Below are 64,970 nucleotides of genomic sequence, written 5' to 3'. Positions count from 1 at the left end.
ACATTTTGTTCGTTTTGGCTGATTTTGGCCTCCGCTGAACTAAAATCCTGCATTTCTCTGTTGCCTCCAGGTCATCCTGTCACTGGCCTTCCCTCTGGATTTGGAAATGAAGGATTTTGAAGGTAAAACCCTTTTCACAGGGGGTGTGAACACCTCAGTTGGGTATTTCATTGCCTGATGCTCGTTGGTTTGTGGGGATGTGTTGGGAGGCCAGAGCAGGCTCAGGAAATCCCTGGGGGAGAGAGAGTTGTGTCTGTGCACACAACTGCCACAAAATCCAAAGGTGCTGGTAGCTCAGGGGGGGATTTAATTTGAACTAAAAACGTGTTGGAATGCCCCAAAAGGTGCCCATAGAGACAGAGGAGAAACCTGAGAAAGGCTTGTGCCTCAGCAACACCTGCACAGATTGGATAAATGATAGAATAAATGATAGAATGAATGATAGAATAAATGAGAGAATAAATGAGAGAATGATTGAATAAATGATTGAATGAATGATTGAGTGAATGATAGAATAAATGATAGAATAAATGATTGAATGATAGAATAAATGATAGAATAAATGATTGAACGAATGACTGAATGAATGAATAATAGAATAAACGATTGAATGATTGAATAAATGATCGAATGAATAATTGAGTGACTGATTGAATGAATAATTGAGTGAATAATTGAATAAATAATTGAATTATTGAATAAATGATTGAATAAATGATTGGGTGAACGCTCTCTGTGGCAGCCCTGCCTCCTCTCTGCCCATCAGTGTTTTCCTGGCGTTGTCCTCACCTCCATCCCCTATTTTTTTTCCAGGCCATACCCCTCTCCACTGTGCTGTCCTGGCCCACAACAGCCTGCTGAGGGACCAGGGCAGGCAGGCAGTGACACAGGAGCAGCACAGGGAGCTCCAGCAGCAGAGCAGGGAGCTGGAATCCTGCATCCAGCTCCTGGTGCAGACCGGAGCCTCCATCTACAGCCGGGTGAGGATGGGCTCGGCTGTCCCTGGCTGTGCCTGGGAATTCTCCCCCATTTGGGGCTCAAAACACAGGAGTGGAGAGGGAACGAGCTGCTGGCACAAGGGCCAAAGCTGTTCTCCTTCCAAGGGGCTGCTGGCAGGGTTAGGAGCTGCCTTTTGGACGCCCCGAGGGTCACTGCACAAGGGAGGTGCTCCTCACCAGCTGCTGGCTTTCCTCTGATGGCTTTGTGGGATATCTCCAGCTCGTCCTGCAGAACATTCCTTATTTGGCTCGGGTTTTTTTTAATGTATGTTCTCTTTTCTCCCTGTTTTTAAATAGGATGTGAAAAGCAACAAGACAGTTCTTCATTTCACAGTGCAGGATGGGAACGTCTCCCTGCTCAGGTACTTCCTGGAGCTGAACGCCTTCAAGTCCAAGGATTTTGTCAACAACAAGGTAATTCCTGTCAACAACAGTGGGTTTTTTATAGAGGGAAAGAGCAAAAGTTGCAAATCTGAACTTCTTCTCAACCTCAAACTGCATTTTCCAGTAAGCAGTCAATTCACCAGGACAGCAGCACACGCCTTGAGCTGTGCCATGAAAAGCAGCGCCAGCAGGAGATGGCACAGGGAGAAGGAGATAAGCAGGGAGGAGGAACAACTTGGGAATTGATTGCTTGAGGAGGAGCACGACCTTTAGATTAGGCTGAGGATTGAGAAAACCCAGTGGTGCAAGGTTTGACAGCAGCACAACCCTGAGAGGTGGCACTTTCGGGCAGCCAGGTATCGATTCACCTCTGCTGTCCAATGTGACATGGCAGGAAGGACAAAGTTCCTGCTTCCATCAAGGGACACGGGGATTCTTTGTGCTTTAAATGTTATTTGCAGATTTTCTGGCCCAGGTTGGGTAAAGCAAACCGGAAACCTCCCCAGTGCTGCCCCACACCTCTCCTGGGAGCAGTGGTCACCTCACACAGCTCCACTGCCTCCCAAACACAACTCCTGACCCTCCTGGGAGCCTCAGCTGAGCCATCACTGGCTCTGGGCAGGCTGTGCCCTCCCAGCAGGGCTGAGGGGGTGATTCTGGGTGTCCCCACTCTGTCCTTCACATTTGAGGGAGGGGACAAGGCTGAGGGTCCCTGGTTTTCGTTTCAGCAGCTGCAGCCTCAGCCTTGCTTGTGCTCCCCAGGGTTTGTGTCCCTGAGGAAGGAACTGGATTTCTCTGTCAACTCCACTGCTCACCGAGGCAGACAAAGGGCAGCTTCACTTCTTTCAGCCCTCCAGATTTCTGCTGGACTGGAGAAAAACACATTTTTGGGTTGTGCCTGAGGAGCTGGTGGTTTTCTGTGCAGTGAAGGGCTTTTCGCTGCATTCTTTCTGTATCTTTAAAGACCCTTCAGGCAGGTGGGAGCCTGTCCATGGGAGTCTGTCGTCTCTTGATCACAATCCTGGGAGAGTTTCCTCCTGTGATAGGATCACTTGGAGTCTTCAGTCTTGTTGCTGAGCTGTCTGGGGCAGGGAGAAATCCTGGCTTTTTTAGCTCTTGGGAGAGTGAAGGAGACAGGGAAAAAATGTTCAGGTTTCCCTGGCTCACCCACTGCTTGTGCTTGTCTCACTCCAAATCTGCTTCCGTGGCTTTTTCACAATGAGGAAAACTTGGAAGCCTTGGAGGTGTTTTTCATCTGGAGGATTCCTGGAGCCCACTTTGCCTCAAACCAGACTTATTAAAGCCATCCTGAGGCTCCAAGGTCAGGCCTTGTCAGATTGCCTCGTGATCTTTGCCCATGCCTGGATTTGGAAGTTCTCAACTGCTGATCTTCCCATTTTAACAAGGAACCCTGTAAAGAGCTTTTAACCATCCCTTGGCTTTCTGGGATAATAAACTTGACAAAGATCTGCTTGTTCAAAGCTTGTAAAACAGGCCTTATCTGAAAAAAAAAAAACCTTCAAATTCTGCAATTTTATTTTCTGCTTCACTTCTCCCTGATGCCTCTGTGGTCACCAGGACCTGAAAAATCACATTTATTCATGTAGCATTTTAACAACTGGAATATTAACACAGGCGGAAATTTCTGTCCAGCCATTCCAATGTCATGACAAACCCACGATTGTTTCTGAAAAAAAAAAAAAAAAAAAAACAAAAAACCAACACCAAAACCTAAAGAAACCAAGCAGCTGCCTCAAAGAGACTCTTGCAGACTAAAAATACCTCACTTTGTGCCTTTGTTTATCAGCTTTTTTCTCATTTACAACCGTTACCAGTCATACCTGACCAGACAGGGCACAGATTTCTACACGGTCTGGTGGCACCAGAGCTTCTGCAGCCCCCTCCATCCATGCCTGGCTTCACAGCCAGCCCTGTCCTTCCCCTGCAGATCCTCTCACTGGAGCCAATCCATGCCTGACCTCGGGAATTTGCACATTCCTGGCACTTGGAAGTGTTGGGAGAAGGGGGCAGAGGAGCACAAATGGCTCTGGTGGTGTGTGGTGATGTGTTTGGTGTCTGTAATCCAAATTAATGTTTCCTCAGTGAAGTATTTCCATGCTTGTTACAGCCTTCTCCATTTCCAGTAACTCCCCAGGTCTCTGTTTCCATCAGGGTGTGATTTAGGGGGAGATTTCAGAGTGGTTTTAGGGGGAATTTTAGAGCAGTCCTACATGAGGGTGTGATTTAGGGGAGATTTATTTCAGAGTAGTTTTAGGGGGAGATTTCAGAGCAATCCTGCATGAGGATTAGGGGAGATTTCAGAGCACTTTTAAGGGGGAATTTCAGAGCAATCATCGATGAGGCCACGATTTAGGGGAGATTTCAGCAGCCAGGGAATGTTCCTGCTTCAGGGCTATTTATCACCTACACCCAAAGCATCAAAACCTCTCAATTTGTGGTGGTTTAGCAAAGGAAAAAAAAAAAAATCTGAATCCACAAACCTCCTGCCAGAGAGAAACAGAGCAGAGATCCTCCCTCAGCTCCTGATGACAAATCCCTGAGGATTCTCCCCATTCACATCTTCATTTTTAGGATGATTCTAAGGGGATAGCCCAGCTCAGAAGGGGCTTTATTTGGATTTTTTACTCCTTTTTCTTCCCTTTCCCCTTGTTTTAGGCCCATGGCAACACAGCCCTGCACATGGCAGCTGCTTTGCCTGGTGACAAGAACCAGAGGGAAATGGTCCAGCTGCTCCTGGAGCACGGGGCAGACCCGAGCATCAGGAATTTGGACAACGATCAGCCAATCCACATGGCCCCTCCTGGAAAAGCTGGGGATCAGGTATGGGGATCCACACTGGTTCCTTCCCCTCCATGCTCCAGGGGTTTGATGCTTGCAGGTATAAAAAACATTCCTGATGTATTTGGGTGTTTATTTTGTTGCACACGTATGTGTAAATCACTGAGTGGTGTGAGGGTTTGGGGTGGCTCAAATGGTGCCTCCTGAAATTCCTGCATTTTTCGCCAGGTCAGGCATTTGCTGAAGAAAGGGAAAGTCTCACCTGCATTCAACTCCTGCCACAGAAATGCCAGATCCTGAGTCGGCTGCAGTTTATGGCGCGGCTTCAACTCCAGCTTGTGCCTCCTGTAAAAACTGTGAGGGTGGTCCTGCAGCAAACCCCTGCTCCTCCAGGCCTGAGCCAGGGTGGGCTGAGAGCGTCTCTCCACCTGTGCCCACCAGCAGCACGCCAGACAGCAGAGGATGGAGCTGTCAAATGGTGGAAAACTCCATTTTTGGTAGCAGAAAACGTGTGAATAAACCTCCAGCGAGGAGGTGAGCTGCTACATGAATAAGTTAATATTCCAAATAAGTTCAGAGCACAGCCAAGCTTTGGTTTGGTGGCAGCTGGAGGTGACAGAGCAAGGTGACAAGGGGACAAGCTCACCCAACAAGGTGCCAGTTTGGCCACAAAAGGTTGAGAAATGCTGCTCTGAGACGTCCCCAAACTGTGCCTGTGGCTGGGGCCTGCACAGAGGAGTGCAGGAGATGCTGCAGCCTCTGAGACGGGCAGTTCCCACTGAGCCTGGGAGTTGTGAGGGGAGGGAAAGCCTGGATGGAGAGCTGGGGTCAGCCCTGGCTGGATTTCACCCCAGGGAATGGGACGGGATGGGATGGGATGGAATGGGATGGGATGGGATGGGATGGGATGGGATGGGATGGGATGGGATGGGATGGGATGGAATGGAATGGAATGGGATGGAATGGAATGGAATGGAATGGAATGGAATGGAATGGAATGGAATGGAATAAGATAGAATGGGATGGGATGGGATGGGATGGGATGGGATGGGATGGGATGGGATGGGATGGGATGGGATGGGATGGGATGGGATGGGATGGGATGGGATGGAATGTGATGGGATGGGATGGAATGTGATGGGGTGGGATGGGATGGGATGGGATGGGATGGGATGGGATGGGATAGAATGGACAGGACATCCAAACCCAAGAGCCCCACAGGAGGGTCCTGTAAGCTGGAACTCCCCACCCACCCTGAGCCCCTTGGGAGGGCTCTGGGGCAGCTCCACGTGGCCAGGCTGTCACCTCAGCCCAGGTGCTGTAGGAACAAGGACATGGGGCAGGTTTGTGTGGCCCCTGAGGGGACAATCCCAATCCAGCCCGAGCCTCCAGCTCTGGTGGCACCGAGCAGCCCTGGAAGCCCCTCAGGTGAGACTCCCCACCTGAGAGGGGTTTTGCAGGTGGTTTTTGGCGTTTCTGTGAAATGGTTTGTGAATTGCTGTGCAATCAGGGGCTGAAGGGAGGCACAGCCGTGGTTTCCCCATCCTCAGGGCTCACTCTGAGCTGCTTTTTGGCTGCTTTCTCAGCGCGCCCAGGCGCTGCTCTCCAGCAGGATGAGCAGAGGGATGAAGGGCAGAGCTCTTAAATCACTGCAGCCGCTTCCTTGAGCACCCTCGAGGCTGCCTCAGTGGGATTTCCTGAGGCACTCGCAGGCCTGGAGTGTTTGAACAACTGACACGAACAAAAAGCTCTTCAGCAATGCAGAGATCTCCAATTTCCAGCCCTCCTCTCTGCTGTTGGGCCACTGCCTCTCGCTGCTCGTATCTACAATCCTGCTGACAGCCCAAGCAGACGCGTATTTGCATGTGTTTGCATAAATTTTCATGTATCTGAGCCTGGGCCAGCAAAAACCTTGTGCTGCCTCACTTGGGAGGGAGTTACGGAGGGAGTGAGAACTGTATCAGTGAGTTAGTACCGTGTGGGGAGGCAAAATGAGGGATAAAATATCCATTTCTGGGACCAGTCTGCCAGCAGCAGGGCTGTCAGACTGCGAGCAGCACGTGGCACGTGAAAAATGTAAAAAAAAAATGTAAAAAATAAGCTTTTTGCCTCCTAGAAATGTTTGTGAGGTGACTGAAAAAATAAATAAAATAAAATAGAGGAGCTTTCTTTCCTAGAGTGGTTTTTCTCTTTGTTTTGTCATCTGTTGGGTGTTTTGTACAAAGCAGTGTCAGTGGGAGCCTGGGATCATCCCCACCTCCGGAATATCAGGGGAAATATCCTTTTATTGGAGGATTAAAGCATCACCCTGGGAGCTGATGGATGAGGTCTGCAGCGGGAAGAGCCCCGGGATTCCTCCTCTCTGAGCTTCCCAAAGCTCAGCCAGCAGAGACCTGCTCCGGAGGCAGCCCCAATCCACAGGCTGCTCCTCTTGGCTTTGGACCGCAGCCACCAGACTGTTGGAAGCTGCTGCTGCTTCCCCCTGTGCGTAAAACGATTTTCCCTTTTCCAATTCCCGGCCCGGCTGTGAAGGAAATCACCTTTAAGGCTCAAACCTCTCCTCAATATCTTCTCTTCTGGGGTGAATTTCGCTGATTTTAGCAGTTCGCAGTTCACCCCTCGAATTTTTTTTTTTTTTTTTTTATTGCTGTTTCGGGGGAAATGTAACCTGTCTGAGCTCAGCCTGGCTGGCAGCGTGCAATATCCCTTTTATTTGCACACTTTATCTCTTCCTACCCGTGGCTTTGGATAAAGTTGATAATAACAAAGGCTCGTTATCACCGAACAAACGCTCTGAAGTGGCACCATAGAAAAGCTGTCAGTCGGTTGGCAAGTGGAGCTTTTAGATCGAATTCTCTGCTAGAGACGCTGAAAATAAGAACCTTTTTCTTTTCCCTGGAGCCGTGGGTGACTCCTGGAGTAATTCATGCCTTTGCAAGCACCAGATGATCCTCGGGGTTGTGTTTATAAAGGCAGCCAGGGCTTCACCTGGCAGGGGCCGGTGAAATGCCAGCTTTTCAGTAGAGCCAGCTCTGCTTTAGGTATTTCCTTTAACTCCTTTTTTTTTTTTTTTTTAATTTTTATTATTATTATTTTTGGGAGGGATAAAGGGGAGAAATAACACATTTCTCACAGCCAGAAAACGCACAATACACCTTTGAATGGCTCCTCTGTTGATTTTTTTTTTTTTTTTTTTTTTTTTTTTTTTTTTTTTGTGGGTTTTTTTCCCTTTTCTTGTGTCAACAGGCAGCAAGCTTTTACTTGTCCTGAGCGTGTCCCGCTGGGCTGTTGACAGGGAGGTGGGGACAGCATCTCAAACGTGTTCCCAGTCTGCCACTGGAGGGGGGATTGCGAAACCACTGGAGAAGGAGCAGCAGGGAAAAGAAGAAGAGGCTGCGAGGGATGGAAACCTTGCTGCTGATGTGATGGAAGCTGATAAAACCCGGAGATTTGGCGTGTAGGAGCATTTCGCTGGGATTATCTTTGTCTGCTCCACCGAGGAGGGGTTTTTTTGGGGTTTTTTTGCCTGGATGAGGCACCATCGGAGGAGAAGGACGGGATTTGGGGTGGGTTTGGTGCTGCCGCTGAGAGTGGGATCAGGGATGGGCACTCCTGGGGAGGATCCGCACTGTGATATATATTGATAAGTGTGTCATCTGCCAAGAACCTCCCAGAATTACACCCACACCTCGTCTGGAGGTCACAGATATCATGTCACACCCCAACACTTGCCCTCCTCAGCGCTCACCCTTCAGCTGCTGCTGTAAGATGTGTCACTAAGTGCTAACTTTGTGCTTTTAAACCCTTATTTCTCATTTCATGGTGCCCTTTTACCCCCGGACAGCATCTCCCTGGCTCTGCTAAGCTCAGGCCAAGCCATGGGGAGGATGTGGGCGCCCCATTTACTCCAGAAGCCTCAAATTTCTTGCCTCAGCCTTATCTCCCCCGGGCTCTTTCATGTTGCTGATAAGGGGCTTTGACGTGTGGCTCGAGGTGTGCCTGCACCTGAGGCAGCAGGAGGGAGAAACTGGCCCTGGCACAGCCCTGGGGCAGAATTTCAGCCCTTCAGTGCCCCAAAATATCCCTCAGGGGCTGAAATGACACTTCGGTGAGATGTCCCTGCACGGGGGTGATCACACCGTGAACTGCTGCAAATTGACATCTCTTTATGATTTATGTAATTATATATATATATATATATATATATATTGCTGAATTTATCATTTGGTCCAATGCTGTGATTAATCAGGGGTGAAGGGGAGATATTGTTTGAAGGTGTAAAAATATTTTTAAAGCGTGTTTTGGGGAAAAAAAAATAAACCAAAACGAAACTCATTACCTATAGAAAAACTGTAAGGTAAAGGACCTGGAAAGATTTTCAGTTCAGTGTGGAAGTGTCTGGACGAGGTGCTGGATAAAATTCATATTTCTCTTCACCAGTGTGGTTATTTTCTCTTTTTAGTGGAGTTTAATAGGGGAGAGATGCTTCTTTCTTTCTGGTCTGAGTGCTGAGCTGAGAAACTGAGTCTGCCTCACCAAGAGGAGGCCAGACAAAATCTTATTTTGTCTTATAAGCTCAGAAAGGTCTGAGTTTATACAAGAAACAGCAAATCCTCAGGTATTACAACTTTCCCATTATCTATTTTTTTTTTTTAAATAAATCATTCAGCTCCTGTTCAGCTGGTTAGGCCAAAAACCTTTTATCAACAGCCCAAACTCGACCAAGGGCTGCCAAACCACCTCGGTTTCCTCTCAGGGAAATTCTGCCTCCACAGGGAAGCTGGTTTGGCTCTGGATTTGACCTCTGAGGGGTCGTGGGCTAACCCCTGGGCTGCTGTGGCAAAAAGCAGCTTTCCTTTTCTGCCTGGGAAATGTCACCAGGGCGGCCTGAGCTGCAGATTTACCCCAGAGCTGGGTGATGCACAGCGTCCTCTAGGAAAAACTGCCTGCAGGATTAAATATGGACTTTTTATCTGCTGGAAAGGGTGGGTGAGACCTTTCAAACTCTGATCCTCAGCTCTGTGAGGGCAGGGTCAGCAGCCTGGATCAGCAGCAGAAAAGAGGAGCATTGACCTTTAGCACGTGAAAAACGACCAGTTTTCAGCATTTGCACCAAACGATTTATTTGTATCAAAAAGAGCTGGTTTAGTGACAAGTGTTTGAGAAGGCAGCTTTAGATTTATTTAAAAAAAAAACAGCAAAAATGAAAATAATCAGGGAAAAAAAACCCCAAAAACAAACAACCCACCAAACCACCACCACCACAACAAAACCCCCCCCCCCCGACCTTAGATTAATGTAGTGACAGCATCATGGAAAAAAAAAAAAGAAAAAAAAAAAAAAAAAAAAAAAAAAAAAAAAAAAAGTAAGTAGTGAAGAACAAAGTGAACTGTGTTAGGCAGCACGACTTTGCATAGTTCATGGGCAATTTCACGTGATTTGGCCGCGGTGGCTGTGCGAACCCACGGTCCCCATTAGCTGTAGCAGATGTCACAGCCCCTGTCCCTCGTGCAGAAGTCCTGGGGCAGGAATTCGGCGCCCCGGGCGCCGGGGCAGGGGCAGCACTGCGGGCTCCAGCTCCCCGCGGCCGGGCAGCAGCAGGCGGCGCCGGGCACGGGCCAGGGGCTGGGGCAGGGCCACTCCTGCGGGGGACAGCCCGAGGGCTCGGTGTCCGCGGCCGCCGGGGGGCTGGGGGTCAGCGGGGACAGCGGGGACAGCGGGGACAGCGGGGACAGCTCAGGGGGAGAGCAGCTGGAGCTCCACGGGCTGGGCAGGTCGGCTGAGCTGGGTGAGGTGGTAGTCTGGAGGGGGAGAGAGAGAATAAAAGGAGGGGGGAATTAAAATAAAATAATGAAAAAATTAATAAAATAAAATAAAATAAAATATAAAATGAAATAAAATAAAGTATAAAATGAAATAAAGTAAAATAAAATAAAATAAAATATATAATATATAATATATAATATATAATATATAATATAAAATATATACTATAAAATATAAAAATAAAATAAAATATAAAATATAAAATATAAAATATAAAAATACAAAAATATAAAAATATAAAAATATAAAATATAAAAATATAAAATATAAAATATAAAATAAAATAGAAAATAAAGTAAAAAAAAATTTAAATTAAATTTAAATAAAATATAGAATGAAATTAAACAAACTAGAAAATAAAATCAAGTAAAATAAGAGAAATAAAATAAATAAAAATTTTAAAAATTAATGTAAAATAAAATAAAAAATGAAATAAAATAAAGTAAAAAAATAAAATAAAATAAATAATAATAAAAAATAAAATAAATAAAATAAAATAAAATAAAATAGAGGTATTTCAGGGAAATGTGGCCAGCAGCCAGAATTCCTGGGCTGTTGCCTTTCCCAGGCTGCCCAAGGAGATCCTAGAGGCCCAATCCCAGAGTCAGTCCCTGTCAGCAGGGACAATCCCCAGCAGGAACTGTGCTGCTGTCTGCGGAACACCCCCAGCACCTCCAGAAGGGACATTCCCCCTGCAGCCTCCCGCAGCCCATCCGGAGCTCCCTGTGGGAAAACACTCGGAGCACATCCCCACCTAAGAGCAGCCGGATTCCCGCACTGCTGCCGTGGTGCCCCAGGAGGTGACCTCTGTCCCCTTGGGGACACCAGTGTCCCAGAGCTCACCTGGCCCTGGCTGAAGCAGAGCTGGAAGGGCTCTGAGCTGCAGGGCGAGGGCTGGAAGGCACCGAGGGCTGGCTCTAGGGGTACCTCCGACTGCAGGCACGAATCCAGCAGCTGCTCCAGGTAACCGGGGCTTTCCTCACACGCCAGGCAGCTGGAGAACTGCCAGCAGCCGGCCACAGCAGCTTCTGCTTCAAAGGGTTCTAGGAGGGAAGGAGAGCAGAGAGCAGCGGGTTAACGCGGGTCTGTCCTCGCAGAGGGCAGATGTTGTTGCCTCAGGTGGGGTTTCAGTGATCTCCTGTGCTCAGCGACTCTGTGGGTTTAGACATTTAAATTCTAGAATTTAGACATTTAAATTCTAGAATTTAGACAGCAAAACAGGCTCTTCAAGGGCAAGGTGGATTTTGTAGGAAAGCAGAGAGCAGGAGGGAGATGCTCAAAAGCATGGGGATAGGGAATCCAGCCCCCTCAGCTATAAAGCTCTTTAAATGCTGGAAACTCTTCTGAGCCCAGGATTTTTGGACAAGGATCCAGCTGGAAACTCCCTCAGACTCTTGCCCCTCTGTGCTCTGTTTGCTGTCCCAGAAGGTGATTTGTGCTCCCAGCCTGGCAGATGTGCCTTTGCCTCACCTCCAGACCCGGGGCAGCTACACCTGCAGGGAAAAGGGCATAAAAGGAGCAGAATTTGGTGAGGTTTTTTTTTTAATCCTCCAAACAGCCAGACAGGAGAAAAACCTTCTGAGCACAAGAAATGGAGCAAGGCAGGGACGATGTGGCGTTGTGACCACGTCGTGTCACCGGCCAAAGGGTGAGTTCCTGGAAAGCTCACAGCAGATGTGGCTTTTCACAATTATTTATCTGTTCAAACACGGTTTAAGCCCCGTCCACGTGAAGGGCCCAGGGCTGAAGTGCACATTGCAGGGTCAAAGGTGGCGGTGTTTAAGCTGCCTGTGTGCAGTGAGAAACATCCAAAATACATAAACTGGTGGAGACTTTCCAGCCCGAGAAGGGTTTGGCATGTGTCGGCTGTGGCGTGTCTCACGTTTCTTTATTAACATAAGCAAATGGATTCCCAGAGATCGATGGTTTAACCATTCCTTTGCCCGTGCAATGCGTTGCGCTCACACCAGCCTTTCCTCCGGGCTTTGTCCGGGGAGAATTGAAGGATCTGTGAGCCCAAAGTGCCCCTCCCCTCATCCCTTTCTCCCTTTTCCTTGGATATTCGGAGGCAGGAGGAGGAAACTCTCGAGGTGGTGGTGAAAATCTGGTGTTTCTCTCACTCCCGTGGATGCTGGCAGGAGAGGGAGAAGAGAACAGAGCTCAGCCAGCTGCTCCAGGGCTGTCATTCCCTAGGGATGAGCATCTCTTCCCGAAGGAGATGCAATCCCTCGCTGTGGGCAGGAATAACCCCCAGAAAAGATAAATTCTGATTGGAATATTTTTTTCCCTGAGCTCCTGATCCGCATTCCCCGGGCTGATTGGCCACCCCGAGGGTTGTGCCGGCCTCGAACAAAGGCTGGGAAGGCTCAGGGCGGTGGGAAAAATTGGGAATGGGGCAGGAAGGGCCGTGTGGATGGGTTTTGTACCAACCTGGGTGAGGCGGAGACACAGATTCTGAGAACTGGATGCTGCTGCTGCTGCTGCTGCCCCAGGAAACCTGAGCGGGGAGAAGGGAAGGAGCGGAGCTGTGGCTGGATGTGAGGTGAGTCCGGATTTGGAATAAACCTTATTTCCCTCGCAGCTGTGGCCGGGAAAATCTCCCCGGCATTGAAAGAACCTTAGATTAATGTGCATTAACAGGATTTTTTTTTTTTTTTCCCGGTGACAGCACAGCACCGAAGCCTCTGGATCAGCTCCGTGCTCAGGGGCTCTTTCTGCTGCATTCCCGATTCCACAGAGCTGCCTCTGGAACTAACCTGCGCTGATTTCCCAGCAGAGGGAATCCCGAGGAATTCACAGGGATGGAAATTACTGAGAAGGAGTAATAAACAAAATTAGGCCCCCATCAGGCTGGATTGATGGCGTTTGAAAACCAGCGCGCCTTGAAAAGGGACAGCTTCTTTTTTTAAGGAATGTTGGAAGCTGAAGCAAGACAAATCAACCACCTCTAGGAACCTGAGCCGCTGGAGGGGAAAAATCCACCCCAAAAAGCCACGGGAGATTTGCTGCTTGAGGGCCAGGATTTTACTCTGCAACTACAAATACTGTTGGGATATTTTATATTTTTTTTTTCCCCTCAGTTTTAATTCATACAACCCTCCGCTTCATTTCCTTCATTCATGATGCTCTCGGGTGAGCAGCTCATTTCCCTGGCCACGATTTCCCAGCACAGCCCGTGCATTTAACTCCTTGAAGAGTGGCTCTTCTGGGCTGAGGGTACCTTTTCTCCCCGGTGCAGATGGCACCAGAGATGGAGCGGAGCTTTTCTCAGCGCACACCTCCCAAAGCCTCGGGGGTTTTGGGGTGTGGCCGTACCTTGTGCAGCTCACCCAGGTGACTTCCCTCACTGTCACTTTTCATTTTTTCCTCTGTGGGCACCGCGGGGGTTGTGTGAAGCGCTGGTGGGAGCTGAGAAGCCCCGGGACAGACCGTGATGGAGAGGCTGCTGCTGTTGGGGCTGCAGGGGAGGAGTGACCCAACCTTTCCAAAACCCGACTGTTCTCCTCGCCCAAACCTCCCTGCCCCAGGTTCTCGGGCTGGGCTTTGTGCAATCAGCCGCAACCAGGGGCAGAGGCTGAAATCTGAAAAGCTTCAAGAGCTGCAATGTCACGAACCAGGAAGAAATAATGATTTGCCCAAGCTCTTTATGCAAATCCCCAGAGTGGCTGGAGCTGGAGGAATCCTACAAAGGCTGGAAGCGGGACTGGGAGGGAATGTGCAGGTGTGTGTGCACACAGAGCTCCATCCCCTCCTCCAGAAGGGACGGGGCTGCTCACAGGAGCCTTCCAGCCCAGAGGGAGTGACTTGGCTGGAGCAGAAACTCTGCTTTCTCCCTGTCCTCCTCAGATTCTCACTCCTTTAGGTCACTGCTGCAGCTACTCTGACTGAATGCTCCTTTCCACCAGCCTGTTTCACTCAGATTTTGGCCCAGAGATTACAGCCTTGGCAAAAACAAAACCAAAAAAAAAAAAAAAACCAAATTAAAGAGAAGCTACAAAGCAAACACCACAGTATTTTTTTTTACTCACTGCTGAACCAGTGGCTGCTTGTCGTGCTCTCCTCTGCTGCAGCAGCTCCTTGACTGTGATCTTCACCCTCACACCTTGGTACACCTTGGGCTTTCCTGGAAGAATTTATGGGGAAAAAAAACCACTTTGCAAGGAGGGAGAATCTCCGAGCAAACAGCAAACCCAGCAGGTTTTCGGGTGTGCTCCGTGTGGAGAACAATTAGACTTGCTACAACTAATGGGTTTCTGTTTGCAATCCCTCTCACAGCCCTCTTTAACACCTGCTGCTCCAGCTCGGGACAAGCAAACACTCGTGAAAAATCTTGCTGTTGATAATATTTAATAATCACTTGTTTTCTTCTTCTTTATCTCCTTCTTCCTCCTGCCCCCTTCCAGCTTTCCCAATCCCAAGCTCCATCTGGTGCTGCTGTTGGATTCATTTAAATTCCTGACATATTTGCCTCTCTCAAGACCCGAAAATCGATGTGGGAAGCGTTTCATCTGGCAGATGAAGCCCAGGAATAAAACAATGGAAATATGTGGGTGGTTATTCAGAGAGCTGAACAAAACACCAATAAAATGGCTGCTTTCTTACAAAGCCTAAATTATCTCTTTATTCTGCTCATGTACAACCCCGACTTATTTCAAACAGTAATTCAGGGTGGGTTTAATCCAGCCAAAACCAACCAGCAGTCACCAGTCACTACCTGATGAGGGATTTTTAGGACAGGAAATGATAAAGGATTTGGTTCTTCTGAAAAACCACTTTCACTTGTTGTGCTCATGCTAAAACACTCAGATCCTCTGGCAGTTGTCTCACCTTCTGCTGGGGTTTTAATCCAAATCACACAGCGAAAGGAAACACACCCAGACTGGTCTCTGCCCTCAAAAAATCCCAGAGCAGGGAGCAGAGAGCCCTGAAGGAGGCACCAAAAAATGAACTCGCAGCAGGAGAAGAGCAGTGCCAGAGCTGAACCCGGCCTTCCAGTGCCACCTCTGGACACAAAACACCTTCCCCAAGGCAGCTGCAGAGCGCCGGGAGATCCCGGCACAGCAACAACGGCGGCTTTGCGGGTTTGCCCACCGGGAATCCTGCACTGCGGGCACTGTCCTCTGCCACTGTCACCTCTGCCAGTGTCCCCAGGGGACAGGACAAGCTGTGACAGGCACCAGGGTCCCTTTAGGGCAGTTTGCTGAGCTGGGGATTATCCATCTCATGTTTTGGGGGTTTGTTTCTGCCCAACAAACTGGAGATGGGGAGGGGAGGTGGGGGTTTAGGAGGACAGACCTCCCTGCAGCCAGAGAGGGTCTGGGGTGGCAGCCACCTCTGGCAGGGTCAGGGGTGGGCACAGGGTGGGCAGAGTGAGGGCCCTGGGGTCAGGGCAGGGTGGGCATCAGGAGCAGGGGGACAAGGACAGGCTGGGGATGAGGAGCAGGGTGCTGAGAGTGGGCTGGGGGTCAAGGGCAGCGTTTGGGAGCCAGGGGCAAGGTGACGGGGCTGGGGGTCAGGGAGGAGGGTGCCCACGGTGGGTTTGGGGATCAGGGAGCACGGTGATGATTCCGGGGGTCACAGAGCAGGGTGATGGCGCTGGGGGTCCAGGGGCAGAGGGACGGGGCTGGGCATCGGGGGAAAAGGTGCTGAGGGGCGGCTGCAAGCCGGGTGACAAGGACAGGGGGCGGACTGGGGGTCCGGGAGCAGGGCTGGGGTTCAGGAGCGGGATGTGCGGGGTGGGCACACAGGGATGCAGAGAGGGCACACAGAGGTGAGGGGTGGGCACACAGGGATGAAGAGAGGGCACCCAGAGATGAGGGGTGGGCACAGAGAGGTGTAGGGTGGGCACAGAGGTGCAGAGGGGGCACACAGGGATGAAGAGAAGGCACCCAGAGGTGCAGGGTGGGCACACAGAGGTGCGGGGTGAGCACTCAGAGGTGCAGGGTGGGCACACAGGGATGCAGAGAGGACACACAGGGATGCGGTGTGCGCACCCAGAGGTGCAGGGTGGGCACACAGGGATGCGGGGTGGGCACACAGAGGTGAGGGGTGGGCAACAGAGGTGCGGGGTGGGCACACAAGGATGTGCGATGGGCACACAGAGGCGCGGAGTGCGCACAGAGAAGTGGAAGGTGGGCACACAGAGGTGCGGGGTGGGCACACAAGGATGCAGAGGAAGCACACAGAGGTGAGGGGTGGGCACACAGGGATGCAGAGAGGACACACAGGGATGCGGTGTGCGCACCCAGAGGTGCGGGGGGGGCACACAACGATGCAGAGGAAGCACACAGAGGTGCAGGGTGGGCACACAGGGATGCGGGGTGGGCACACAGGGATGCAGAGAGGACACACAGAGATGAGGGGTGGGCACAGAGAGGTGTAGGGTGGGCACACAGGGATGCAGAGAGGACACACAGGGATGCGGTGTGCGCACCCAGAGGTGCGGGCTCCCCTGTCACCCCCCGGCCGGCGGTGCCAGCGCAGCCAGCCCTGCAGAAGCCCCGCTCGGTGCCCGCGGAGCCCCGCGCCGAGCCGGCAGCGCTGGCACCCGGCGGGCAGCCGCCGATCCTTCCCTGCCTCCTCCCTCCTCCCCGCCCTCTCCGCTCCCTCCTGCCTTGGCAGGCGGGATCGCCTCGCAGGCGAAGTGACCCCGGCGAACCCCGAAACGGCCCCAAAACGGGGGTGCCGGGGGCCGGCGGGGGCCCGGAGCGGGGCTTACCGGACATCCCGAGGCGGAGCGGGCAGCACCTCGCCAGGTGCCCGGTGCAGCAGCAGAGGTGGCCCCGGCCCCGGCCCCACGAGCTGGCCAAAGGGGGCAAGAGGAGACAGCCTTAAAATTCGGGGCTGAAGGGATCTGCCCTGCCTGGTGGCAATGGCAGGTGGATCCCGACAATATTATTGTTTTATCCCTACGGGTATAAGTTTGAGTTTTTCTCTCCTAATGCCAAGTATTTAAAACCTCTAGAAACCAATGATTTGACAATCAATGATTGCGCGATACTTTCAATTTGAATATTCAAAGGCTCCACAAAATGGGCTATCTTTTGGTGGAACCGAGCACATCCCCATCTAGCAGAGGGTCTGGGGGAATAGGATTTGGGGGGGTCACCCTCCCCACCCTTTGCTTTCGGGACATTTGCAGGGTTTTATCCATCTTTCCCTGAATGAAGCAGATGCCTCCCAACCAGCTCAGTGTTTTCCCCTCAGATGCACAGGCTGGGCTCCAGCCCTCTCATATTTCATTTACTACCTGCAGTGAGCACTCTGCAAGGGACTGACTTGCTTTTTGCACGTTTTTTCACGTTTTAAGGCTGAATTCTGCCAGTTTGGGGCCCAAATAGCAGCGGGCATGCATGGCCTAACAAAGAGGCTGCCCTGGGCACCCAGGGGGCTGAATTTCCCTGAACCCCACTTCTCCCCACAACGTTCCTGCCCTCTGCCTGCGTGCTGGGCTCACACTGGAGATAATTTGTGTTTCCCCCCGATCCAGGCTGTCTGCCTGGGCTGCACAAATCAGCCTTTTCCTCAGAAGCCTCAGTGCTGGCCCGCCCTGGGAGCTGCAGCTTTGGGGCTCAGTGCGTGGCTCAGACTTTTGGGATGACCATCCCTTCCCAGCACTGCTGTCACCGGGGTTTTTAGGCTGCTTTTCAGCTTTTCCCTGGGGACCACAGCCTGTGCCACGGGCAGGCAGTGGAGGCACAGAGCAGGCCAGGCTGTTAATCATCTACCAGCAGCTCAGGCTGCCTGTTGTCACGGCCCAATCTTTTCCTTCTCCTTTAAGCTGAACAAACAACACTTGATTTCTGCGGGGAGCCAGGCCATTCCTGGCTCTGAAATGTGCCCCTGCAGCTCCTGGTGGGCCAAGCCTTTGCCTGGGACAGCTTTATAGGGACACATCCCAAGCAGGAGAGGAGCCCACCTGCCCCCGAGCACAAAGGAATGTGCTGTGCCAGGGCTGTGGGGGAGGTCTCCCTAAGGAATTTGGGATGTGAAACCCTTCCCAGGGCTGCCGTCGGTGGCTGCAGGGAGCAGGGATGGTGTTTACCCCCATGAGCAGAGCCTGCAGGCTGCGGGAGCTGGATGCCTCCAGCGAACACGAGGCAGCTGAATTCTGCCTGTTCCTGTAGGGGCTTGGGGGCATTTCCAGGCGGATCAAAACCCCGCCTGGGTCAGGAGTTGAATGCCTCAGTGGGTCAAAGGCTTTGAAGACAGCACAAAACCCTGTCGCTGCTTCTCCCTCAGAGCCTGGGGACCACACAGCCGCCGTGGGCTGGTGGCCCTGCTCACAGCAGCCCCGGGCAGAGGAGCAGCCGGGATGGTCCCTGGGATTCAGCCCGGCGTGCGCTCGGAACCAGGCTGGAGCTGGGCTCAGGTTTGGGGGCAGCAGGGCCGGCTGTGGGGCCAGGAGAGCTGCACACACCCCGACGTGATCGGGGGACAGCTCTGGCCGGGCAGGGGCCACCCCACGGCTGCCACTCGTGGGAGGGGAAGGTGCTGGGAAGGCTTCAAAAGCCCCACCAGGACCGGGATTCGAGGAGAAAAGGCAAGGAGGGACTTAAAGCCTCTCATCCCTGCACATTGCCTGGAATGTGGAATACTCCGGAGCCTCTTGCTGCTGCTCTGGGTGCCAAGTTTGGGGGCGAGCTGGGACAAGGGAGGTGTCCCCTCGCTGGGACAAAGGAGATGTCCCCCCATCGCTAGGACAAAGGAGGTGTCCCCCTGACTGGGACATAGGGGTGTCCCCTCGCTGGGACAAAGGGGGTGTCCCCTCGCTGGGCAAAGGGGGTGTCCCCTCGCTGGGCCAAACCCTCCAGGATGTGCTGCCTCTCTGAGACGGTTCCCGCTCGGTGTGTTCGTGTGTGCAGAGCTACCTCTAGTGGCCGCGGGTCCCGGAGTGTCCCCGGGGCTGGGGACCGCCGCCGTCCCCACTGCCAGCCCCGCTGGGAGCACCTGGAGCCCCGTGCCCAGGTGGGTGTGGGTGATGTGGGCACCCAGGTGGGTGTGGGTGATGTGGGCACCCAGGTGGGTGTGGGTGATGTGCGCACTCAGGTGAGTGTGGGTGATGTGGGCACCCAGGTGAGTGTGGGTGATGTGGGCACTCAGGTGGGTGTGGGTGATGTGCGCACTCAGGTGAGTGTGGGTGATGTGGGCACCCAGGTGAGTGTGGGTGATGTGGGCACTCAGGTGAGTGTGGGTGATGTGGGCACTCAGGTGGGTGCGGGTGATGTGCGCACTCAGGTGGGTGCGGGTGATGTGCGCACTCAGGTGAGTGTGGGTGATGTGCGCACTCAGGTGGGTGCGGGTGATGTGGGCACTCAGGTGGGTGTGGGTGATGTGGGCACCCAGGTGAGTGTGGGTGATGTGGGCACTCAGGTGAGTGTGGGTGGTGTGGGCACCCAGGTGAGTGTGGGTGATGTGGGCAAGGCAGGAGCGGCCCTGAGCCTCCCCCAGGGCAGGAGGGACAGTGAGGAGGGGGCGTTTGGTGGCCCGCAGGTGGGCAGGGGACAGCAGTGCCCTCGCCCTGCGGAGCATCTCAGCCACCAAAGCTGGAGGAGTCCCCACGAGGAGGGAAAAACCTGCCGGGCGCAGAGGTTTTTCAGGCCGAGCGTTTTACTGGTGGGAGCGGGAGAAATTCCTCTCAGGAGGCACTAGAAGGCACCACTCCGAGCGAGCCGAGTGCGGTGTGTCCAGCGGATTGTATTTCTAACCAGAGCGCAAAGCATAGCCTTAAAGAGCAGTTTTAGAGGAAAAATGACGCTTCAATAACGATCTCATTTTCTCTCCTCAATAAGTTCTCCTGCCTTCGTAAGTCCCCCAGAGGGCACTTCCATCCTCGGGGAGGTGTGGTGGCTCCGAGGGCTGCTCCGGGCACAGGAGGCTCATCCTGGACGGCTCGTTGGCCACGGCCACCAACGGGGACAAGCCGTAGGGCGAGGTGGCGGCGTAGCTGGAGGAGTAGTGAGCATCTTCCAGAGGATGCAGAGGGTAGGGCTGGGCTCCAGGGACGGCTGGGCTCCAGCCTGAGCCTCGGAACGGGGAGACGCCTCCGGATTCGGGCAGGGAGAGGCAGCTGGAGGTGGCAGGGAGCGCCTGCAGAGGGTCTGAGCACGCACCGTCGGGCTGGCCGAGGCTCTCGGGTGAGCTCTGCTCCCAGGGCTCTCTCTGCAGGGAGAAAAGGCCACGAGAACCCTTAGGAATAAAAACCTGCCCTGGAGGTTGGGGAATATCCATCCCAGGGAGCGCCCCGAGGGTTTTTGTGGCTCTGGAGCAGCGTGTGGTGGGATAACTGTGGAAGGAAACATCCATCCATCGGGGTCCCTGCAGGAGCTCCGTGGTGGGGCTGAGTGCAGCTGGGGAGTGACAGGGACAGGCCACAGCCTGGAGCCACCAAGGGCTGTTTCTAGAAAGCCAAAGAGGGAGTTTCATAAAGCCGGAGAGCCACAGAGCAGCCTGAGGTGGAAGGGACCCACCAGCACCATCAAATCCCAGCGCTGGCCCTGCAGAGGACAGCCCAGCCATCCCAGCCCGTCCCTGGGAGCTGCGTCCAGCTCAGACATCTCCAACAGGAAAAAATGACAATTAGATGGAACCAAAGAGAAAAATCTTCCCCCCAGAGCCCTGCCCCACGTGCCACGGCCGCTCCTGTCCCAGCCCGCCAGCCCCCTGCCTGAACCCCACATTTCCATGGGGTGACCTTGCCCTGGGGACAGCACCACGGAGCCACTCACGAGCAGGAAGGGCCCCGTGTCGCCGGGGAAGGATGGCAGCAGAGGGGGCACGGCCGGAGGAGGGTTGAAGAAGGAGCTGGCGGCAGCCGGCAGAGGAGCAGCGCGGTGATCCCCAAACTGCTCGCTGAGGTAGGGCTCCAGGAGGGCTGGGTAACCCTGGGGGACAGAGGAGTCGCAGGAGAAGGGCTTGGAGCCCAGAGGGGAGGAGTAGACATCACTGACAAACTGCTTGGTGCTGTGGAAATCCAGCTCGGCCGGGAAGGGTCTGCGGACGCTGTAGTAACCAGGTGTGGGGGGCGAGCCTGGGGGACAGAAAAAAGGGGGGAAAGTGGAATTCTAACAGCTGCCACAGAACGATGGACACCTCTGTGGGGGTAAGGAATCCATCCTGGAATCCATCCGGAATCCATCCTGGAATCCATCCACCCAGGAATCCATCCTGCCGTGACTCAGGTGTGCCAGCCCAGAGGTGCTTTGGAGGTCAGCTCTTGATTTTGTGTTTTCTCCGGGGAAAATGGGAAAACACAGGAGGAAAAGCGGGGATTCTGTAGGGCTCCTCTGCTAAAAGAGGTGGGAACTGCTTTAATTACTCTCTTGGAGGCTTTTACACAAGATTGTCGCTGTTCTTTTTGTTGCTGCTGTTGCTTTTTTTGGTTTTTATTTTTATTATTCTTTTAATTACTTTCCTCCTGGGCTCTCTCTGAGGGGTGGCCCCGCTCCGGGGCTTGTTTCACATCCTCTGGAAGAGAACACCCAGGGCTGTGCCAACCCTCCCGCCTGCATTGAGGGTGTTTATCAGCGCAGGGAAAAACCTCACCTGGCATCTGGCCAAAGGGCGACTGCGCTGTGCCGGTGCTGCCCTGCAAAAGATAAAGAGATGTTTGAGAAAAAAAAAAAAAAAAAAAAAAAAAAAAAAAAAAAAAAAAAAAAGACTTTTCGAAGCAAGGCAGCTCTCTGAGTGTGCTCCAGGAGCATTATTCTGGGTGCTGTGAGGGGTTTAACTCCACGATTTCCTCGGAGAATTAACGGATGTAGGCTAAGCAGAGATTTTGAAGGTCTCGTGCAGAGTCGATCAGAGGAGGAGTATCAAGATAACTGGCTTCTCCCTCCTGTCCCACAGGGTCCCTGGGAGCAGGCAGAACGCTGAGGATCCTTCTGGTGCTGGCACAAAGCAGGGAAGGTGACACCCGGGGCCCTGAGGGGCCAATTTGGGGCAGACCCCAGCCCATGTGGCAGCTGAGCTGTGCAGGGTCCCCAGACAGGACCTGGCAGCACCAGCAGAGTGGGTGCAGAGTTCCCAGATCCTGTTTGGATCCTGCAGCAATGGTGATGATGATAATAATCATATTATTATTGATCATCGTGCTCTCCTCTTGGTCCCCAGATCAAGGAGAATTTCCCCTGGAATGTTCCCAGTGCCTCGTTCCTTACCGAGCACCCTGGCAAAGGCATCTGCTCCTCTGGAATCCCACTGAGCTCTGGTTTGGGGAGCTCCAGGCCCCCAGAGCAGGAGCCCAGAGCCCCCAGCTGCACTGCTGTCCCCTCTGCTGTCCCCTGGCCACTGCTGGTGGCACCGCTGGCCAGTTTGCATAGCGCAAACAGGAGGTTCCTGCCCTAGCAGGCAACCAAATTTAGAGGTTTCGATTTGAATTAAATTTGCCAGCCCTGAGGACTTCCTTCTACTGCCGAGGGAAGGTTTGCAGCTGCTCCCTGCTCCCTCATGGAAATGAGCTCTGAGCCTGCACGGGCCCCACGGGCTGCAGAGGTGGCAGGAGGTGACAGGAGGTGGCAGGAAGGAATCCCTGGGCTTGGGGACAGAGGAGCCTTGGTGTCACACGGGCAGGGCTCGCACCTGTCCCCAGCTAAAGCCATCACATGCAAATCCTCTCTCAGCATCCAGGTCCCTTGGAGGGGAAAAGCCGAGCTGGGAGGTTCAGGCAGCACAGACGGTGCCCAGGGCGGCTGCAGGGATGGGAGCTGGGATGCTCTGCTGGAGGCACAGGACAGTCCCCGGGCAGGGCTGGCAGCCTCCAGCAGCGCTCATTTTTAACTACCAGAGCGTTTCATCTTTGCTCCTGCCTGTTGAACACTGGAAGTGCGTGGCTGTGTGCACACACCCGTGCTGGAGAATCCCAGCGCTTTACCCGGCGGGATTTAACACAGAAACCTGCTGCAGCCCGTCCTGGGCCTCCTCAGAGCAGAGCCCAGCCTTTCATTCCCCTCCTCTCCTCACGGGCTTTAATTGAGAGTCATGAGTTCATTTCCTCTCCCTGCCATGGGAACCAGGAGCTGCATCTCCTGCAGCTCTGTGCAGCCTCCCACCGCGAGTCCAGCTGTAGATGAGCCAGGCACAGATCCTGCCTGGCATTTCTCCACGGAGCTCTGCTGCTCCACTGCCTCCTAACTCGCCTACAAACCTCTCTGAATGCAAAGATCCAGCTCAAAATATTGACCTGGCCCTGCTTTTTGGCAAAGCTTTGGCTTCAGGGCTCTCTGAGCCCGGCTGAAGGGATGGAAATTCTCCATCAAAGCAGAGCTGAGCCTGGGCAGGGCACTGCTGGAAGTGTGTCCCTGCTCTGGGAGGGCTGCTGGGCGCTCAGCAGTGAGTTCTCTCTGCACCAGAACCCTGCGGTGCTTCACCTGGGCAGGGCTCCCCTAACACCCCTCAGAGAGGACAGGGATTCTCAGAGGAAACAGGAATTCTCACAGAAGACAGGGATTCTCAGAGGAAACAGGAATTCTCACAGAAGACAGGGATTCTCTCACCCTGCAGAGGACAACTGCAGGTTCATACCCGTGAAAAAGGAAAAGCCAGATTCTCCCTAAAGCTCCAGCCCAGCAGTTGGTGCAGAACTCCTGATTTTTGGGGCTTTCCTCACAGCACAGCCTGATTTCCCCCCACTCGATGTGTGCAGGGTTCTGGCTGTCAGGAAATTGTTGAAAGCTCAGCCCAAAGCTCTGCTGAGCTCTGACCTCCCCTGCCCAGCCCAGGGCTCCTCCTCACACCAACAACAGCTCAGGGATTTTTTTTTTTAATTTATCTTTTTTTTTTTTTTTTTTTTTTTTTTTTTTTTTTTCCGGACCAAAGATCACCCTGGAACAAAAGATGCAGCTAAATTACCCTGCATCATCAACAGCCAAAGGGGTGTTCAGTTATCTGCCCCTGGCTTTGATTCAGGGTTATACTCTGCCAGACAAACAGAGCTCCACTTCCAGCTGCTCTTTTCATGATACGTCCGAGCAAACAAGGATGTTTGCCCTGCACAATAATTTTTTGTCTCTCTCACAGGGGAACGAGCAGCAGGGCTGGGTTTTTTGTTTTTGTTTTTTTTTTTTTTTTTTGCATCAGGCAGAGCCACACACACAACTGCTGCGCTCTGCAGCACAAAGCCAAGGGGCAATAAAAGCCAGGAGGATTTTTACAATTCCAGGTGTTTCCAGCGGGGCTGTTGAAGCTGCCGCCTCCAGCAGAGAGAGGAGCAGGTAAATGGTGATATCATCACCCAGGAGCTGTTTTCTCAGCTGCTTCCTGCGGCTCCCCAAAGAGCTCCCCTCCTAAATATCTCCCTGCTGGGATTGTGTCTCCCCCAGTGGCTCTTTCTCCGTGGCTCTGGAGCCCGTGGGGATGGATTTTGCTGTGTTTGGTGATGCCCGATCCTGATTTTGGTTGTTGTTGTTGTTGTTTTCCCTGCCTGTTTTGTCACACAGAGTTAATGGGCCTGAAAGTCACAGCGAGAGAAACACTTGCAAGTAAATCCCTGTGAGGCCTCTTCAGCAAAAAAAAAGGCAAAAAAGCCACCAGAGGTGAATGGCTTTTGGGGAAAAAAGCATCAGAAGTCCCAATTTCTGTGTTCTGCTGGCAGAGATTCGGGGCTCTGCTCCCTCTTTCTTTTTGGGGTAAAAAAAGCATGAGAAATCCCAATTTCTGTGTTCTGCTGGCAGACATTTGGGGCTCTGCTCCTTCTCTCTTTTTGGGGTAAAAAAAGCATGAGAAGTCCCAATTTCTGTGTTCTGCTGGCAGACATTTGGGGCTCTGTTCCCTCTTTCTTTTTGGGGTAAAAAAAGCCTGAGAAATCCCAATTTCTGTGTTCTGCTGGCAGAGATTTAAGGCTCTGCTCCCTCTCTCCCTTTCCATCACACAGTGCCAGCTCTCCCTCCTCTGCCCATGTCCCCAGAGCTCCCAGGCAGCCTGGACAGGAGGAGCTGCTGCCAGCAAAGGTGAGTCCCAGGAGCACCCAGGGAAGGATCCCTTGTGCCCACTGGATGCCACCACGCCCTGTCATCACGATGTCGTGTCCCCTTTTTTGGGGACAGCCACGCTTTTCTGGCTGGCGATCGAGAAACAAACCAAAAAACCCAAGGAAACAAAACAATGTTGTGTAGCAAGACTTGGGTTTCCTGTTGTCACAGAAGCACTTGAAGAGGAAATCATCTCTTCCAAGCTGATGCTTGGCCTCCTTCCAGCCCATCACATCGCTGCAGCTCCCCTGGCACTCCGGGACGAGCTGCAAGGAGCTCAGCATTAAGGGAAGAGCAGTTATTTTTGGGGGAATGCCTTGTCCAAGTGCAGCTGGTGGCCAAGGAGGTTGACTTGGGAAGGTGTCACACGTAGGACGTGAAAGGAGAGAGGAATTTAAGAGCACTGTCAGGCTTAAAAAAAAAAAAAAAAAAAAAAAAAAAAAAAAAAAAAAAGAGAGAAGAATTTCAGGTGTTTAAGGTTCACAGATGTTAAAAAAAAAAGAATTCGAGGAGTTTAAGGTTCACAGATGTAAAAAAAAAAAAAAAAAAAAAATATCAAGGAGCCATCAGTGATGTTTTGGGACAAATATTAGTTTTTTTGCTGCTCTGTTAATACCGGCAGTGCCCCAACCTGTCTCTAAAGCCGAGGGTGGGATGATGAGGCTTTACGGGGTTAAAAAAGGGGTGTGGGGACGGGACTCACGCTGAAGCGGGAGCCGCTGCTCTGCCGGGATCGCTTCTCCGCCAGGAGATCCTTCACCGTGTGCTTCACCCGCACTCCTTGGTACACGCGTTTGCCAAAATCTGCGGGGACTGAGGGGATGCAGAGGTCAGGGGGGAGCACAGAGCAGCCGGGAGAAGCGAATTCGTCACCTCTGAGCATCGCGTTGGGGAGGGAAGATGTAAATCTGCGATTGTTAATAGGAAATCGTCCCTTAGGAGCCCGACAGTGAGAGCAGAGCAAATGTGTCCCCTGCTCTTTCCGTGCTGTCCCTCTCTGCCGGGTGGTTTGGGGGCTTTTATTTTTCCAAAGGGAACCCCGAATTTCACCCCTTTGGGTCAGAAAAAAAAATTATTTAACATTTTAACATATCATAAAATGTTAAGATATCATCAGTGCTGGTTTCAGCAGTGAGGTCGTGGCTCAGCCCTTGTGGAGCTGCTGGCTGCCAGCAAAACCACCTCTGACCCCCTGGAGATGCCCTGGATGGATGGAGAGGCTCCTCTGAACCCCAAAAGGAGAAAGGAGCTGCCTGCTCAGCCCGTGCTGTCCCCACAGCAGGTGCCTGGGGGCTCTGGTTTTATCCAGATTATTGGGATGTGTCCCTATCGTGCCACCTGGAGGGTTTTATTCGTCCTGGAACACGGCAAAACCTAAACCAGCTCTTGGGTGAATTTAGCACGAGGCGTGTGTCCTCTCCCTCTGCCTGGAGGGAATTTTGGGAGCTGCACAGAGAGGTTTTGGAACAAAAAAAAAAACCCAAAAAAGGGACAATTGAGGGACAATGGCAAGGACAGCTCTTTTCTCGTGGCCTGAACACAGAGCTCACACCTGCGGTTCCAGGGAAGAGTTTCCACCTGGGCTTTTATTGAATTATCCCGGATTAAAAAAAAAAAAACCCTCCTTAACTTTGAAGCTAATCCCTCGGAAAACACACAGCCACGCTCTGCTGGGGGAGAACAAACTGCCCGGGCACAGCTGATGCGTTTGATCTCTAGGATTTATTTATGTATCATTTGGCTCTTCTGCCCTCCAGGATGTGTCCCTTGGCTCCGTTTCTGGCGGCGTTGTGGCCCCAGGTGCACACACACACACACACAGGGCGAGATGAGAGGGTTGAAACAACACAGTGCTGCCTTGGCCTTGCCCCACATCGGTTGTTTTGGGGTTTTTTTTTTGCAAATTTGGACAAGTGGAATTTTATTTCGGTGTTTGAGTGCTGGCCAGAGAGCTTCAGGCACAAAGCAAACACAAAGCAAGGGGCAGACTCCCCAAAATGAGGGGAAGATGAGAGTCTCGGACCAAAAAGCAACAAAAGTGGCCAGAAATTGGCATCAGCTCTCACAGGGGGAGGAATTCCAGCAGATCTGGTGCTCTGCAGTTTTCCTGACAACTTTGGATTGCTCCAAAGGCATTTTAAAAGCACTTCCACTGTTCTGTGCTGTTGAAGTCACTTCACTCACAACCTCAGTTATTCCTCTGCCCAAATTGTTTTAATTAAACAACTCTCAGCCCTCAAACCCTGATCTGAAGTTCTCACACAACTGAACCTGTTGCTTCCAGTGAATTATTCAGAGGCATCTGATGCTGAGCTCCCAAAACTTCAGATAATTCTGCCACTGGCAGTACTGGGGAAGAAAATGTTAATTCAGGCCCGAGGTTATATCATTTCCAAGCAAATTGAATTCAAATAATAATCAATCAAAATAATAATTGTAGCCAAAAAACATTGCACCGTGAAGGAATTTAAACTCACTCTTAAGAAGGCAGAACGTGCTAATTGACACTATTAAATTCTTGGGACATTTAAGAGGTCACATGTCTGTTTTAGACAAATTTTTGTGGTGGGTTTTTATATTTCTTTTTTCCCGTAGGAGCCCAAGGACAGCCCAGTTTGTCCCTTCCCTGATATTGCCACGAAGATGCCTCAACTTGGGAAAATCCGAGCTGCTGGAACTCACCTGTTTCCATTGCTGGTGCTGCTGAGGGGTCCCGGATCCTGCAGGAATTTGGGGAAGATCTGTCCCTCATGAGCTGCCCAGAGCAGAGTGAAGCCTGTGCTCATAATTCCCTGGGAAACTTCCAGCCGAACCTGGCGGAAATGGGGTTTTTTCTGGAGCTCAGGGATCTCTCCAGCACCAAACCTCGTTTGGGATTTGCTTAAATGCAAATCCCTGGATCTGTGTTTCACTCCACTTTGCATGGTGAGTGCTGCTCCTTCCCCAGGAGCCTCTTTCCTGGCTGAGCTGCCACTTGAGGGATGAAAACCAGAGGTTTGTGGACAGAAAATCCTCGGGGTGAAGCGAAAGGCAGGCGAGCCTTGCAGGGAGGAACCTTTTCCTTCCAGGTGAGGAAAAACAACCCTCGGGGTGAGCATTTTCTCCTGGGTGAGTGGGAGATCCCCACGAGCTGTTGAAGGCTTCATTTGGGCAGAAATTCTGCTTTTCTGGGACCTCACAGGTTGGTCTGGACAACTCCAGTTCTGCCTGGGGACCCGGGGGACTTTGCTTTTCTCCTGCAGGGAGAGGGACAAAATCCACGAGAAGGACAAGATCCATGAGAGGGACAAGATCCACGAGAGGGACAAATCCATGAGGAGGACAAAATCCATGAGGAGGACAAAATCCATGAGGAGGACAAAATCCATGAGAAGAACAAGATCCATGAGAGGGACAAGATCCATGAGAGGGACAAAATTCATGAGAGGGACAAATCCACGAGAGGGACAAGATCCATGAGAGGGACAAATCCATGAGAGGGACAAGATCCATGAGAGGGACAAATCCATGAGAGGGACAAATGCATGAGAGGGACAAGATCCATGAGAAGGACAAATCCATGAGAGGGACAAATCCATGAGAAGAACGGGCAGGAGCATCCCTGGGTTTGGCTCCCCCAGGGGCTGAAGGAACCTGCAGAGGAAACAGCAGCCAGGAAAGCAGCTCCTGACCTGGGTTTGTTGGGAAAGGTGAGACAGGAAAAGCCTACAGATAGGATTGCCTGGCAAGAGAGGCTAAAAATCTAAAACCTGTGAGTGAAATGGAAATGAAAGCTGGTTTTGAGATGTAGGCAGGCAGGTCAAAGGTTCTGGTGGCCAACCCTCTGTGGGCAGCAAGACTTGATTGTGCAATATCCTGATGCCTTTTTGGGCTACCTAAAAACAGAGGCCAGACAGAATTAAAATAATAAATTCTATTTATAATTCTATTTATTGAAGGGTCTCAGGTACATTTAGGGCAGACAAAGCCCCCCAGGGGCTGCACCCAAAATGGACAATGGTCACGGCTTTGCACACTTGGATCAGTTGGGGCCATTGGCACATTGGGGGTTCATCTCCCAATTCCAGCTCCAGGTAATGAATCATTGAGCCCAAGTTTGCTGCCCCCAACTCCCTTTTGTTCCCATCTCTGAGGCCTGAGGCAGTGAGGGCTCCTTGACTGCCAGGCCTGGAGAGGAATTGTTGTGTGTGCCCAAAGTGGGGCAGCAGCAGCTCACACTGTGTGTGGGGTGTGGAGCTCTGCACTAAACAACTGCAGGGTCACAGAGAGATAAAACCCACAAAAGCTCAAATCTTAAAGCATCAACCCAAACCGAGGAATTGAAGCCTCTAAACCCTTCTTTAAGCACGGCAGCCCTGCAGTGAGGCTGGATGGAGGATCTCTGCCGGCTCCGTGCGGCTCTGCTGGGCTCATCTTACACCAGCCTGGCGCCGGGAGCCTGCTCCTAATTAAATCTCCCTCCTGATGGAGTCTGCTGCCGGCTCACGAGGTAAAATCCTGCCCTCCTGGTGTCCACGAGGTAAAATCCTGCCCTCCTGGTCCTTCCATGAGCTCTCCCCAATTAATCTGGAGGTTAATTCAGCCTCTCACGTGGCCTTGTCTTCCTGGAGAAGGGTTTGAATTTTTAGGTGTTTTGTTGTTGTTGTTGTTAATTTTTGGTGGTTTTTTTTTTTTTTTCTAGTGTAATTATTTTTTAAGTATAATTATTCTTTCTCTTTGGAGGAAATTAAAAAAAAGCACCAAGAGCAGGAGCAGCAGCAGCTGGCCAAGGCTGTGTCTGGGGGAGGCAGGACTGGAACAACATCCTGAGTAATTCCCAATTTATATTTTTTTAACCTGGGGAACCCCTCGTGTCCTCTGCCTGCTCAGAGCTGGGAGGACATGAACACCCCAGCCCCTGTGTGCAGAACCTTTCCCAACGTGTGGATGGATTTCTACCTAAAAAACCTCTGATTCCATTCTTTCCCAACCCTTCCAGGTGCGTGGCCTTTGGCTGGCAGCTCACAGAAGTGGCAGGAGCTCCAGGTGCAGGGACAGATGCAAAGTGGCACCAAAAGGAGCTGGTTTTGTTCTGTCAGCAATGGGCTGCGTTTGCCAGCTGCCTCCTGGCGCTGGGTTTTGTCTCCTGGGCTGGAGATGGCTGTATTTTGGTGAGGATATTCGGGATAAATTCCGTGTCTGCTCAGTCCAGGTGTTCTCTGTGCTGGCTGCAAAGCCATTGCATTGAAAACGACCAAACAGAGAGAGAACAAAAGCTCGGCCAGGCTCCTTTGAGATGAAACCCTCTTACCTGGTGTTTTCTTTACAAAAATCCTCACACCCAGATTTTCGGGATGGTTTGGTGGATTTGGGCACGTGTTTTCCATTCACGTCGGGGCAGAGCTGGGCTCTGTTCTGGGATTTGCAGAAGCTGCTGTGTGTTGACATGGGCACGTTCTGTACAACCCCTCTTAAAAAGGGGTTTAAACATTTTAAAACCCTTTTTAAACCTTTTAAAACCCTTTTTAAAAAGGCATTTACCTGTGCCAAAGCAAACTTTGGGGATTGTGCCTCTGCTTTGCATAAAAAAGAGCCTGGGACAGCAGATGGGACAGTCGAGGTTTATTTAATTCAATTTGTCTATTGGTTGAGGAACAGAGAGAATTCATTGCATTATCTCACAGCAGAGAGCTGCAGAACTGATGGGGTTTGTGTTCAGTGTTTGTCAGGATGGATTTTCACTGTGAGGACTCTTATTTAAGCAACGAATTGTTCCGGAAGCACCAAGAATTAACTGGGAATTAAATGGTTTGGGTTGGAGGGAACCTTCAAGCTCATCCCAAGGGCAGGGACGGCTTCCATTGTCCCAAATGGCTCCAGCACCTTGGACACTTCCAGGGACGGAGCAGCCACAGTTCTTTTCAGCGAGGAGCGCTCCTGGGGTAGATTTTTCCCAAACCCGAAGGATAATTAATGCCCCAATTATCCTAAGACCTTAACGCCCCAATTACCCTGAGGCCCTAAAGAACGTCGGAACCTTTGTGGCACAGCGCTGCTTGCCGGTGGAGCCGCTGGGCCGCCGGGCGCAGCAGCGCGTTCCTGCGCGCCGATTGGCGGGCGGCGGCCGCGCTGATTGGCGGACGGACGGGCTGCGGCCGCGCTGATTGGCGGACGGGCGGGCGGCGGCCGCGCTGATTGGCTGGCGGGCTCGGTCCGTCGCGGCCCGGGGTCCCCCGCGGGGCAGAGGCGGGCGGAGGGGCGGTGAGGAGGGGGTCGCGGCCGCGCTCTCCCCGCGCCTCCCGCCGGGTTCGAGGCCGATTCCCGGTGGCGACGGGAGCCCCGGACGGCCCTGCACGAGCCCGGCCATGCCGCCAGCCCGTGCCGGCGGTAAGGGGGCCGTGGTGCTGCAGTGCGAGTGGCAGCAGTGCTCCTTCGTGGCCTCGGAGATGGAGGAGTTCTGCGCGCACGTAGCGCAGCACCTGCAGCAGCACCTCCCTGGCGAGCACCGCGACGAGATGGACCCTCTGGGTGAGGCGCTGGGGAAAAGGAGGCTCGGGGAGGGATTTGTGGCTCTGCACAAGTCCCTGACAGGAGGGGACAGCCGGGGGGGATCGGGCTCTGCTCGCAGGGAACGGCAGGACAAGGAAAATATCGTCAGGTTGTGCCAAGGGACCGTCAGCTTGGACATAAAGAGGAATTTCCTCATGGAAAAGTTGCTCAGGCTTTGGAAGGAGCTGCCCAGGGAGGTTTGGAGTGCCCATCATCCCTGGAGGTGGCACTCTGGGCTGGGGACAGGGTGGGCACGGCTGGGGCTCGCTGCTCTCGGAGTGCTTCTCCGACCTAAATAACTCTGATTTTCTGACAAGAGGGAGTTCCTGGCCTTTTTTCCCCTCTCCCTGAGTAGAGCAGGGCGGCAGGGCTGGGACCTCAGGGAAACACCCGTGCTGTTTGCCCACCTGCAACAGCTGAGCTGGACTTGGAGAGGAAAGTGACTTGGAGAGGAAAGTGACTTGGAGAGGAAAGTGACTTGGAGAGGAAAGTGACTTGGAGAGGAAAGTGACTTGGAGAGCAGATTTGCTTGGAGACACTCTTCGAGCTGTGTATTTGTGCTGCCCTGGAGGGGTTTGTGCTGCCCTGGAGGGGTTTGTGCTGCCCTGGAGGGGTTTGTGCTGCCCTGGAGGGGTTTGTGCTGCCCTGGAGGGGTTTGTGCTGCCCTGGAGGGGTTTGTGCTGCCCTGGAGGGGTTTGTGCTGCCCTGGAGGGGTTTGTGCTGCCCTGGAGGGGTTTGTGCTGCCCTGGAGGGGTTTGTGCTGCCCTGGAGGGGTTTGTGCTGCCCTGGAGGGGTTTGTGCTGCCCTGGAGGGGTTTGTGCTGCCCTGGAGGGGTTTGTGCTGCCCTGGAGGGGTTTGTGCTGCCCTGGAGGGGTTTGTGCTGCCCTGGAGGGGTTTGTGCTGCCCTGGAGGGGTTTGTGCTGCCCTGGAGGGGTTTGTGCTGCCCTGGAGGGGTTTGTGCTGCCCTGGAGGGGTTTGTGCCGCCCTGGAGGGGTCTGTGCCGCCCTGGAGGGGTTTGTGCCGCCCAGGAGGGGTCTGTGCCGCACTGGAGGGGTCTGTGCCGCCCAGGAGGGGTCTGTGCCGCCCTGGAGGGGTTTGTGCCGCCCTGGAGGGGTTTGTGCCGCCCTGGAGGGGTTTGTGCCGCCCTGGAGGGGTTTGTGCCGCCCTGGAGGGGTTTGTGCCGCCCTGGAGGGGTTTGTGCCGCCCTGGAGGGGTTTGTGCCGCCCTGGAGGGGTTTGTGCCGCCCTGGAGGGGTTTGTGCCGCCCTGGAGGGGTTTGTGCCGCCCTGGAGGGGTTTGTGCCGCCCTGGAGGGGTTTGTGCCGCCCTGGAGGGGTTTGTGCCGCCCTGGAGGGGTTTGTGCCGCCCTGGAGGGGTTTGTGCCGCCCTGGAGGGGTTTGTGCCGCCCTGGAGGGGTTTGTGCCGCCCTGGAGGGGTTTGTGCCGCCCTGGAGGGGTTTGTGCCGCCCTGGAGGGGTTTGTGCCGCCCTGGAGGGGTTTGTGCCGCCCTGGAGGGGTTTGTGCCGCCCTGGAGGGGTTTGTGCCGCCCTGGAGGGGTTTGTGCCGCCCTGGAGGGGTTTGTGCCGCCCTGGAGGGGTTTGTGCCGCCCTGGAGGGGTTTGTGCCGCCCTGGAGGGGTTTGTGCCGCCCTGGAGGGGTTTGTGCCGCCCTGGAGGGGTTTGTGCCGCCCTGGAGGGGTTTGTGCCGCCCTGGAGGGGTTTGTGCCGCCCTGGAGGGGTTTGTGCCGCCCTGGAGGGGTTTGTGCCGCCCTGGAGGGGTTTGTGCCGCCCTGGAGGGGTTTGTGCCGCCCTGGAGGGGTTTGTGCCGCCCTGGAGGGGTCTGTGCCGCCCTGGAGGGGTTTGTGCCGCCCTGGAGGGGTCTGTGCCGCCCTGGAGGGGTCTGTGCCGCACTGAAGGGGTCTGTGCCGCACTGAAGGGGTCTGTGCCGCACTGAAGGGGTTTGTGCCGCACTGAAGGGGTTTGTGCTGCACTGAAGGGGTCTGTGCTGCACTGAAGGGGTCTGTGCTGCACTGAAGGGGTCTGTGCTGCACTGAAGGGGTCTGTGCTGCCCAGGAGCGCTCTGTTTGTGTTGCAGAGGAATTTTTTGTTTGTGTTGCAGAGGAATACACGTGCCTGTGGCAGGACTGTGGCTTCTGCTCCCTGGAGAGCTCGGCTGACCTGGTGCGCCACATCTACTTCCACTGCTACCACACCAAGCTGAAGCAGTGGGGGCTGAGGGCCCTGCAGAGCCAGGCAGACGTCAGCCACTGCCAGCTGGACTTCCAGAGCCGGAATATCATCCCTGAGATCCAGGAGAACTTCCTGTGCCTCTGGGAGTACTGTGAGGTGAGAGCTGGGGCCGCGGTGTGGAAGCTGCTGTGCTGCAGCTCACCTGTTTGGAGCTGGGTGGGAGCATCTCTGGGCTTGTTTTGGTCTCTCTCACCCTGTCCTGTGTGTCCTTGTCCCCCTCAGAGGTCGTTTGACAACCCTGAGTGGTTCTACCGGCACGTGGAGGATCACAGCTTCTGCTCCGAGTACAAGGCAGCGGGGAAGGAGAACCACGTGGTGCTCTGTGGCTGGAAAGGTTGGTGGGAGCCTGCAGGGCCTCTCCAGGGCTGGGTGGCAAATGTGGAACCGGGGGACACGTTTCAGAGCCCCTTGGCCTTCAGAAATAGGTGTGTGTGTCTGTGTGTGCGTGGTTTTGACCGTGAAATATTCCAGCAAAACTTTCTTCAGGGAATGCAGTGGAGTGCTTAGTACAGAACTTCCTGTTTATATGTAATTTATATGTAACCTTGGAGAAAAGGCTACGGGCTGTTTTAATTTTAAATTTTATTGTGATTTTTTGATTAATTTCTCCAGTGTTTGTGCAGTTGCCTTAACTGCTTGTGGGGAGGGTGGGGTGCCACATTTATTGTGCTGTGGTGATCTCCCCCTGCTCTGTGGGGATCCTGGAGCCTTGCTGGCCAAAACAGGATGTGAGGAAGCTGCTGTGCAGTGGGGCTGTGTCCCCTGGGAGGGCTCTCAGCCGTGCTGTCCCTCCCCAGACTGCAACTGCAGCTTCAAGGGCCGCTGCAAACTGCGGGAGCACCTGCGCAGCCACACGCAGGAGAAGGTGGTGGCCTGTCCCACCTGCGGGGGGATGTTTGCCAACAACACCAAGTTCTTCGACCACATCCGCCGCCAGACCGCCCTGGACCGTAAGCCCCGGGGGCAGGAGGGGCTGGGGGAGCCCCGGGTTGGGGGGTTTGGGGTGCTGGAGCTGCCTGTACCCTGTGAGCCAAGGGCAGGGTGTGCTTGGAGCAGCCTGGCTTCTCTGCTGGTTGATGGGAGCCGCAGAATTCCAGGGTGGTTTTTAGGTTGGAAAAGGTCTCTGAGGTTGAGTCCAGCCTGTGGTTGATCCTCACCTTGTCGGCCAGCCTGGTCCTGACCTGGGGTAGAGACTCTCCCACTTCCCTGGGCAGCCCCTTCCAGCATCTTTCCATGGAAAAATTCCTCCTGATGTCCCAGCTGACCGTCCCCTGGCGCAGCCTGAGGCCGTGTCCTGCAGGAAATCTCTCCTCACAGAGGCAGGGTGGGAGGCTCTTCCTCCTGTGGGGCCCCAGGGCTGCACACCCACGTTTCCAGCCCTCTGTAACAGCTGCCCTCACTGCTCTGTGTGCTGTTCCCCTGCCCTGGTGTCTCCTGTGCCCTCCCTGCCCCGCTGCTGCAGAGCAGAGGTTTCAGTGCTCCCACTGCTCCAAGAGGTTTGCCACGGAGAGGCTGCTCCGCGACCACATGAGGAACCACGGTGAGTGAAGGCCCCCAGCTCAGCCTCTGTGGGCTGTGTGCTCTGCCCTGCTCCGGGGGGTGACTTTTCTCCCCGTTTTTTGGCCCAGTGAACCACTACAAGTGCCCCCTGTGTGACATGACCTGCCCGCTGCCCTCCTCGCTGCGCAACCACATTCGCTTCCGCCACAGCGAGGAGCGCCCCTTCAAGTGTGACTACTGTGACTACAGGTGAGGCTGGCCAGGGGCCTCTGTGTGTGTGTGTGTGTGTTTCTGCTGCAGCTTCCTTCCCTCCCTTTGTGCTCCCAGCTGCAAGAACCTCATCGACCTGCGGAAGCACCTGGACACTCACAGCAAGGAGCCGGCGTATCGCTGCGAGTTCGAGGCCTGCAGCTTCTCTGCACGCTCCCTGTGCTCCATCAAACTGCACTACAGGAAAGTCCACGAGGTGGGAAGGGCTTGCACTGCTCCTGGTGCCCCGTGTCTGTCTGCTCAGAGAACTTTCTGGCTCCTTCCCTGCACTTGTGGGCTCGTGGGGCGCTGACACGGCTCCGTGTGTCCCTCAGGGTGACGCAGAGCCCCGCTACAAGTGCCACGTCTGTGACAAGTGCTTCACACGGGGGAACAACCTCACTGTCCACCTCAGGAAGAAGCACCAGTTCAAATGGCCCTCGGGACATCCTCGCTTCAGGTACTGCTCACCTTTAGCTCCTCTGCAGTGCAGGGCACAGCTGGAGCTGCATCCTGCGTTGGGATGTTTGTGAATGTGCTCAAGAGCCTTTTCCCCAAGGCTGGGAGGCACTGGGCAGAACATTGAGTGGGACCTGAGCAGTGCTGGGTGGCAGCTCCAAGGGGTGCCTCTGGTGGGACACTTTTGAGCTTGGCAGGGTCCCGGTGTCCCCCTTTAGAGAGATGAATCAGAGACAGAAGCCTCTGCTGCACCCTCTCTAGGAAACTCCCAAGGGGTTCCAGAGCCTGAGAGCTGGGAGGGGAAGAGGATGGACCCGAAATGCTCCCAGTGGAACAGAATGGTGGAAGGAGATGGGCTGGGGAGGTGATTGAACCTGGCACAAAGCTCAGAAGCTGCCACATGGGTGTGCTTTTGGGAGTAGAGGCTGAAACACCATCCGTGCAGCACCGGGATTGAAACTTTGGACGTTGTGCCTTTTCTTTTGCCCTCCCCAAACCTTCCCTGTTGTTCCCCACCTCCTGGGAAGGGGAGTGTGCCTGGCTGACCCCTCCTGTCTGTGCCCAGGTACAGGGAGCACGAGGATGGCTACATGAGGCTGCAGCTGGTGCGCTACGAGAGCGTGGAGCTCACAGAGCAGCTGCTCAAGGACAGGGAGAAGCGTGGGGAGGCTCTGGATGGCTCCAGCGAGTGCCTGGTGCTGCCTGAGGGCCAGGGCAACCTGCAGGGCATCCTCCTGGAGCCTCCAGCAACCCCTGCCCTGGCAGAGAACAGGATGTCTGAGCTGCCTGTGCCCCCAGCCCTGTGCTCTGCTCCCAGCCCTGAGCCAGCACAGCCAAGCCCCTGCCCAGGAGCTGCTTCCTCCTCCTCCTCCTCCTCAGAGCAAGGATCCAGCAGCACCACCAACCCCATCATCCGTGTGGTGAACAGGACCAACGAGCAGGGCCAGAGTGAGACTGTGTATTACGTGCTGGCCAGCACGGCCCCGGGGGAGAAGGGCACAGCAGCCCTGCCCCTGGAGCTGGAGGAGAACGTCATGGACAGGCTGCAGAAAACAGCTGAGGAGCTGGGCATCCAGATCGTGTGAGGGGCTGCCTCTGTGCAGGAGGAGAACTTCAGCCTCCTTGGGGTGTGCTGGTGGAGTGTTCAGGGAGAGGGCTGGGCTTGTCTTCAGCACAGCGTGGCTGGAGGTTCTGGTCAGCATGGGGAGAGGGGAGGGACAGCTCTCCCAGGGGTGAATCAAGTGGTCTGAGCTGGAAAGAGCTGTCTGCCTCCTCCTCTTGGGGGTCACCTGCTGCCACCCTTGCAGGAGGTGTGGCCAGGCCTGGCAGTGGTCACCAGCTGTGCCCTCCTGAGCCTGTTCCCCAGGCAGGATGGTGTGTGGAGCACACACTGGTGCTGAAGCCTCACCCCTGGGAGCACGTGTGGCCCTTGGCAGGCCTGTCCTGCCCCTTCCATGCCTTCTCCAGGGGCTGTCACGCCTTCATCAGCCCTTCCTGCACACATGTCCTGTGTCACCTGGTGCTGGTGGTTGCCTCCCTGATCCCATAACCAGCACTGGTCTCTGGCAGGACGATGCTGGAGGTGCTGTCCCTTGCAGCCCTGGGACACTGGGATCTTCCTGCTGCTTTTGGCATCCCCCGGGTGCCCTCCCCACATTGGGGTTTGGCTTCCTGGTCTGGCCAAAGTGTGCTTTGACAAACTGGCAAGACAAATAAACATCAGGCTGCCAGGCCCAGCAGTGTCTGGGGTGGTTTTTTTGCACAGCCTCTCGCTGCCAGCCGTGCTGTGGTGGGAGGTGGGCGCTGAGGAGCTGCCAGGCTCTGCTGGCACTGTGCAGCTGGCACTGCAGGCTGCTGCTCCCCAGAGGTGGCACTGGAAGGCCGGGTTTAGCTGTGACACTGGTGTTCCTGCCGTGGGGCTGAGTTTTGCTGCCTCGTCAGGCTGGTTTTGAATACAGGGTGTAGCCTGGGCCTGTGAGCGGGGCCAGCTCACCCTTTGCTGATGATTGGACAAGGACAGTGTGAATTTGGGGTCCCTGCCCTCTGTGGTGTGCCCAGAGGGGACACCTGGGGAAACCCTGCTGGTCTTGGCTGCACACTGACTTTTCCCCATTGCTCCTTTCTCAGGCTGGTGCCAAAACCTGTTGGAATTCCGCGTTTCTGGGGGAACCCACTCGCTCCCAGCACCTCTGGGGGAGAGGCAGAAGCTGTCCCTGAGAGCACACACTGCTGGGGGATGCTCCAGGCAGAGGAACCCTGCCCTGGGCCCTCGGTGTGGCCTTGCCCAGCCTTCCTGTCCCCGCCTGGCCCCTGCTCCCTGGCCTTGGCAGGGCTGGGCTCAGGATGCCTTCGAGAGAAGGGCCCCGTGCCAGCTCTGCACTCGCAGCACTCCCAGCCTGGCCCTCGTTCCAGCGCGCTCCAAACCGGGCTGTGCCTGCTCCTGCTGGAGCGGGCCGTGGCTGCTGGGAGTGTCCCTTTAAACACCGTGTCCCGGCGGGGTAATCTGCCGGAGATTATCTGCTGGGGAGAGGATTGGCATTAAAGGAACGTCTCCTCCCTGCCCCCGTGTCCCGCAGCATCCCCTGGCCCGGGGCGGTGTGCGCAAACCAAGTTCACTTTCTCCTGGGCGAGCAGAGAGGGTCTGTGGTTGGAGGGGTGAGGGGAGGAAGGCAGAGGATGGCACTGTGCCTCCTCTTCCTCGCCGTGCTGGCCACGCTCGTCTCCTGCCAGGACCCAGAAGGTAACAGGGGGTTTGGAAGGGATGAGGGGGTTTATGGGTGCCCCAGAGCCGCTGGCAGCAGTGAGGAGCAAATCTTGGCACAAAGTGGGAGCTGAGGTGTGAGTGGCTGCGCTCCTCACCACGGTAAGGGCTGGGGTGGGTTTTTTGGGCTCCAACACCTCTGGGGGCTGGGCAGCTGCTGGTGTCCTCACCCCCCAGCCCAGCTCGGCCCTGCCTTGCCCCAGGAGAGCTGGACACTTACTGGTCTGGCACGGCGCCCATCTGCCTGGGGGGCTGCAAGGGGCGGCACAAGGAGCTGAAGAGGAGCCAGTGTGGGAACGGCAGCTGCTGCTGGCTGGGCTACAAATCCTTCTGCAGAGGTAAAGCCCCGCAGGAAGGATGGGGGACCCCCGGGGACGCTGCGGGGCTTGGTGACACGAAGCGTGAGTGTCTCCAGCAGCCCGAGCCGCTCGGTGACACAGACCTGGGCACCCACAGCCTTGCCGGGGTGACCGCTGGGGCTGTCCCCGTGGCCAGCGGGCTGCCCGGGCTGCCAGCCCCGCTTCCATCCGTGTCGGCAGTGAACTGCGGGCGGCCCGAGGCGGATCGGAACTCGGTGGTGCACGGCAATGACTGGTGGGTGGGCTCCGTGGTGCGCTACAGCTGCCGGCCCGGCTTCCTGCTGCTGGGGGACGCCGCCAGCGCCTGCCAGTCGGACGGCCGCTGGAGCCCCAAGCCCTCCTGCCTCCGTGAGTACCCCCGGGACACGGGGCATCCTCCGGTGCGGCCCTTGGCCCGGAGGTGCCACCCCGCGATGGCTCTGCCCGTGTCCCTGCAGGGATCTGCCTGCGCGGCCGCATCGAGATCAGCGAGCGGGACATCAGCGGCAGGTGCTCCTCGTCCTGCGGCAGCCAGGAGCACCGGGGAGCCTTCCTCAACCGCGGCTGCATCAAGATCTCGGCCTGTGTCACCAAACTGTCGGCCTGGGCCCGCTGGTTCCAGCGCTGTGACATCTGCGAGTGCGACTGCCACGTGCCCTGCGGTGGGTCCTGGGGGTGGCACTGCCCGGCTGGGGCTCACGGGGCTCTGGGGAAGGTTGGCACAGCTCAGAATCCGCCGTCTTTGCTCTCCTCAGGTTCCTCCAGGTAGAGCTGGGCCACCCGGGGCTGTGGCCACTGGCCCTGTGCTCAGAGAGGTTCCCACCCTGGCTCCTGCTCCCCTTCCCCGTGTGTCTCCATTGCTGTGCTCCTTCCCCGAGCTCCGTCTGTCATCTGAGAGGGGAAGAGACCTTCTGGAGTCGCTCTTGCAGGGCTGGCTCACCCCGGGACTCTGCAGGGGCAGGGGATGCTCTGGGAGCAGCAGGTGCTGGGATCTGTGTGTGTTTCCTGCGGCTGGACTTGGGGACAGTGGTGACAGCCCCCATTTGCCTGTGACTGTTGTAAAATACCTGTCCCTCAGTGCTGCAGGTGGTGATTTCTCTGTGTCAGGCGATTCCAGGCCCTGAGCTGAGAGGTGGAGCTGCCCTGGGAGCTGGCTGAGGCAGCAGGAGGGTGACATCTGTCCCCTGTCCCCACGGCACGGACAGAGCAGCCTGGCCAGGGCTGCAGCACTTGCTGCTGGGGAAAGCAGCGGGTTAAACCGCCCTGGGAGGGCACAGTGGGGAAAGGTCTCATCTCCCAGCAGGGAAATCTTTCCCACAGGCTGCTCCATGCTCTGGCTGCTGGTCCTGCTCCTTCCAGAGGGTCTCTGGGCCTGCCTTGAGAGCCCCTTTTCCCAGGGGCTGCTCCTCCCAGCAGCCTGGGGCCACAAAGGGAGAGGTTTGGCTCCGGCCAGGAACAGCTTGGTGCCCTTGAGGGCATCTCAGGCTCCAGAGGAAGCAGCCATGGAAGCAGTTTTATTCCCCCAGGGGAGGAGAGGATGGTCTGGGGCACATGTGATGGCGTTGCTGAGGGTGTTGGAGGACCAGCCACGGGTCATTAAAAACGTGTTTTCAGGGAATCACAGAGGTTTTCCTGTTTCCCTGCAGCCCTGAACACAGATGACAGAACCAGGACAGGCTCCCTCTGTCCCACCATGGGGACACAGCTATGGACAAGGCCACTTCAGGAAGGTCCCAGCTGGGGATCAGAGGGATGTGAGTGTGCCCGTGGTGCTGGGCTCCATCCCTGCTTCCTGCCACCTCGAAATGACCCCCCAACAGCTGCTGGTTGCTCCATGGCCACCAGCCTGGGCCCAGCTGAGCAGAAAGGGGTTTAGCACCCATGGGGTCCTTCCCAGGTCCTCCTTGTGCCTGGGAATGAAGGGAGGGAGGGCTTTTGGCAGTGCCCAGAGCAGCCTGGGCTGGGCCCTGCTGGCAGGGAGTGCCCCAGGGATGGGTGCAGAGACAACTGGGTGAGTCCCACATGCCTTTTGCTCCACGACAAGATGACTTAAGACCTCCATGAGGAGCTTGGCTCCATGGATAACTCCTCGTGCCTTCCCCTGGCACAGCCCGCTGCTCTGCTCTGCCTGGATCCTGCCCTGAGATCTGTCCCAACCCTAAGCTGGCGAGGGGTGGGGAAAGCTCTCCTCGGCTCAACAGATGGTTTTTTAATTAATACTCTTGCTGGTGCCACTCATTTCCATATGTCTTCTGTGTTTAAGTGCTGTGGTGGGTGAGAGGTGTGAGTAACAGCGAGGAGGGAGCCAGGCGTGGTGCTGGGGAGGTGCAGGGGGATCCAGCTCCTGCAGGACGAGCTGCACCAGGGACGGTGTGCTGGGGGTAAAACCCTGAAGGGACACCCCCTGCCATGACCCTTTGTGACCGGCTGTCACCCCACTGGCTGTCCCCAGCCGCTGCAGCCCTGGTTGCACCCCATGTCCGTGTTGGGGGGTCTGTGCAGGGCAGGAGTGGGTTTAGGGCGTGTAGGATTCAGTCAGGGGGTTTGGGCTGGGGGGAGCCGCGGGGGCTGTGCCCCAGATGCGAACAGGAGCCGGCACTGGGGGTGCAGAGGCGGGGCCGGCAAACCCCAGGCGTGTGCTCAGGGATGCTCAGGGCCTGCTGGCAGGCAGCGAGAGGAAATTGGGCCGGTCCCTTTAAGAGGATTTTTTCGCTGCCTGGCAGCGCTGCCCGCCCGGGCAGCCCATCCATCCATCCATCCATCCATCCATCCATCCTGCCGCCCATCCTGCCCGGCAGCACCGGCCGCGGGGCTGGCGGCGAGGGGCGCCCCCGAGCAGCTCGGCCCGGGGGGCTGCTGCCCACTGCGGGGCTTCTGCTAGCCACTGCGGGGCTTCTGCTAGCCACTGCTGAGCTGGGGCCGGAGCGCCCCCCGCCCGCCCAGCCCGCCCAGCCCCGCGGAGGGATGGGGAGGAGACCCGGGCCGGGCACCCGCGGGGGCAGCGCCCAGTCCGGATCCCGCCGCTGAGCACCGCAGCCGCACAGAACCGAACCGAACCGAACCGAGCCGCTCCCAGCCCGGCCGGGCCCCCCGGGCATCGCCCCTTTGTCTGCGGAGGAACGAGGCGGGGGCGCTGCGGGAGCCGAGCCGCCGCCCCGCACCCTGCCAGGTGAGCGAGGGGGAGAGCCGAGAGGCGCCCGGGGCCGGGGAGGGGCGGGCCGGGGATGCAGGGGGCCGGCGGGGAGCGGGGATGAAGGAAGAGCATCCTCGGGCAAAGCCTTCCCGTCCCCACCCCGCGCCTCGGGGCTGGGCTAAGCCGCGGAGAGCCGCTTGCGGGATTTAGCGCTCCGTGAACGCCCAGCGGAGGAGTCAAGGTGAGCCCGAGGGCGCTTCCAGCCCGCTGCCCCCCACCACCAGCCCCGAACCCCCCGTTCCTGCACCCCGCCGATGCTGGGAGGGCACCGGCAGGCCGGGAACCCCCCCACCCCTCCTTCCCCGGGGCTGGGCTGGCTTCCTTCCAGCCCCGAGCGGGATGTGCCTGCGGCAGGGAGTGGGCTGGGGGGATCTCCCGCAGCCCCCGGCATCCGGCAGCCCCTGGCAGGGCCCGGCTGTGCGCTGCCGCCGCAGCCCCGCTGAATGTAGGTTAGCCGGGCGGTGCGAGCCCGGCCTGGGAGGTGAGATGGGCGCAGGGCACGGCCCGCTCAGGCACAGCCCCAGCTCCTTTTGGTGCTGCCGGGGGGATCCCAGACCCCTTCCCAGGCTCCGAGAGCCGCGCTCAGCCTGTTCCCCACCCTGCTCGGCTCAGCAGCTCCGCAGAGCCCCCGAGCCCAGCGGAGACGCGAGGAGGCCGGCTGTGCTGCAGCCGGCTGTGGAGCACTGCAGGCAGGAGAGGGCTGGGGCAGGGGTATCAGTGCTGGCCTGGCCTCCGAGGCTGTGCTGTAAGAGCCCGGAAGGTGAAACCATGAGCCGAGGAAGGCAGAGAAGGGATGGCACCAGCAGAGCCCCCTCCCTGCTCTGTTAAGGCTCTCCCAGCCCAGGGGGACCCCAGGCACCATCTGAGGGTCGGATGTATCCAGGACTGCTCTGCCCCAGGAGCGTGGCGTGCTTTGCCCAAGGAGGCAGCTGGAATAATCTGCTTGTTTAGGATTTCATACCTGCCTTCCCTAAGGCCGGGGCAGGGCTGGTTCCTGGGGAGTCCTTGGGGACATCCAGGCGCAGGGCAGGACATCGGCTCTGCCACCTCCCACCCTGCACCCACCGGGACAAGCGGGATTGGGGCAGGCAGCCCCCGGGGCTCGGAGGAGCTGAGCGGCTCCGGCAGCAGAGCAGGACCAAGCTGCAGGAGGTGCATGAATTATTGACTGTGGAGCTGCACAAAACCCTGCTGCCGCTCGCCCTGGGCGCAGGCTCGGCGTGCCTGGCTGGCTCCATCCCTGCAGCCAGATGTGGGTGCCGGCCGCAGCTGGGCGGAGGGGACAGCGCGGCCCCGAGCCAGCAGGAGAAGGAGGGACGGGAGAGACGGGACTCGCTGCGGGCTGGTCCCTGCAGTGCCTGAGAGAAGGAGCCCGCTGCGAGCCGAGCCCTGCGCGCTCCCCACAGAGCGGCAGGATGGCGGAGAAGGGCATGGATCCCGCCTGCGTCTCCATCGCCCTGGAGGACACCGTGTGCCACGCCGGCCCTCAGGACGCCCCGCTGCTCACCACCCACTTGAAGAAGGTGGAGAACCACATCACAGAGGCGCAGAGGTTCTCCCACCTCCCCAAGCGCTCGGCTGTCAACATCGAGTTCATCGACCTGTCCTACTCCGTGCGGGAGGGCTCCTGGTGGAGGAAGAGAGGTAGGAAGGAGCAGGCGGGTGGGGAAGGGCAGGGAGGGGACCCGCAGGGCTCTCACCCCGTTCCCGTTCTGCATGCCATGATCTCACCCTGGCCTGTCCGGGTGCCAGGGGCTCTTTGTGGCGGGTTGTTTGTTCCGGGAGCCCGTGGGAGGAGGAGGGAAGGCTCGTGTCCCGCAGCAGATGCTGTGTGCCTGCGCTGTGCAATGCCGGGAGAAGGCAGAGCGCATTCCAGGGAAACCTCCGGCCGGGGCAGACATCCCGGGGCAGCCGGGAGGGATGGGATGGGTTTCCCCAGCACTGCTGTTCGGGGTGTGATGGATGAGTGGGATGCAGCAGGAGCCCCCGGGGGTGCCCCAGCTCAGAGAAGGTGTAATTTGGGGGGGAATTCCTCTCCCTGTGCAGCCGAGGCCGTGACTCCCTTCCCTGTGTGCCGCTCTGGCCGAGAGCTCAGGGAGGGAGAGGGGAGGCAGATGGCGGCTGGTGGGTGGTAGTCTGCTTTAATTAGCGCTCTCAGTTAATGGGATGCCGCTCCGGCAGCCCGATAAGATGGAGGGTGAGCTGATCCGCAGAAGCTGACGGCAGGCGGGGGGACGAGCAGGGCCCGAGGTCACGGGGCTGCTCGGTGAGGAGCTCTGCCGGCCAGGAGTGCCGGATGGGGCTCTGTCCCCGTCCCCGGCTTGGGAACCGAGGCGCTAAACACGGCGGGAGCAGCCCTGACCTCTGCCGGGATGAAGGCGCCCTGTTTGTCCGGGATGCTGAGGAGGCATCCCAGGAGGATCCCGCGGGTCCATCGGGCGGATGGTGCTGGGGCAGCCAGGAGGGAACCGGCGGGGAAAGGCTCGGGGAGCTGGAGCGGGTGGGAGCACGCCCAGGGGTCCGGGGGTCCCGGGGCTGGCGGTGAGAGGGTCGCTTTTCTCCCCGCCTTGGGGCAGAGCTGGCGGGGGCTGGCGGTGGCTTTGGCCACAGCCCGCAGCTCCGGCTGGCCCCGCTGTGCTGAGGCAGGAGGTTACTGGCAGTCAATGAACGTGAGTAACCGCTGCGCAAGCTGCAGTGGCGCCGACGTGAGCAGCATGCGCGGTGCGGAGCCGTGCGCGCTGCCGGGGCTGGGGGGGCTACCGGCCCTGCTCGCCCCTGGCCACCCTGCGCAGCCCCCTGACCACCCCTGGCCGCCCCTCTGCCCGCGGGACCCCCTCCTGCCTCCGGGCTCCTGATCCCGAGGGGTGCCCAGGAGGAACGGGGGGCTCACGGTGCTGGGTGACCTTCCCTGGGGAGGGCAAGCCACAGGGCTCCCCCAGTGCGGTGGGACTGTGAGCGGTCTGTCCTTGGGGTTGCCCCAGCTCGGATTTGTTGGCCTTGCCCCACAGCGGCTGTCCCCGTGGGGCGCGGAGGGGACACAATTCCGTCGGGGGAATGGATGCTCAGGCTCGCTCCGTGGGGTTATCACCCCCCGGCCCGCTGCTGCCCAGCCAGGGCTCCATTTCAGGGCCAGCTCCTGAGAGCCTGAGGCTGTGCTTGTTCCTTACTCCCGACACATCATGTTCCTTCTGCCAGAAAATGCTAATCAGCCGCGTTTAAAGCAGAGATAATTCCAGGTCTGATTAGCAGTGGCTGCTGCCGGGTGCCACAGCGTGAATGCCAATGAAGGCAAGAGCCGGATTGGGAATTCTGCCTGCCCTGTGCTGCCCCGCTCCCACCGTCCCTCCCCCCTGGCCTTTGGGATCAGCATCTGAAGACATGTCCAGGAGCAGTGTCACAGCCTGGTAATCTTCCTTAGCAGCTCCGTGACCTGACCCGGGGATTTCCCTGGTCTTTGCTGTGATCCAGGTCAGGAACTTCTTCAGCGCTTGGAATCCGTGAGATCAGCCAAGGACCAGGGGCAGGGCCCGTGCTGGAGGTGACAGCTGCTGTGGGATAGCCCTGGGGGTGCTGGTGGAGACGCCTCCAGGCACACACAGCCCCCGGCACAACCCGAGGTGCCCCGGGTGCTGGGATGGCATCACAGTCCCTGCAGCACCGCTGCCCCGGGAGGCCAAACCCCTGCTGCTCTCTCCCCCAGGGTACAAGACTCTCCTCAAATGCCTGTCAGGGAAGTTCTGCCAGCGGGAGCTCATTGGGATCATGGGCCCCTCGGGAGCTGGGAAATCCACCCTGATGAACATCCTGGCCGGCTACAGGTGAGGCTGGGGGCAGCCAGCGGGGCTGGGGGTGCAGGGCCGTGCTGCATTCCCCCACTCCTCTTCCCCGCAGGGAGACCGGGATGAAGGGGCAGATCCTGGTGAACGGGCGGCCGCGGGACCTGCGCACCTTCCGCAAGATGTCCTGCTACATCATGCAGGATGACATGCTCCTGCCACACCTCACCGTGCTCGAGGCCATGATGGTGAGCGCTGGGGGACGTCCTGTGGGCTGTCTCCTCCTGGGCACCGAGCCCACGCTGACATCAGGCGTTTCCAAAGGCTCTGGGAATGTGGGAACAGAACCCTGCTGTCCGTGCTCCCGTCATCCTGAGCAGACAGGGGTGGGACCACAGTGCAGCCAGCTCTGTTCCCTCCACCAGACAGTCATATCTCCCTTCACATCTCCCTGCAGGTCTCTGCTAACCTGAAGCTGAGCGAGAAGCAGGAGGTGAAGAAGGAACTGGTAAGTGCTGGGCAGGGTGGGCCCAGACCCCCTCATCTCTCCGCAAGGTGGGGACAAGGGGAGTAAGGGTGCAGGGAGGTGGCAGGGATGGGGTGAAAGCCCACGAAAACCCTTGGCTGTGTGACAGGTGAACGAGATCCTGACGGCCCTGGGGCTGCTGGAGTGCTCGTACACCCGCACCAGCTCCCTGTCGGGGGGGCAGCGCAAGCGCCTGGCCATCGCCCTGGAGCTGGTCAACAACCCACCCGTCATGTTCTTCGACGAGCCCACCAGGTGAGGCCACGGGGCTCCCAGCTCTGCGTGCCCAGCTGGGCTGCCCCTGCTGGCATGGCCAGTCCCTCTGGTGCCCACCTGAGCCTGGGGTGGGACTGTGCCCTGGGGCTGGTCTGCATCGATCTGAGGGGAGGCAAGTGGGGGCATCTTTAGGATGTTCTTCTCCCTCTCTGAACTCTGCCTTTCTTTCTCTGCTGTCTCTTTCTCCCCCACCCCATCCTGCGTGGCCACAGCGGCCTGGACAGTGCCTCCTGCTTCCAGGTGGTGTCCCTGATGCGGTCCCTGGCTCAGGGTGGGCGCACCATCATCTGCACCATCCACCAGCCCAGCGCCAAGCTCTTCGAGATGTTCGACAAGGTTTGGGCTGGGACAGGGTCCCTCTGGCCCCAAGACTCAGGAGAGAGCCCCTGGGAGGGGTGGGCTGCAGGAATCTGACCCAGGGGTTGTGTGGCTGGGGTCTGGCAAGAGTGGCCTGTGTCCCCCTGGCACAGGGAGGTGGGCAGGGGTGGGTGACAGTGCCCTGGCTGCCCCGCACCTGCCACATCCCGGCTTTCTCTTGCAGCTCTACATCCTGAGCCAGGGCCAGTGCATCTTCAAGGGCGTCGTGACCAACCTCATCCCTTACCTGAAGGGGCTCGGCCTGCACTGCCCCACGTACCACAACCCCGCTGACTTCAGTGAGTGTCCCTACCCCAGCAGAGGGTGACAAGGTCCAAACCAGTGCCCGACCCTGGGGGCTGCCCAGGTTGCCCAAGGGAGATGCCTGTGCCATTCCTGTTAGGTGCTGGTTGGCTCTGCCCCTCTCAGCACCTCTCAGCCCCTCTCAGGCCCTCTCAGCCCCTCTCAGGCCCTCTCAGCCCCTCTCAGCCCCTCTCAGCACCTCTCAGGGGTCCTGTCCTGCTCCACAGTCATCGAAGTGGCCTCAGGAGAGTACGGGGACCTCAACCCCGTCCTGTTCCGCGCTGTCCAGAACGGGATGTGCACCATGGCTGAGAAGAAGAGCAGCCCTGACAAGGCAGATTCATCGTGCCCAACATGTGGGACGGTGAGTGGGGGCTCAGAGGAGCCTCCTGTGCCTGCAGGGGCCCCGTGGGCTGAGCCTGACCCGTGTCCCTGTGGTCTTGCAGGATGTGGATCACATCGAGAGCCACACGTTTGCCACCAGCACCTCAACTCAGTTCTGCATCCTCTTCAAGAGAACCTTCATCTGCATCCTAAGGGACACGGTGAGGGCAGGGGAGGCTGGGCCAGGGCTTGGGCTCTTCGAGGGCAGGCAGAGACAAGGAGTTACATGAGCTCTCTGCTGCTCCCTTGGGATGTTTTTTGGGGTGCGCCCCACCTTGCTGAGCCCCCCCTGTGCCTGCAGGTGCTGACCCACCTGCGGTTCATGTCCCACATCTGCATCGGGGTGCTCATCGGGCTGCTCTACCTGCACATCGGCAACGACGCGGGCAAGGTCTTCAACAACACCGGCTTCCTCTTCTTCTCCATGCTCTTCCTCATGTTCGCCGCCCTCATGCCCACCATCCTCACCTGTAAGCAGCTCCTGGGCCCAAAACCCCGCCTTGCTGCTCCAGCTGCGTGGCAGTGTGTGTGTGCTGGGGAGCCAGAGGGATTGGGCAAAAGGGGGGAATAAGAGAGAGGAGAAAAGAGAATTAAAGAACAGGAGGGAAACTTCCATTTGCCTATATGGCAGTTTTGCCCTTTAATTTGCTGTCGTTTGGCTATTTGAGCCTTGCTGGCCCAAAGCAGAACTCTGGAATTTTAATATTCTTTTTTATCCTGATAAGATGTGTGTAAATCTGTATTTTTCTGGTTCCCTTCTTTGCTTTAAACGCCCCACCCAATCTGACTTTTCCACGTGGAAATTTCCCCCATCAGCCACTGATTTTTTGGTTTTTCCCCAATGAAGGTTTGAGCACCCTCTCATGAGGCAGGTGGGCGGTTACCTGGTGATCCCACCTGCCTGCACCAGGATGGGTGGGAGAGGGGCTGGGACACCCCAGGGCAGGGAATTTCTGGCTGCTCACTTCTCATTTCCCTGCAGTCCCCCAGGAGATGACCGTATTCCTGAGGGAGCACTTGAACTACTGGTACAGCCTCAAAGCCTATTACCTGGCCAAGACCATGGCAGATGTGCCCTTCCAGGTGAGCTTTCCGTGGATTTTGGATGTCCCCAAGGAGCCCACCGTGCTGCTGGGCACAGCCAATCCCTCCGCAGTGGCCCAGGCTGGTCCCTCTGTCCCCCAGTGACCTCTGTGGGGCTGGGGGTGGCTGTGGGGCCAGCAGGGCGCTGTGTGTGTCCCCGTGCAGGTGATCTGCCCCATCGCCTACTGCAGCATCGTGTACTGGATGACGGGCCAGCCCCCCGAGGCCACGCGCTTCCTGCTCTTCTCCGCCCTGGCCACCGCCACCGCCCTGGTGGCCCAGTCCCTGGGGCTGCTCATCGGGGCTGCTTCCACCTCCCTGCAGGTCTGACGGGGCTTTGCCTGCTCTGTGGAGGGTTGTGAGGGGCTCTGTGACAATTTGGGGGGAAGCGCTGCCCGTGGGTGGGCAAGGACGTGACCCCCGGTGGCTCTGCTCCTCAGGTGGCCACCTTTGTGGGACCCGTCACTGCCATCCCCGTGCTGCTCTTCTCGGGCTTCTTCGTCAGCTTCAAGACCATCCCCACCTACCTGCAGTGGAGCTCCTACGTCTCCTACGTCAGGTGGGCCCCCAGCTCTGGCCACAGCTCCCTGTCCTGGGCTCCCCTGGGGCTCCTGTGACCCTCAGGGTGTGCTTTGCCCTAGGTATGGCTTCGAGGGGGTCATCCTCACCATCTACGCCATGGAGCGCGAGGACCTGGAGTGCCTCGAGGACTTCTGCCCTTTCCAAAAACCCATCAAGATCCTGCAGGAGCTGGACGTGGAGGAGGCCAAGCTCTACCTGGACTTCCTCATCCTGGGCATCTTCTTCGTCATCCTGCGGCTCCTGGCTTACCTGGTGCTCAGGTACAAGGTCAAATCGGAGAGATAAAGGGGCCGTGGGGCCCCGGTGCCGTTCCCGGGCCTGGCCTGCTGTGAGAGATGTTCTGCAGATGGACACGGTGCTCCTGCAGGTCCCGGACCGTGGCGGAGGCACTGGGAGGTGCCAGCCAGGCCTGGCTCAGTCGAGAAGGGTTTTGAGACATCTCGGAACTGTTTTAACCTTTCCACACACTCTTCATTGCAAAACGTTTTGTACAGCCCTGGCATGTGCCACCCTCCCCTCCAGGACTGACGAGCCCCATGGATTTGGGTCCCCTCTTGTTGTCCCTGCCTGGCGCTGCCCTGGGGACACCAGGGACGGTCCTGCCCGGGTGGTTTGTGCCCAGCACGGCTGGGAGGAGCCTGCTCAGTGCAGGGGGAGCAGCGGGCTGGGGCTGGGCTGTGAGGACACAGCTGCACAGTTGGAAGGGCAGCTCGTGGCCCCATTCCTCGTCCTGGCCAGCAGCGTGTGAGTCAGGGCTGAGAAGAGCCCAAAGATGCCGTAGGTGAAGTTGCACAAGGCTTTAGTGTTTCCTGTCGCCGTAGCCACAGAGATTGCTGCAAGCCCCTTTCCTTTCTGTGCAAATACTCCTTTTTTTTTTTTTTTTTTCTTTTTTTTCCTTATTTTTCTTTCCCCCAAACCCCACTGCATCCCAGTCTCCATGGAGGGGAAAGGGAGCCAGCAGGCAGAGAAGGACTCGGGGACTCTGTCTCAGTCTCCTGCTGGGACACCACCCTCAGAGATAGGATCTTCAAACCAGGGTCTGTGGGAGCAGGACAGTGTTCTCAGACCTTAGGGAGTCCCACATTCAGTCCCTGTTGTCTCTGGGGTCTGAGACAATTGGGTCTGAACCAAATCAACCAACACAGACAGAAGTGACTGATCCCTTGCATGGAGCGAGGAGGATTTGGGCTCCCACACCCTGCCAGTGCCAGGAGGCTGAAAATACAGGGCTGGGCTCGGCTGTGTCATCCCCGGAGCCTCTGCTGCAGGAGGAGAGCTGGCCCTGAGCCCTTCCCCTGCAGCCTCTTCCCCCAGCACCTCTGGGGCTGTCTCAGCAGGACGGGGAGGACGAGCCTCGCTCAGCACCGACTGTGCAAGGAGGGGATGCCAAGGACACCCGGCCTGTCACAGTGCCAACCCCCCAGGGTGACACTGTGCAGAAGGGGGGTCCCAGCAGAGCCCGAACTGGACACCAGGTGAGACCCCAGAGTGATTTGTTTGCAGCGGGTGACCCGGACACTGGGAAGGATTTTGCACTTTGTGACTGGTTCCAGGAAAAGTCTGGCTCGTCTCTTTTGGCTCGTGGCTCTGGTGGCTGCTCCAAAGTCACACACCTTGCAGAGGGAAGGCAATTCAGCACCTTGCTGGCTCTCCGGAGGAACTGAGCTGAGCCCAGAGCTGCTGGGGCATCTGCACATGCTGCTGTGCTGGGAACACAGCACCCTGCTTACCTGCAGAGCACAGGCCCCGTGGGTGGGCTGCCACTGCTGGCACCAGGCTGCACTTGTCACTCACAGACGTGGGAACCTGCAGGTTTTTTGGCAAGCACAGATGTGGGGGAAGCAGCCCTGCCCCACCCTGGCAGGCTGGCCCTGGTTCAGGTCAGCCTGGAGGATCCTGCTCCTGGCACTCTGAGCAGCCAGGGATTGCAGGGCAAAGGCCAGATTCCAGCAGAATCCTGGAGACTGATGGTTGGTTTTGGCTGGTTGGGTCCGGGCTGCGCAGCAGAGTCTGGCTGGCCTGACACTGGTGCTGGGCACACAGCAAAGCTGAGTTTCCCCTGCCTGGAGGGCACTGAGGAATGTTTGGCCATGGGGCCACAGAGGGTCTGCGAGCAGGACACCCCCTGCTGCCCTTTCCATGCTGAGCATCGGGGTTTTCCCCAGGGGCTGTTGTCTGACTCTTCACTGTCCCTCACAGAATTCCTGTCTGCTCCTGGATCTCCCTTCTGCAGTGGAGCTGTGCCAGCTGCAGCGCTGCCAACCACAGCCTCAGGGGCACTGAGGAGTGGGGGACAGTCCCTGTGCCTGCACAAGGTGCATGGACGGGCAGGGAGCCGGGGGATGTGGGGCTGTCACCCTTCTCCTTGTCCCTGGAGTTGATGGGACTAATGCCCTGCTTCTGTCCTGCTCTTGGGCTGGGGCTGGTTAAGCCTGGCCCAGCACAGAGCCAGCTCTGGTGAGCTGAGGCTTTTCCCTGGATGGATCCTGAGCTGCAGGAGGTGTCAGTGGGGCTCCTGCTTCCTCCCTTTGTGGCTCTCGTGGTGGGTCCTGTCTTCTGCACCCTGGAGGTGCTGCCGTCCCCAGCACTGTGCCCTGCACACCTGGACACCTCTGTGCCGTCACAGCCAGGGCCACCACCCCTCCCAGGAGGACCAGGACAAGATGGACTAGTGTGTGGAGCGAAGGGGCTACCAGCAGGCACCAGTGACTGCCACTGCCCGTGTCCCTCACGCACAGGGAAGGCTTTGCTGACCAAGCTGTGCTGGAACAGGCTTCCCCAGCTTGGAGTGACATTGCCAGGGCAGGTGGCTCCCACTGTGGGCCCCACTGGGGGTAGGGCAGCTGGCAGCAGCCCCGGGATGCCCAGGAGGGCTCTGTGCCTCCTGCACCCGTGAGCTGCAGTGTCCCAGCTGAGCAGGGGTGTGGCCACTGCGGGGCAGAGGGCCAGGACAAACCCTGGAGCTGCAGGATGGTTGTCCCCGAGCTGGGCAGGGGCTCTGGGGAGCGGGGTGATGGGGCAGGCTGCTCATCCCTGGGGCAGCAGGACACAAGTGAATGTGTTGGTATGAAGGGGCTGATGAGTGAGGGATGTGGCTCAGGACAGAGCCACCCTCGGTGCTGCCTGAACGGAGCCAAGGTGCCACTGACCTTTGTGTCTCTTCAAGGACGGTCCCAGAGGTGGTGGAAAGTGCAGGAAATGCAGGAGAAGAAGCACATTTGCACTGAGCCCCCCAGGCTGGCGTGGCAGGGCTGAGCACCCCGGGGATTATTGCTCTGCAGGAGCAGGGCAGGAGGGGTTTTCTCTGCCCAGGCATGGCAGAGGGGCGGGGTGCAGCCATCCTGCTCCAGGGGGCACTAAGGGAAGCAGCAAGGATGCACTTTATCAGCGCAGGGAAGCCGAGCCGTGGGTGCTTCTGGCTGCAGGAGTCCCACGAGGGAACGCGTCTGGATAATCAGGAGGAGTGTGAGGGAGGAGAGCAGGCTTCTCCCCCCACACCCTCTCTCCTCTCCTGCCCCTTGTGATGCACTTTGAGTGGATTGAGGGCGGGGTTCAAGCCGTGGCTCTGGCTGCCTGGGAACACCGGCTGAGCCTCAACCCACCGAAAACTGCTTCAGCCCCTTTGGCCCAAGGCTGTGTCAGGCTCTGCCCGTCACGGGTGCTGTGGTGGCAGGCAGGGCTATGGCCACTCACCTCCATGCATGTCCAGGCCACCTTTGTCACACGCACAAGAGCAAACGCTTCATCACCTGGCTGGGGTTTGCTGGAGGGGAGCCTGGGCTAGAGCAGGGGATGGGGCTTCTCCCAGGGTTTCGCCCCTCTCCCAAATCAGGCAATAAAACAGTGTTTCCTTCTCACTGTGCGTGGACAGCATTTGTCCTGTCCCCCTGCCACGGGCAGCCTGGGGCTGCCTGGGGTCTCTGTGTGTGTCCCTGCCACGCTGGACCCTGTGGTTTTCCAGCTCTCACTGGGCTGGGCAGTGGGGACACGTGTGATCTGGGAGGGGGACACCATGCAGAGCAGTGCAGGCATCGAAACTCACATTTCCACAAAACCACAGGGGTGAGCTGCTTTCTCTCCGGGACATCTTGCCAAAATCATGTGCAGGTATCAGCTGAAAGGCCGGGGAGTCTGCTGGCAGAGCCCTGCTGTGCCAGCTGCTCCTGGTGGCGTTTGCCCAGGTCTTCCTGCCTTGCTGGGAGGAGGCTGTGAAGGGCGACCAGGGCACTGCTGCCCACAGCTGCAGCCTGGCAGGAACCAGGCAGGGTGGAGGGGAGGCGCTGGGCTCTCCAGGCTGGGCTGCACACGCAGGTAAGTGCCCCGCAGGGACGGGGTGCCAGGTGCCAGCTTTGCTGCTGGCTCTCCCCAGTGCCCAGAGGGTCCCGGGAGCTGTTGGGCAGGAGGAGACGTTGCAGTTTGTGTCGGTGTTTCCGAGATGCCAGCTGTACTTGTTGGATTTCACACATCAATAAAACTTATATTTATAGTGTACTGCTTGGACGTCTCCCTTTCCTGAGAGCCTCGAGGGCACGCGTGTGATGGGGAGCGTTGAATTTGGGACCCAAATACGGCCTGGGAGCCTGACCCAGGTGTGACCCCCCAGCCCCCTGGGTGGGCTGGCACCTCCCGGCACGGCATCCAGGGACTGAGATCGTGTGTGGCCGCAGTGACACAGCTGTCCCCTGCTGGGTGGCCAGAGCGGGTCTGCCAGCAGCGAGAGGGCAGGTACAGGTGTGCGTGTTTTGTGTGAGCGCACCACGTGTGTCAAACAGGCACAACCAGGCGCTGCCGGCGCAGCCTCCCCCAGCCCCTTCTCCCGCTGGGGGGTGATCCTCTCCGGAGCAGAACCCATCCTCGCAGGCTGCTGTTGCACAGCCGGGCAGCAGCTGGGGATGCAGAGCCGCCAGATGTGCCCGGAGGACATCCCCGCCTCGCAGCACATCTGGTAAGAGCGCAGCTCCCCCCGATCCTGTGCCTTTTGGGGAAGGCTGCGGGTGTCTCTGGCAGCCTCCAGGCGCTCTCCCATCCAGCTCGGGGAGCTGGCGAGCGCCGGCCATGGGGCGGGACAGGGCACGATGGCGTTGCAGGAAGTTCTGCCTGCAAAAGCAGCCGCCTCCGCAGCGGAGCCGTGGCCGGGACAGGCATGGCAGGAGGCGGATGGGCAGCTCCGGGCTGTGCTCCGTGAGCCCGGCGGCTCGGGCACGGCGAGCTCGGCTTTCCCGGCTGGAATCCTGCTGGACGAGGTAATGCTGCCGCCGCTGTCGCCTCGCTCGGTGCCGGTCCCGCCGCCGCCCCGGCTCCTGTCCCATGGCCTCGCCATGGAGCGGGGAGGGCACAGGGAGCCGGGGCACGTCTGCCAGCAGTGCCACGGGGGTCCCCAGAGGGGTCCCCAGAAGGGTTCAGCAGCAGGGCGGCAGCACAGGGCCCCGGGCTCCGCAGAAGGGCTGGGAAGGGGCTGGGAACACGGGGCGCAGCGGGGTTTGTTTTCTGCACCGAAATCGGGACACCCGTGTTCAAGGTCAGCTCCTCTGCCCCCGTCCCTGTGCCCCGATTTCTCCATCTGGATCACAGAAAAAGGGACCGTAAACAGCGTGACCTGTGGGAGGTGTGAGCGAGCGTCGCTCCCTCTCTGCTGGGCTTTGCTTAGCTCTCTCTCCCCCGTGCCTCAGTTTCCCAGGATGTCGGGGGCCGTGAGCACCACTCCCGAGGGATCGCGCTGCTGAGCCGGGCCGGGAGCTGACTCAGCGCCGGCACAGCCGGTTCTGCCGGAGCGGACCACGCTGGGGCAGGTAAGGCTGGGCAGGGCTGTGCTGCCCCACATCCACCCCCACAGCCCCCTGCGCTCTGCTGAGCCCCTCGGAACCCGTCACCCACCCGCCCTGCGTGTTTCAGGTGGAGGATGTCCCGGGCCGTGCAGTGCCGGAGCTGCCTGCCCTGGGGCAGCTGGGCACGGCCGCCGCGGTGCCTGGCAGGGAGCACGGGGACCCGCAGCGTGTCTGTGTGTGCTGCTGCCGTGCCAGGTGAGCTGCGCTCTCAGCCCTGGCCCCCAGGGAAGCCTGTCCCTGGTGGACATCCCTGCTGAGCTGAGCAGGGGTGTGGGGCACGCTTGCCAGGTGTGAAAACAGTGGGCTGGGTGGGGCCTTGGATAGCCCCTGGGTGGGTGGGTGGCCCCTGGGTGGGTGGATGGTCCCTGCTGGGCTGGACAGGACCATTCCTGACCATTTTTCCTCCCCACCAGGTCCTGCAGGCAGGTGTTTATTCAGGAAGATCCTTTGCACCAGCAGCATCTCCCTCCCCAGGTACAGTCAGTGTCACACGGTTGGTGCTCTCTGTCACAGCACCTGGGTGGCTGAGCTGGTGGCTTTGGCACCAGGGACACTTTGCTTTGCTTCCACCTAGAAAAACACCCAGACCCACCTCCCTGCCTGCTCTGGCTCCAGCCCACCTCCTCTGCCTCCCCAGGGGTTTTCTGGGAATGCACAGCCTGTGGCTTGCTGACCTGCCATCACCTCCCAGCCGTGCCCCTACCCCGGCCCTGTGCTCTCCTGTGCTGTGGGGGAAGGAAGGGGTGAGCTGGCTCCTCTCAGCACTTCCCACAGCCTCGCTTGTGACCTGCCCACCCCGCCCCAGGCAGGGTTTGGAGCTGTTTGACACTCTCCCTCCTCCCACAGGGGCTGTGTTCGCTCTCTCCAGGGAGACTCCCAGGGGAGCCCTGCCCAGCCCGGCTCCTCTCGCCATGGTCAGTCCCAGCTGAGGAACGTGGCCTCTTCTGGTGAGTTTGCAGCTCTGGTCTGGAGGGTCTAGAGGGTCCTACACAGTGGGGTGAGGGCAGCTGCTGTCCTGGGCAGTATGAGGGTTCCCCATAACTGGGTCCTGTCCTCTCTCTGCTGTGACTTTGGGCAGGCAATTTGCCCAGTCCCCTGCCAGTGAGCAGCCCTCATCATGTCCAACACCTTCCTCCTTCCAGGTGCCATCAAGAAGCACCAGAAGAGCCTGTCTGCGTGGTTCAGCCACCAGCCCAACGAGGAGAGGCAGTTCGGCCCTTCCTTCTCTCTGGATGCCGTCCACGTGGACCCAGTGATCCGGGAGAGCTCCCTGGAGGAGATTCTGAAACCCTCCCCTGATTTAACCATCCAGAACCAGCTCCAGCAGCCCCGTAGAAAGGTCATCAGCCTCCACAACCTCTTTGACGTGGACGCCTGCGGGCGGCAGGTGAAGAACGTGGTGCTCTACGGCACCGTGGGCACGGGCAAGAGCACCCTCATCAAGAAGATGGTGGTGGACTGGTGCCACGGCCGCCTGCCCCGCTTCGAGCTGGTCATCCCCTTCTCCTGCGAGGACCTGTCCCACAGCCACGCCCACGTGTCCCTGAGGCGCCTCATCACCAAGAAGTACCAGCACCTCCGGGATGTGGTGCCGGTGCTGGAAGCTTCCAACCTCAGGGTGCTCTTCATCCTCAACGGCCTGGAGCGCCTCAACCTGGACTTTCGCCTGGCTGGCACGGAGCTGTGCTGTGACCCCAACGAGCCCGTGCCTCCCTCTGCCATCGTGGTCAACCTGCTGAGGAAATACCTCCTGCCCGAGGTGGGTGTTGCACTCCTTTGTGCTGGGAAAAGGTTGGGGGTGAGCCCTGAGGCATCACAGGGATAATTATTGGTGGTCCAGCTTGGCTGGGAGCAAGCAGGCAGCCTCTGTTCCTGGAGGGACTTGTCGAGGTGGCCTCATGTGGGATCTCTGGGGAGGCCTGGTGAGGTAAATGAAGAACTGTGATCTTCCAGATTTTATTTATGTCCAGGAAGGAATGGGGAAGTTTTCTGTCCCCTCTGCCTGGGCCAGGTTTGATCCAGCGCCTTTTGTGCAGCGGCTTTGTGCACCCCAACCTGTGGACGGGGTGATCTTTGTGCACCTCTCTGTGCTCTGCTGAGCAGCCCCAAGCTCATTCACCCCTGTGTCCCCAGGCCAGCATCATCGTCACCACGCGCCCGTCGGCCGTGCGCCGCATCCCCGGCAAGTACGTGGGACGCTACGCCGAGATCTGCGGCTTCTCCGACACCAACCTGCAGAAACTCTACTTCCAGATGCGCCTCAGCCAGCCCGGCTGCTCCGGAGAGGAAAGCCAGGATCGCGCCTCAGCAGAGCAGGAGAACCTGGTGGAGATGTTGTCGAGGAATTTGGAGCGTCACAACCAGATAACGGCCGCCTGCTTCTTGCCCTCCTACTGCTGGCTGGTGTGCACCACCCTGCACTTCCTCTACTTCACCAGGACGGTTCCTCCCAGCCAGACCCTGACTGGCATCTACACCAGCTTCCTGAGGCTCAACTTCAGCGGGGAGGTGCTGGACAGCGCCGACCCCACCCACATCTCCATGATGAAGTACGTGGCCAAGACAGTGGGCAAGCTGGCCTACGAGGGGGTGATGTCCCGCAAGACCTGCTTCTCAGAGGAGGACCTGCGGCAGTGCTTCGAGGTGGAGATGAAGACTGAAAGCGAGCTCAACCTCCTGGAGGTTTTCCGCAGCGACGTCTTCCGCTTCTTCCTCAGCCCGTGCGTGCAGCCGGGCAAGGAGCACACCTTTGTCTTCACCATCCCCGCCATGCAGGAGTACCTGGCAGCCCTGTACGTGGTGCTGGGCGAGAAGAAGACCCTGGCCCAGAGGGTGGGCAAGGAGCTGTCGGAGGTCATCGGGAAGGTGAGCGAAGACGTGGCCGTGGTTGTGAACATCGTCTCCAAGGTGCTGCCCCTGCGCTTCCTCCCCGTGCTCTTCAACCTGCTCAAGATCTTCCCTCGCTACTTCTCCCAGGTGAGCGGCAAGGACAGGGACGCCATTGCCCACACCATGGCAGAGGAGCTCTTCAAAGAGGAGGACTACTACAACGACGACGTCTTGGACCAGATCAACTCCAGCATCCTGGGCGTGGAGGGCCCCATGCGCCACCCTGATGAGGCCCCGGATGACGAGGTCTTCGAGCTCTTCCCTATTTTTATGGGTGGGATCCTGTCCCGCCGTAACCGCGCCATCCTGGAGCAGCTGGGCTGCTCCATCAAGAACCTGGCGGCCTTTGAGATCGCCCAGGCCATGAAGAAGACGGTGATCAGGAAGGGCCGCAAGGGCCTGCCCCCCTCTGAGCTCATGGACTACCTGTTCTTCCTGCACGAGTTCCAGAACGAGCGCTTCACGGCCGAGGCCGTCCGCTCCCTCCGCGCTGTCAACCTCTCCTCCGTCAAGATGACCCCTCTCAAGTGCTCTGTGCTGGCATCTGTCATGAGCACCACGTGTCACGAGGTGGAGGAGCTGAACCTGACCTCCTGCAACCTGGACAGCGGCAGCTTGAGGACCCTCTTCCCTGTCCTGCTGAGATGCAAAGCTCTCCAGTGAGTAGAACCTCCTCCTGCCCTTGAGTGCTGCTCAAAACCTGGGTTCTTTCTCTCCCCTGCCCGTCACAGGGATGCTTTAGGAGCCCAGGTGGAAAATTTAGGAAAGGACATGTTTATCCTCAGTGCAGACCTAGGGAACTACAGCTTCCAACATGCAACACTCCTTGAGCAGCCTTTCTAGGGCACTGCATGCTGGGATTTGCAGTCCCAGCTCACCCTCCCGCAGGAATTTTTGGGAAGTTCCCTGCAGCTGGTACAGGCTGGGCGGGCTGCCAGCTGTCCTGACAGACCCGAGTCCCTACGGGAAGTTACTCGGCATCCCCGTGCCGTTAGCTCTGTGAGGAGTTTGCCGTCCCGAAGGTGGGAGTCTGGGCTGTGCAGATGTTCCCAGAGACCTTCCAGAACACTGGTGGAGCTGCAGGTCTTCCTGCCGCCCAGGTGGTGGCGAGACGTGCTCGGCACAGATGGATCGGGCTGTGCAGCTGGGCTGTGCCGCACTTCCTTCCTCCAGATGCTCAGGAGGGCTTGATGGAGCCCTGCTCCCTCCTCTGACCTTCACCCACCCCCTGAAGATTCCCCCATCCCCTTCCCCTCGCCCTGCTGCTGCTGGCACTGGCTCTGCTGGCTCATGCTCCAGTGCGGTGTCACTGTGCTCCCTTTGGGAGAGGAAACCTGGAGTGGCCTAGTTTGGGGAGCCCAGGGAGGATGGTGATGGGCAAAACGGAGCGGGCAGGGCTGCCAGGCTCACAGGTAACAGCCATTTTGTTCCTGTCACCCCCCGTGCCTTGCTCTGCGCCAGTCTGCAGCTCAACAGCCTGGGCTCCGACGCCTGCAAGGAAATCCGTGACCTGCTCCTGCATGACAAGTGTGTGGTGAGCAGCCTGCGGTGAGTACGGCCCCCGCCCCTGCATGACACTGCCACCGCTGCCCACCAGGTGCCAGGGCACTCGCTGAGCTCGCGTGTCCACAGGCTGGCCAACAACCCCGTGGGCGAGCAGGGCGCCCGGTACCTGGCCGAGGCGCTGGCCGGGAACCGCTCGCTGACACAGCTGTCCCTGCTGCACACCGCGCTGGGGGACCCCGGCGCCGAGGCCATCGCCCAGCACCTGGCCGAGAACCAGCACCTGCAGGAGCTCAACCTGGGCTACAACTCCCTGACGGACGCGGCGGCCCTGCGCGTGGTGGAGGTGGCCAAAAGGCACGAGACGCTGGACAAAGTGCAGTGAGTCCCCTCTGCCACATCCCTTTTGCCCACACGGATCCCTGTCCTGTCTGCCTCTGTCCTTCCCCTCAGCCCTCACCAGGGTCTGCTCCTTGCTTTCCCAGTCTCTACTTCAACGACATCAGTGAGGATGGCAAGAGGGCGCTTGACAGCCTGCGCATGGACCGGGATGGTGTCAGGGCTCTGGTTTTCCTCACGGCGGGCACCGACGTCTCCGATTACTGGTCCCACATCCTGAACGTGGTGCAGAGGAACCTGCCCTTCTGGGACCGTGAGCGGGTCCGGCAGCACCTCGCCCTCCTCCTGCAGGACCTGGAGAGCAGCCGCAGCCAGACTGCCAATCCCTGGAGGAAAGCCAAATTCCTGCGAGTCGAGAGCGAGGTCAAGAAAATGCTGGGGAAACTGCAGGATGGGAGCCTCTAACCTGCTGCCCATCCACCAGCCAGGGGTGGGGCAGTGGTGTGTGCCCAGCAGCACATTCCCTGTGCCCTTACCCACCGGGAGAAGCTGGCTGGATGGTGCTGTCAAAGGTGCTGGGTGTGTGGGGTCAGCCTCGTCTGCAGGCGAGGCTGAAGTGTGGGAACGGGACAGAAATCAGGCCAGGAGAAAATGGGACTTTGCTCTTCTGGGCTTGTGGAAAGCCAGCCCCTGCACCCTGCCCAGAGCGGTGGCAGGGAGCAGGATTGGGGCTTGTCTGTGAATCTTTTGGGAGCATTAAAGTGCACCTTTTTATTTCCACTGAAGCACACTAGTACCAAGACTTGATCTCCTGTTCGGGCCCTTCCTGGGGAGGGATATAGAGCCACCTCTCCAGCAGCTGGAGTGGAGGGTTCTGCCTTTCCCCATCCCACAGCACTGCCATGGAGCAGCCCACCTCTGCTCCAGCGCTGAACCAGTCACTCTTCCCCCCGTGTGTCCCCCTGGAAGCCACCAGGAGCTGTCCCCAAGCTGGGTGACCCTGGAGTGCTGGTCGCTGCTCCCAGCTCCGACTGGCATTTCCCTGGGGCTGGGAGGGCAGGGGAGACTCGGAGCTGTTTAACCATTAAACCTGAGACGTCTTGGAAGAGGCGGGGACACTTCCCTGCCACTTCACCCTGTACCTTGCTCCCTCTGGCAATCCCTGCAGCCATGAAGCAAACAAAAGGTATGTGCCCGGGGAATCCTCTGGAGACCCTTCCCCACTCACACACACACATCTGCTGCCAGATGGAGCAATGTCAGAGCTCAGGCAGCCTGTGGGAAGGAGCCAGAGGTGTGCAGGAAAATGTCTCGTCGTGGGGATCCTGGGGAGGAATCTCTTCTCCCCGGGTTTGTGGTTTCTGGTGCCCGAAGAGGTGTGGAGGGGTTGTGTGGGGGGTGTGTGCAGGGGAAGGTCTCTGTTTCCTTCTCCTGGCTCCAGCAGCTCTCTGGGAACCTGGTGAACCTTCTCACCCCACACTGAAGAGCCCTGTGAACCCCCAGGACTGAGTCCATCTGCTTGGCCCTGCTCTGGCCCTGCAGTGAGTGCCCATGGGACCCGAGCAGCAGGTCCTGCTGTTGGGAATGCAGGAGGACCCTGGTGTCAGGGCCAAGGAACAACCTGTGCTGAGAGACAGAGGGGCTTGGGGGCTGTGTGGGCTCGGCACACCCCTCACCTGGCATGGCAGGCTCAGCCTGAGAGTGGACAAGCCCTGAGTGCTCGAGAGCGTGGGGTCTGCTCCCAGCCCACCACCTCCTGTGCTGACCTCTCCTCTCCCTCCGCAGGGCTCGAGGGAGACAAGATGTCCATCATGTAAGTGCTGATCTCCCCTTGGCCAGGGGCGTTCTGGGGCTCAGGAGAGATGTGGGGAATGGTCCAAGAGGGAATTCCCATCTGGCTTTCCCCAAGGAAGAGGAGGCACAGGCTCCAGTTGGCCCTTTCTGGGAGGAACAAGCTCCCCAAGGCTGGGGGAGGCAGGGGCACGGCCATCCTGCACTAACGTGGCCTCTCCTGCCCTTTATCATTTCAGAAAATTTGAATTTAACCCCAAAGTTGGGATCGACAACCCTGCCTTGACACTGACTGAGGACACGGGTAAATAAACGCACCCTCCTCTCCCAGGGTGTCCTTGTGTCTGCACGGGCTTGTGGCACCTGGGTGTCCTTGTGTCTGCACGGGGTGGTGGCACCTGGGCACTGCTGGGGCCCTGAGCTGCCTCACACTGGGGACTGTGGGACGTGAACACAGAAGGGATGAGCAGACCCCCAGCCCAGGATGGGGTGGAGAACGTGTGTGAGGATCCCTGCTCACTGTGTGCCCCCACACAGATGGTGAGGGCGTGGGGGAGCCCCGCTTCTACCTCCTGAGCAAGGAGAGCACGGAGACCTTCGGCTTCTGCCTGCACGAGGAGCTGGGCTGCCAGGGCCACGTCATCCGGCAGATCGAGCTGGGAGGGGTGGCCCAGCGCAGGGGGCTGCAGGACGGGGACCGCCTGCTCCAGGTCAATGGCCACTTCGTGGACCACATGGACCACCTCAGGGTAAGCTGGGAGCATGCCATGGGAAGGCCTGGCTCCTCCCCAGGGGATGGATGACGCCTGCTGACCCCAGGGACCCTGATCCCGCCCCGTCAGAGGGGTGCCTGCTCAGGGTTCACAGCCTGGCTCCTTCCAGGTGGTGCAGAAGATCAAGGCCAGCGGGAACCAGGTCCTGCTGGCAGTGCTGGATGGTGACTCCTATGAAACAGCCAAATCTCTGGGCAGGGACCTGTCCCAGCTGCTGCCAGATGACATCCGCCCGCGCCTCTGCCATGTCACGAGGGACAAAAGCGGCTTTGGCTTCAGCGTGTCCTGTCCAGAAGGTAAAGCAGGATGCTGCCACCACGGGTCTCCTCGTTGTAGCACCTCACTCACCCCAAAATGTCCCTTCTGCTCCTGCTGCAGGCACCAAGGGCACCTTCCAGCTGTCGGTGCTGCAGGACGGGCCAGCGGACAGAGCAGGGGTGCCACCAGGCTGCTGGCTGCTGGAGCTCAACGGGGACAGCGTGAAGAACTACTCCCACACTCAGCTCACCAAAAAGGTGCCTGCTCCGGGCATGGAGAGGGCGAGGGATGGGGTTGAGAGTGTCACTGAGCGCCCTGTGCTTCTCATCCAGCTAAAGCAGAGCGGCAACAAGGTGACCCTGCTGGTGGCATCCAGCGCCGTGGAGGAGTTTTATCGCCTGCGGGGCCTGCGGGTCACGGCTGCCTTGGCAGACACCTCCAGGCTGCCCTTCAAGGTCCGCGAGCTGCACCTGCTGAAGGGTCCTGCTGGCTACGGGTTCCTGCTCAAGGAGGATGACTGCAGCTCAGGGGGAGTAGGTGAGGGGGCTGAGAGGGGCGGGTTGTACCTGAGCGTGGTTGGGAAGAGCTGAGAGCTCTGTGCCTGCTGCACACGGGGGTGAGCAGAGCCGGTTCCCCTCTGCGAGCCTCTCCCCTGTCTCTGCCCCGCTGTGCAGGCCAGTTCCTGTGGGATGTGGATGCGGGGCTGCCGGCAGAGCGGGCAGGGATGAGGGAAGGGGACCGTGTGCTGGCGGTGAACGGGGAGAGCATCGAGGGGCTGGACCACGAGCAGACGGTGCAAAGGATCCGCGCCCGGGAGGATCAGGTGACGCTGCTGGTCATCGACCCTGCTGGTGATGAGTTCTACCACTCGGTAGGTTTTGGGGGCAGCCCTGGGGTGCTGTGAGGCTGCTCGGTGGGGTGGCTGTCCTCCACAGGGGCTGGGCATCCATCCCTCTTCTGCTCTTCCAGATCGGGCTGTCCCCCCTGCAGTTCTTTGGGGACAGTGACCCCGCCTCAGGCTCCTGCTCGCCCTCCTTGCCCTCTCGCAGTGGCTCCCCTGCGCTCTGTGACGTTGAGGTGGCACCCAAGGGACCCGTGTCCTGGCTGATGGCTGCTGCCAACAGTATAGAGATCATACAGGTAACTCCTCAGGGCAGTGCTCACAGCCTGGCAGCGCTCTGAGTGCTGCCACCCTCCTGTTCTGCCCATCCTAACATTCCCCTAGGATGTGGTGCTGCCAGGAGGAGGCTGTGTGGTCCAGGCAGAGCCTCTTTAACTTGTGTCCCTGCAGAGCCAGCGCCAGGAGGAACAGATGAAGCTGTGCCAGGCGTTCTAACAGCCCAGGAGCCTCTGGACAGACTCTCCCACACAGCACCTCCACAGCACAGCCCCTGGGGCCTCAGCACTGCTCAGCATGGACCCTGCACACGCAGCTCCTGTGTCTCCATGCCTGGCTCACAGCATGACACTCCCAGGGACTCGTCTCTGCTCACCGAGGCTGGCTCAGAGCTTTTATCAACCACAATGGCAGCTCCTTGAAACCCGACCACAGACCTGTGTCTTTGCCTGCTCAGCTACCTCCAGGGATTTCTCAGGACATTGCACTGAAGCCCTTGCCCAGCTCCAGGCTCTGGGAGTTCCCAGGAGAGCTGAGGCACTGCCCTCTGCACCATGACCCAGGGGACTTGAGGGTTGGCTCAGATCTGCACGTGCATGGACGTCTCTCCTGTGCTTCTCCTCTCAACCTCTCCCTGAAGCTGTGGGCAGTGAGTGTCCACCACCCACCACCAGCCTGTTCCTGCACCACCCTTTTGGGGTGTGATTAAAGGACAAATCCACACTGCTGTTTGTGTGGGTGATGTTATGGACAGCACTGCGACTTGGCAGCACGTTCCAGGGCCAGATCCGTCCTCTCTTCCCAAGCCCGGAGTTGGGCAGTGGATGTAGTAACCTCTCCAGGCGTGCTGCTGAGAGGGTGGGGGCTGAGAGCCATCCTGAGAGCCCCTGGGCACTGCTCCTCCAGGAATCTGAGAGCAAACTCCTGTAGGCATCCCTTGTG

At 57.8% G+C, this 64,970-nt stretch overlaps 7 protein-coding genes and 1 long non-coding RNA gene across 14 annotated transcripts in view; 7 read left to right on the top strand and 1 right to left on the bottom strand.

The window, feature by feature from the left end:
• Positions 1–4,541, top strand: part of POU2AF1 (POU class 2 homeobox associating factor 1) — a 22,014-nt gene extending 17,473 nt beyond the window's left edge. For all 4 annotated transcript variants that reach the window (XM_066334765.1, XM_066334767.1, XM_066334769.1 and 1 more), the window contains 5 exons: positions 71–122; positions 814–980; positions 1,296–1,412; positions 4,059–4,223; positions 4,410–4,541. In XM_066334765.1, the coding sequence (XP_066190862.1) occupies positions 71–122; positions 814–980; positions 1,296–1,412; positions 4,059–4,223; positions 4,410–4,481 (573 nt within the window). In that variant the 3' untranslated portion in view covers positions 4,482–4,541. The remainder of the gene's footprint in view (positions 1–70; positions 123–813; positions 981–1,295; positions 1,413–4,058; positions 4,224–4,409) is intronic.
• A 15,245-nt stretch (positions 4,542–19,786) lies between these two features.
• On the bottom strand, positions 19,787–25,928 carry POU2AF2 (POU class 2 homeobox associating factor 2). 2 transcript variants are annotated; one of them, XM_066334693.1, is made up of 4 exons: positions 25,677–25,928; positions 21,552–21,594; positions 20,735–21,036; positions 19,787–20,168 (listed from the first exon to the last, which is right to left on the bottom strand). In XM_066334693.1, exons 1-4 carry the CDS (start codon positions 25,854–25,856, stop codon positions 19,791–19,793), a joined length of 903 nt encoding a protein of 300 aa, XP_066190790.1. In that variant the 5' UTR covers positions 25,857–25,928; the 3' UTR covers positions 19,787–19,790. The 2 variants fall into 2 exon arrangements, with proteins under 2 accessions (XP_066190790.1, XP_066190789.1); XM_066334692.1 differs by lacking the exon at positions 25,677–25,928 and adding an exon at positions 22,166–23,725.
• LOC136370970 (uncharacterized) lies at positions 23,792–28,468 on the top strand. The gene is made up of 3 exons (XR_010745259.1): positions 23,792–24,217; positions 24,443–24,952; positions 27,569–28,468. It is a non-coding gene; the product is annotated as an uncharacterized lncRNA (long non-coding RNA).
• Positions 28,469–31,146: 2,678 nt separating this feature from the next.
• On the top strand, positions 31,147–37,690 carry HINFP (histone H4 transcription factor). Of its 2 annotated transcripts, none has more exons than XM_066334900.1 (9): positions 31,147–31,480; positions 33,616–33,842; positions 33,969–34,080; positions 34,370–34,696; positions 35,209–35,286; positions 35,375–35,495; positions 35,574–35,712; positions 35,831–35,955; positions 36,520–37,690. In XM_066334900.1, the coding sequence occupies exons 1-9, from the start codon at positions 31,318–31,320 to the stop codon at positions 37,037–37,039; spliced, it is 1,812 nt and encodes a 603-aa protein (XP_066190997.1). In that variant the 5' UTR covers positions 31,147–31,317; the 3' UTR covers positions 37,040–37,690. The 2 variants fall into 2 exon arrangements, with proteins under 2 accessions (XP_066190997.1, XP_066190996.1); XM_066334899.1 differs by having other exon boundaries at positions 31,152–31,480; positions 34,544–34,696.
• Positions 37,691–37,920: 230 nt separating this feature from the next.
• Positions 37,921–40,671, top strand: LOC136371068 (zona pellucida sperm-binding protein 3 receptor-like). Of its 2 annotated transcripts, XM_066334898.1 has the most exons (5): positions 37,921–38,694; positions 38,919–39,053; positions 39,255–39,422; positions 39,512–39,715; positions 39,809–40,671. In XM_066334898.1, exons 1-5 carry the CDS (start codon positions 38,631–38,633, stop codon positions 39,820–39,822), a joined length of 585 nt encoding a protein of 194 aa, XP_066190995.1. In that variant the 5' UTR covers positions 37,921–38,630; the 3' UTR covers positions 39,823–40,671. The 2 variants fall into 2 exon arrangements, with proteins under 2 accessions (XP_066190995.1, XP_066190994.1); XM_066334897.1 differs by having other exon boundaries at positions 38,919–39,422.
• A 2,298-nt stretch (positions 40,672–42,969) lies between these two features.
• On the top strand, positions 42,970–54,024 carry ABCG4 (ATP binding cassette subfamily G member 4). Its single transcript, XM_066334609.1, has 14 exons — positions 42,970–43,890; positions 45,947–46,064; positions 46,138–46,270; positions 46,480–46,530; positions 46,658–46,803; positions 47,037–47,160; positions 47,366–47,480; positions 47,712–47,848; positions 47,931–48,029; positions 48,170–48,338; positions 48,851–48,951; positions 49,117–49,275; positions 49,392–49,510; positions 49,593–54,024. Exons 1-14 carry the CDS (start codon positions 43,497–43,499, stop codon positions 49,816–49,818), a joined length of 2,091 nt encoding a protein of 696 aa, XP_066190706.1. The 5' UTR covers positions 42,970–43,496; the 3' UTR covers positions 49,819–54,024.
• Positions 54,025–54,231: 207 nt separating this feature from the next.
• On the top strand, positions 54,232–62,483 carry NLRX1 (NLR family member X1). Its single transcript, XM_066334666.1, has 13 exons — positions 54,232–54,776; positions 55,203–55,322; positions 55,426–55,553; positions 55,772–55,832; positions 56,205–56,305; positions 56,501–57,117; positions 57,492–58,906; positions 59,709–59,795; positions 59,880–60,131; positions 60,236–60,512; positions 61,875–61,902; positions 62,120–62,184; positions 62,418–62,483. Coding segments are annotated over exons 3-12 (2,961 nt in total). The 5' UTR covers positions 54,232–54,776; positions 55,203–55,322; positions 55,426–55,432; the 3' UTR covers positions 62,122–62,184; positions 62,418–62,483.
• NHERF4 (NHERF family PDZ scaffold protein 4) lies at positions 60,409–64,751 on the top strand. The gene is made up of 10 exons (XM_066334669.1): positions 60,409–60,512; positions 61,875–61,902; positions 62,120–62,184; positions 62,418–62,629; positions 62,763–62,949; positions 63,032–63,168; positions 63,244–63,448; positions 63,586–63,782; positions 63,881–64,051; positions 64,203–64,751. The coding sequence occupies exons 2-10, from the start codon at positions 61,892–61,894 to the stop codon at positions 64,245–64,247; spliced, it is 1,230 nt and encodes a 409-aa protein (XP_066190766.1). The 5' UTR covers positions 60,409–60,512; positions 61,875–61,891; the 3' UTR covers positions 64,248–64,751.
• The last annotated feature ends 219 nt before the right edge of the window (positions 64,752–64,970 follow it).

The sequence above is a fragment of the Sylvia atricapilla genome, chromosome 23 (genome assembly GCF_009819655.1).
Source record: "Sylvia atricapilla isolate bSylAtr1 chromosome 23, bSylAtr1.pri, whole genome shotgun sequence".
Lineage (NCBI taxonomy): Eukaryota > Metazoa > Chordata > Aves > Passeriformes > Sylviidae > Sylvia > Sylvia atricapilla.
This window is presented reverse-complemented; position numbering and strand designations above follow the sequence as displayed.

Coding starts and splice junctions, on each gene's coding strand:
- NLRX1 (XM_066334666.1), top strand. CDS start 55,433: ATGTCCCGGGCCGTGCAGTGCCGGAGCTGCCTGCCCTGGGGCAGCTGG. Junction 58,907..59,708: donor CTGAGATGCAAAGCTCTCCA/GTGAGTAGAACC, acceptor GCTCTGCGCCAG/TCTGCAGCTCAACAGCCTGG. Junction 60,513..61,874: donor TCCTGCGAGTCGAGAGCGAG/GTCAAGAAAATG, acceptor CTCCCTCCGCAG/GGCTCGAGGGAGACAAGATG.
- HINFP (XM_066334900.1), top strand. CDS start 31,318: ATGCCGCCAGCCCGTGCCGGCGGTAAGGGGGCCGTGGTGCTGCAGTGC. Junction 33,843..33,968: donor GCCTCTGGGAGTACTGTGAG/GTGAGAGCTGGG, acceptor TGTCCCCCTCAG/AGGTCGTTTGACAACCCTGA. Junction 35,956..36,519: donor TCGGGACATCCTCGCTTCAG/GTACTGCTCACC, acceptor GTCTGTGCCCAG/GTACAGGGAGCACGAGGATG.
- POU2AF2 (XM_066334693.1), bottom strand. CDS start 25,856: ATGCTCAGAGGTGACGAATTCGCTTCTCCCGGCTGCTCTGTGCTCCCC. Junction 21,595..25,676: donor GCAGCGGCTCCCGCTTCAGC/GTGAGTCCCGTC, acceptor TATCTTTTGCAG/GGCAGCACCGGCACAGCGCA. Junction 21,037..21,551: donor GCCCTTTGGCCAGATGCCAG/GTGAGGTTTTTC, acceptor TCTGTCCCCCAG/GCTCGCCCCCCACACCTGGT.
- LOC136371068 (XM_066334897.1), top strand. CDS start 38,631: ATGGCACTGTGCCTCCTCTTCCTCGCCGTGCTGGCCACGCTCGTCTCC. Junction 38,695..38,918: donor CTCCTGCCAGGACCCAGAAG/GTAACAGGGGGT, acceptor GCCTTGCCCCAG/GAGAGCTGGACACTTACTGG. Junction 39,423..39,511: donor CCCCAAGCCCTCCTGCCTCC/GTGAGTACCCCC, acceptor GTGTCCCTGCAG/GGATCTGCCTGCGCGGCCGC.
- NHERF4 (XM_066334669.1), top strand. Junction 62,185..62,417: donor GACACTGACTGAGGACACGG/GTAAATAAACGC, acceptor GCCCCCACACAG/ATGGTGAGGGCGTGGGGGAG. Junction 63,169..63,243: donor ACACTCAGCTCACCAAAAAG/GTGCCTGCTCCG, acceptor CTTCTCATCCAG/CTAAAGCAGAGCGGCAACAA.
- ABCG4 (XM_066334609.1), top strand. CDS start 43,497: ATGTGGGTGCCGGCCGCAGCTGGGCGGAGGGGACAGCGCGGCCCCGAG. Junction 48,030..48,169: donor TCTGCATCCTAAGGGACACG/GTGAGGGCAGGG, acceptor CTGTGCCTGCAG/GTGCTGACCCACCTGCGGTT. Junction 48,339..48,850: donor CATGCCCACCATCCTCACCT/GTAAGCAGCTCC, acceptor ATTTCCCTGCAG/TCCCCCAGGAGATGACCGTA.